This window comes from Zeugodacus cucurbitae, chromosome 4 (assembly GCF_028554725.1).
Source record: "Zeugodacus cucurbitae isolate PBARC_wt_2022May chromosome 4, idZeuCucr1.2, whole genome shotgun sequence".
In the NCBI taxonomy this organism is placed as follows: Eukaryota; Metazoa; Arthropoda; class Insecta; order Diptera; family Tephritidae; genus Zeugodacus; species Zeugodacus cucurbitae.
The window spans coordinates 46,264,282-46,336,370 of record NC_071669.1 but is presented as its reverse complement, the minus strand read 5'-3'; the positions used below and the strand labels follow the sequence as shown (position 1 = coordinate 46,336,370).

Below are 72,089 nucleotides of genomic sequence, written 5' to 3'. Positions count from 1 at the left end.
TCTATTTCTCTCCAGCAGCATTCTATTGAGGTCTGAGTTTAGGAAAAGGGTGTTAGATCCAGATAGATTTGAAGACCAATTGATTTGTGATACAGTACATATGCTTTACGAAACAGTCCTCCATTTTTTCGAATGTGTTTCTCTTATCAACATTTTCGATGACAGTTATTATTAATTGATTCAAATATATAGACGATACAACTTTGCTGGCAGTTAGATCATCGTATGTAGTAGAATTGGATGGCTGATGATTGGTTATGTTTCATTTATCGCGACATATCAACGAAAGAGTTCTTATTTTAGAAGACCACGAACTTTGAAGGATAGACCTTAGTAAAAAACATATGAATTAAATCATTCTATCTAACATATCAGAATATTTAGCGAAATTTGAGATGTTTTATTAGGTAAGAAGTTTTAGCTAAGAATTACTTCCCGATATGACAACTATGGTGGAAAACCGAATATTTATAAAGACTTCAACGATAAGACCAAGAATAAAATTTGGGACCATTGGGATCTCAGAGCCAATTAAACAAAACATGTAACACCATGTTCCGAACGACACTAAATCTCGACATATAGGGGGTTGAGTAGTTTAATAGAATTTAGCAAGATTTCGCCATATATTAGGTCGTCAAATATCTCACTTCCGCTTTTTTGCTCTTTATTCAATGGTTTATAAAAAGTGTTACAGTGATCGAATTTAGTTCGAATATGCGCCGTTTCGTTAGGTAATTTGTTTCCATCTAGACGGCAACTTCATAATACCCCCTCTTAGAAGACTCCCTTCTTATTTGCGAAGAACTCGGACAGCCACTTTTCACAAGCCTCTTTTGAGTTCAACTTTACACCACCAAGGGCGTTCGTCATGGAAAGGAACAGGTGGTAATCACTTGGCGCTATGTCCGGGCTATATGGTGGTTGCGATAAAACCTTCCATCCGAGCTCCAGTTGCTTCTAACGAGTCATCAACGTAGTGTGTGGTCTGGCGTTGTCCTGGTGGAACACTACACCCTTCCTGTTGGTCAATTCTGGTCGCTTCTGGTCGATCGCCTACGTCAAGCGGTCCAGTTGTCCGCGGTAGATGGTAGAATTAAGCGTCTGGCCATATGGGAACAGCTCATAGTGGATGATCCCCTTCCAATCCCACCAAACATACAGCAAAATCTTCCTGGCCGTCGATCCCGGCTTGAGACGATTCACCGGCCTTGACAAAAATAATTTCCTTGCCTGATGCGAGCTCTGTAGCACTTTATACATAGCCGCGAAATTCAAAAGACAAAAAGGCGGAAGATATTCTCCAACCCAATATTAACTGGATCTTTCTAAAACCAAATATTAATTGGTTGTCAGTTCTATCTGAATTTTATCCAATCTACGGGAAATCATGATATTCAAATATGCTGATAGTATCGGCTTTTATGAAAGCGTCATTTTTATAAGGTTGGACCATTTATATGTCATACCAATGAACTTAGTCTGAACTCGGTGAGATTCTTTACTAAAAAATTTTATTGACATTTTGTATTTCTTCAATTAGTTATGGGTATGGGTATGGATTGTTACAATAATATATAATACTATCTAAAATATATAGAGAAACGCCAGTCACAATTCGTTCATTATTATGAGTTCCAATCAGATAGTGAACTTTTTTACGGTTATATTTTTCGGCTTAACTAACTTTTTTTATCGGGAAGTGATTTCATAATTTATACAAGAGGCTTGTGGAGCTTATTAAGTTATTTATCCTAACCACTTCCGCCAATACCATCTTCATATGACTAGAAGTGTAGACTTTGCGATTGCTTTTGAAATGATGACACGCGTTGCTATTTGCAAATGCAATTATAATCCCAAATATTTTTATATCGTAAACATTTAGTCCTCAGCCACATGGTAGACATATTTGAAAGGATATAAATTATTGAGACCATAAATTATTTACGACTTTGTTGGTTACCAAACAAAAATTATATTGGCCATCATAGGCCGACCAATTTAATTATGCAGAGCAGAGTGAAAGGAGGAAGCAGGCGGCTAATTTTACGATCTGCGGCATTTGTTTACGAGCAAGTACTCGACACTCGTAAAAACCGGATGCGAATTGCAGTGTGTGTGAGCGACTGACCACTTACATACGGTATGACCGTTGAAGGGACGCTTTAGTGCGCGTGGGCGCCAATGAATTGCTGGTTGGGGAATTAATAAGATTTTATTTGGATTTAACAAACAAACACTTATGACATAAAAGTTATTTAAACACATAAAAACGGAAATAACCTTTGCTTAAATATGATTATAATGTAGACGGTTTATTCAGTTGTAAAAATTAATTTGTGTAATTAAAGATAATGCATTGAAGCGGGGGAAAAGTTATCATTATAGTTGGTTTAATAAAAATATAAAAAATAATAAAAATATTGTATTTAATTAAATAATAATAACAATTAAAATAATAATAATTTAAATGTTTGATTTAAATAATATATATATTTTCCACTATTTTTCATATATTTTTTAATATATATTCATTGATTAATAACTACAATCCAAAAACGTGGCATTAACTCATCCATTCAATAATTAATTCATCAACCCACTATGCATTTGGCCTCAAACACATACAACACTTGTTGGCTTTGTGTGTTTGTTGCTCGCATTTTTATTACAAACTCATAATTCGTAAACTTCATCGCCTCGTTAAAGTGTCGACATTTTTATTATGTTTGTCTTTGAGATTGAAATACGCGCGCCACGTTGCAAAGTGGTGCATGAGTAAGTTTACGTGTTTTACTCATATTTGGCTAGAAGGTGTGTAGCACTAGGTTGATCGGGACAGTATTTAGAATCCGGATATTGTCATCGTAACAATTGTTTTTTTATATTCGAAGCAATTTTGAAATATCTATTGATTAAAAATTATTCTCTGATTCGATTGAGATAATTCTTGGTAGAAACCCCTACCTTTCTTAAAAACTTTATATTTGATATCAAAATCTGTCCGTTTTGTGTTGGCAACGCTTCTACAAAAAATATTCGACATAAATCATTCTTAAATCTAATTGAAATACAATATTGCCGTATTTCATTCTGTTCCATATTTTTAAATAAATAATAATTTAAGATAGTTGACACCACTTCTCATAGACTTTTCTATTACAAGTCATTTGGACTTTTAACAGCATATCGTATTAAAGTCATTTGTTTAATTAACTTTTCCGACTAAATAATTTAAAGAGATGGCAACCCAGTTAAAAAATATCTCCATCAGATATAACAATCAGGCGGATGAAGCCGACACCATGACAACAAATACCGATCAAATCATGCGAAACATCGAGTTAGACCGGCATGTGGCATCTCGTGACATCGCTCAAGAGATGGGAGTTAGTCACCAAACCATTTGAAACCATCTGCAGAAGGCTGGATGCCACAAAAGGTTGATGTTTCGGTGCCTCATGATTTGACGCCTTCTGGACCGAATCAACGCCTGCGTTTACCTGCTAAAACAGAACGAACTCGACCTATTTTTGACTGTCGACGAAAAATGGATCACATACGGCAATAATAAGCGAAAATGATCGTGTTCGAAGGCCGGTGAATCCTCAAAACAGTGGCCAAGCCGGGATTGACGGCCAGGAAGGTTTTGCTGTGTGTTTGGTGGGATTAGAAGGGAATCATCCACTATGAGCTGCTTCCATATGGCCAGACGCTTAATTCTACCATCTACTGCGAACAACTGGACAGCTTGAGGCAGGCGATCGACCAGAAGCGTCCAGAATTTTCCAACAGGAAGGGTGTAATGTTCCACCAGGACAACGCCAGACCACACACTTCGTTGATGACTCGTCAGAAGCAGATATTTTTACGAATTTTAGTTTAACTTACCGGCCCTGTTTTTGCTTCTTGGATGCCTATCTCCTATACTTACTGATTCAGCTCAGACCAGTTCAACGGGGTTGTTAGATTTCATTTCAAAATGATCTTGCTTATTGTCTGCCACCACTAGGACTATACTATCAGCAATGTCTACGATAGTCTCCTTATCTATTTTATATTCCATGTATGCTAGAGTTTGTGCGTCTACTATTATGGCTTATTTCATTGAACTTTCTCTGTGGCTCTGATCTAGTAAACACATTTCTTAAGGGGTTACATGGGTTTCGCGGATTCAAAAAATCGATTTTTTGTTTTTTTGGCTTATTAATGTCTACAACATCTCAAGAATATTGTTCTAAATTTTCAAGTCGATCCGAATAATAGTTTCGGAGATTTTATTTTTTTTCAATTACAACTATTTAAAAAAAAAAAAAACAAAATGTCAAGCAAATTTGACCGAAATCTTTATTTTTTTGGAAAAATGTCTGCCAAAATTCCAATTTTCACTTTTTTTTGTCTTTACTTCGTTCAAGAACGAAATTATGGTCTTACCTAAAACACTTATTTTTGGTTTTTCATTTTGGATGATCCGGTCAGGAGTTATGTTGACAACGCGGAAGCACCTTTCTCCGAGCGGTCACCGGAAATGACGTAGCAATGGAAGAGTTTTACTTTTTTTTTGAAAATTTCAGAAATTATTCTTTAAACACATATGTATCTATTAGACAGAAAAAAGTATGAATTAAACAAATAATAATATACACAAAACAAAATATTGAAAATTGGGCATTTTTTACGCGACAAAACCCATGTAACCCCTTAAGGGACTGCACACTTCTTTTAACGTCGGTTGAAATATTATAACTCAAGCTAATACTCACCAGTTTTTTAAATTAATTTTTAATTTGTTGTTAATAATAACTTTATTTTTTTTTCAATTTCTCAGTTTCCAACAATCTCGCTTAAGATCCCCTGCAATTGTCGCCTACCCTAGTAATCACATAGTACATCATTGACTTGTTCATGCTTATGTTCATAACTGTGACTGTACTCCAGTAGGCAGAGAAGTAATATTTTTGTGTCTTTAAATAGACAAGTGCTTAGGCATTCATGTTTACTGTTGCTGTGCAACAAGTTTATTAGCAACACTAAGCAGCATTGCTACTGCCACCACAACAACAACAACTACGACTCCCACACACAAGTGCAATGTACAAGTGGTTAATGCAAGCATTCACAAAAATGCTGTTAAAAATTAACTGCCATTTTACACTAGGCCATGTTATGAGCGATGTCTTTATTAAATCACTGACTTCATAATTTTCTTAATGATCACAACGAGCGCCAGCTAGCGATTAAATGGATAAAGCGGACAGATCCATGAAAGGAGATTTATGTTGTTGGAAGCTAAGCATTGCTAATAAACAAGAAAACAATTGCGTGTATGAATGTTGGAGTGAAAGTTATGACCATAGGAATGTGGTTATCTGGTATAATCAAATAGAGATACAAAGTCAGTGAATTCACCACTATAATGATGTAGCAACAAACTTTCGTCTAATGAAATCAAATTGATAACTTCAAATTGATACATTCTTATCAAGAAAGCCAAGCTCATGGTTATATGAGCACTTAGGATAATGAACGCAATTCTAAACTAAAAGTTGCTGCAGAAGTTAATCAAGATAGCAGGTGTTCTAAAGTTATCCAAGAAACCATTTTGGCTACCACGTTTGGTTGTGTGAAGGGCTTAGGTTAAGCCGCCAAAACAATAAAAGACCGATAAATAGGAATTAATCCCGAATCTCTGGGTCTAGGCGTAAGTTCCTGTTCTCAGACATCAATGTCCTGTGCTTTAGTGACTATAGGGGATATAGACGCTACGATTACCGACTGTATGTACATAGCAAAATAAGGGTGCTGCGTCTTTATAACTTAGTTGTTTAGTTTTGAACAACTTTTGATAACACCGTAGGATCTTGAATAGGAAATTATATTAAACACTCATGGCGATCTTCTTGTTTATATTTTTATTGTGTTTCATTGTGTTAAGTTATACATAAGATCTCCACCATTAATATAGGTAAATGACAATCAACACTTTTCCCATTTCTTCGCAAGAGAACGCAATAGATCTATTTATATATTTAGAAGTCGAACTTAGTTTATTCAATAACACCAAGGGATGTTGTAATCGTTTAAAATCACAACGAGACTAATTCAGTTGCTTTCATACATTTTATTCTGACCTAACCAACCGAACCTGATCGAACTTTACCACTTGAACCAGTATGATGTCTAGCGTTTCAGCCGACGAACACAAACGATTTTATCTCGGCAACAAACAGGATGATATCCCACCGCGCAGGCATTCGAGTTAACAAGCGAAGATATGTCGACGAAATCAGAGCAACAATCTTCGAAAAGCCAATCCAAAAAGGTGGCAAAAAATGTTGCTGAGCACAACTAGTACGTGTACAACACGAAGAAACCGCATTTCGGGAACAGATGCTGCAGCGCAGATTGAGGATAAACCCCACTCGGCTGCTACAGTCTAACACCATGCCGATGCCATTCTGCGAAGATGCAAATTTGGCTGAAGATATTAGAGCAACTTGCAACTTGCAGTGCTAAGCACAGTTGGATATCGACGGTATGAAGTCGACAACTTAACGCGAACATTTGCAATCTTTTGTTTTATCACAAATAATATGGAGGAAAAGAAATAACAAAAACTAACAACAAATACAAATATAAGTAATGCCACAATAAATCGTTGCAAATAAAGGCCGAACTAACAACCCCAAATGTCGTTGTGTTAAAAATGTTGCTGCGATACTAGCAACAGCAACGATATGTTTAACAACATTGTATTTGTTGCGGATGAAAATGTAGCTGCTGCCTTGATAACGCTAAGCGACGAATGCGCACAGCTTGCCCACTTACTTACTTACTAACTTATTCATGCCACTTTTTGTGGCATTGCTAAACAGCTCCATGTTTTATCGATTGGCAGAGAGAGCTGAGAATAAAAACGCTTCACATAAAAGTCAAAGACCAAGTTGAAGTGGCCGAAAAATAGTTGAGGTACGTTACAAGTGAGGAAATTTGGAAAATTTGCAACCAAGTACCGTTGTAAGGTTATGCTGAGACAAACTGTCCAACTGTGGCAAAGAAATCAGTGTCTAAATTAGCAGCTGCCGGTCAATGCCAACTATTCTGGTGTGCACATTAAAAATTTATCTTCTAGTGGGTAGAAAGAAGTAATGAAGGATAAAAATAGTAGACATTTTCGTTATTAAGAAAATCTTCCAGATAGTGCTTCTTAATATAGTTTCGGTTATACTTGGCCAACTGTAAATTATTAATGTCATGACAAAAGTGACAATCTTAATTTTGTTATTGCAATTGTTGTTGTGGTGAAATACACACGTCACTTGACGGAAACTTGTGTGACAGTTTGTTTCTTTTAAAGCTCAGCAATTAAACTTAGCCTCCTGTATTGCTGCCAAGTACTTAATTTGGTTTTAGTGAGCCTGGGAGGATAACTTGGAGTACAGAAGGATTGCCGTATGAAGTCTTTAAGACCACATTAAGTTCCTGAAAAACTACACCCATAAGTCTGATAACTGACGTTTAGAGTATACTTAATTTATGGGTCCTATCCAACCAGTATGATGAAGATTACAATGAAACGTTTATAGAAAAGATGTACCCGGATTCTCAATTGGATTTGGGTAGCACTTTACCGAGGAAAGGACAACAAAACTTTAGATGTCGACGGATTAAGGGTTAAGTTATTCATTCCTGGTTACGACTTGATATGACGTTTATAATTTAAGCATAATCTGTCCAACCCTCAAAAAGACTCAACCCAAATAACAGTCGTACTATCTACTACGTGTATTATAGTTAAATCACAAGAAATAATTAGTGGAGATCTTGGATGTTCATTATTTTGCGGATACTAGAAATCGCTGGAATATTGAACGATAAATAAATGGCTTGTCTCTATAAGACAACTCATTCCCGAAATATTTTGGAACTATGGAGAATTGAATACAATGATCCTAAGTTTCTATTTCTATAACCTCGAAGTCGTATACAGTTTCTATTATCATGGAACCATCATAAATAAAGAGAAAATGGTAATATTGAAATATTGCAGAACCTCACATTCTTGTAGACTGCTAATGTGAAATTTTCAGCAGATTTTAGAAAATTTTTAGAAAAAAGAGCAATTTCAGTTGGTGAATCCATTATTGTTTTGTCAAAAGTTGCGATTTTGGCTTGGCAGTGAAAGTCCGGGATAACTGAGCAGGGGTGGGTGATATATTAAGTACTAATCGAATAGTCTTCGTAAAGTCCTCCGTCAATGAACAAAATCAATTCCTTTATATAGGAAACAAGTCGATAATTGTTTGGACTGAATACTAACGTTTATACCATTGTACACTGCGGCACTTTACTAGGTGGAACTTTGAATCACAAAGAAAAGTATACCGTCGTCGAGAACTTAACAAACCGAGCTTAGGAGCGCAGTAGTGCTATTTAAACAAAACTATACTTCAACTCGAACTATATCTATCCTTCCTTAGTATTTTTTGCCAGTTGAATAACCAACTAACTTAGAAAACAGAAACTAAAATCTATTCTTAAAATTTCACTCCCAAAAATAAAATATTTTAAAATTATCCTATCAATTTATATGATTCTATTTAGCATTATTATTCACACTCCCCAATTATAAGTCATTCACTTTGGAAAAGTTGCTGTGGAATTTAATTATCTACCTCCTCTTACTTTCGCACTTTTTCGTTATGTTGTTGTAAATCGCCCTCTTTGCGCTATTTATGAAACTGTTTATCAAATTAAACCCAATTTCAACCCTCAACGCGTTGCAGCCTGCAAATGTGCCCTCTCACAGTAATACAATAACCTCTAGATATCACACCGAAATTGTGTTGATAATGATGATGGTAATTTTGTTGGTGGCAGTAATTGCATTGGCAATGGTGTTGTTATTGGTGTCGCTTGTTTATTTCAATTTTCCACTTCGTTATCTTATCTAATGCATCATTATAATGAGAATGATGAGAGAAGGACTGCTGTGAGAACGCACCCGAGTTCTATGTGGCTGGGATGCGTTCGATGGATTTGTGGCAGCATGGCATTGCTATCACTTGGTGAGTAGGTGGGAACAGATTTTGTTTCGGTGGTTGAGTTCCACCCTTAAAAAGAGCAGTTTAATTTTGTAAATTATATTTGAATAAAGTCATAAAGAATTAATTTTTACTTTTATGTGTTGAAGGGTGTTTGTTTTTTATTTGTTGGCTCGTACTTCGCGCGAATATTGATGACAGATTTGGTTAAATTGAACGCTAAAAGGTGTGGAAGAATATACATATATGAGTACGAAAATAAAATTGATAACTCTGCCGTGTCGAATCAAGAGTCCTGAACGGTCGAATCGAAGGTCTTAACGGATTTCTGAGAATTGGAAAATGAGAAATCACTGATCTGCATACACCTCCCTTAAACAAGGCAAAACGGTAACAGGGTCGACGAAGAATAAAGTATTATTCAAATGTGAATGCACCGACTAACGTCGTTAATACCAACCTGGTCCAACAAATTGACGAATTGCTGACCCATCCAACATATTCTCCAGATTTGGTCCCATGCAACTTCATTTGCTTTCCAAACTCGGAAAAATAAACAACTCGCCGAGCGGAATTCTGAATCGAATGAGTAGAAAAAAAGCTGTCATGGACCCATCGTTTTAGAATAATCTTACCTTGGCATCATCTCAACTGAACTTCCTGATAAAACCTCTTAAGAAGTAAGTTTCATTTCCGCCTGCTATAAATAAAATTAGGAACAGAAAATTCGCATTTCTTAGCCATATATTAGAGCAGATGTTCACATCTTCGCTTCTTCCACTTTTAACATGGGCAACGCCAAACTGAAAACCCCAACTTCACAAATCATCAACGCGCAGTCGCTGAAAATCAATTCCAGTTAAACCGAACTGCGGGGGCCGAATTTCGCACGCATTACCCAGATTTGTGTGTATGTAAATGCGTCGTGCAACAGCCGAAAGTGCAGAGCCATCATGCGCGGCACACACTTGCCCCACGGCGGGTGCTCTGTGCCACATATCATTATCGGAGCATACAATCAGTGTTTGCAATTGTAGACTACAACTGTTGCAACAACAAAAGCAACAGCTAGCGACAAAACAAAAGGAGCCACAGCGCAAGGAGCCGCAGACAGCTGTACGGCATACGTACATGTAGATTGGGAGAAAAATATGATTCATGTAAACATATATGATAATTTCTGTGATATTCAAAATTCGCAGAATGTGTTGCAACAACAACACGAAGCGACGCAACCAGCCGTTCGCATCGAAGTTGCGTCAAATATTTGTGGCGCATGGCCAAAGGCGAGTGGAAGTGCCACAAAGTTTATGCCTTGCTCGCTGGGTAGTTGCAACAAATATTGTTGTTGCCGGTTTGTTATTGTTAAATTTGTGTCTGAGCAGCAGAAACAAACAAAACAACATGCGCAACAACAACTGCAACAATCGATAAGAGTGCAAATATGCCGCCAACAGTTGCTCTGTGTACGATATTCGAAGTACCCGCATGTTGTCGACAATATTCGGCAACAAAACTAAATGCAACAAACAACAGTATCAACAACTGCCAGCGATCATCAATGCAAGTAATCGACCACCTTTCGGTCAGCATCGGTGGAGCAGTGGTGACTTGTGGCGGTGGGTTGAGTCAAAGCTTTTGGCGGTGCCATCAGCGTCAGCAGCATCCTCTTCAAGTCGCCTAAGGCAGTCAGCCTAGCGAGACCCCCCGTGGTTGGTTGTTGTTACATAAAGCTCTTTGTTTTGACTTTTGCAACCAAATAAGTATTTGGGCGAAATTCACAAATGATACAAACATAAAAATGCATGTTTGTACAACGAACTGTTGCAACAGCGGCGAGAAAAGTGAGAAAATAAACTGAAATAAATAAGTAAGCCTGAAAGAATGAGGATTGTAGGAGTCGTAAGTTGCGGTATTTTAGTTTCTCAAAAGTCGGCCTGCAATAGTCGTCTTAGCACATATTAATTCCATATTTCTTCCTATAGAAAAAGCGATTATCAACAAAGCTTTTCTAGGAAAGTTAAATATATTATCAAAGAAGCCATCGAACGGTGGTTCCGACAAACGAGCCATTTCGAAGTTATCGGACCATAGGCAAAGGAGAGTAGAATACAGAGAACATGTCAAGAGGTCGATCTTTGTTGGATATAACAGGGTCTATTCTGAATAGATAGTAGTTTATTTAACTTTCTACTTATCTCGAATATTATAATGCAAGGTCTACTATAATAATAGGCCCTTTAGAATACATCAAAAGGCATCCAATAATGATCCGGATTGTGATATTTGGACGAGTTTGGATCCTGCTAGACTCAGGGATGATATTAGAACACATACTTTAAAAAATCGATCGGAGAATACCATATTATTATATTTAGACTAAGTCGAGGTATTGTAGGTATTTGCCTTTATTCGAATATACAAACTAACATTCACTTTTTCCAGAAATAAATGTGTGATATTGATAAAAACAACCGTCTAATTAAAATTTTTTTACCGTTAAAAAAAATCTCTCAATATTTGCCCAAAGACATAGCAACCGAATGTAGGGCATACACTTCAACTATTTTTTTCTCATCCGGCAACCCTGTGCGATCGCATTACGAGTTTACTCGAGTACATATTGAACGCCTTCTCGCTTAACTCGCATATGAATGAGGAATTTAAAAGAGTACTTCGTTTTGTTGGAGTTAAAAACTAATTTTTTTGCATATTGTCGGTTCAACTCCTCTACACCCGCAGCACACCAAAGAGCCGAACTTTGAATCGAACTGATACAGTTCGAACTTTCCTCGCAGTCTGCGTACCATCTGTGTATTCGTCTGCAAGGTTTGTCGTGTTGTTTAGTTGTCATTGCATGTTGCAACAACTGTCGCCCTGCATACATTTGTTATACACGCCCTCCGTCACACTCCACCTGGCCAAGTCACCGCGATCGCCTCATGATCGTACGCGATCGTCGTTCGTATAAATAAATATGTACAAGTTCCACGTTAATATTTCGCTAATATCTCTCAGGCTTTTGTTGTCGGCCACTTTGTCATAATTTTATCGGTCGTTTATGCTCTGGACGATGTCTTTTTCGATGCGCTGCGGATGACATTATTTACCGGCATAAATTTTAATTCGAACAAATAAAAGAGCGCTTACAGAACTATGAAAAATGCCATGCAGTCGGCAATGGGTCAGTGAGTGCGCTGCGGCATAAGTTTGGAGCCATGGTTTGAAGAGTGCACCGTTGTATCGAAGTAAAATCAGTTGGTCGGCACTCGTGCGCCAGAAATTACTTTCAGCAACGAAAAGGAAAAAAACTGTTTTTACATACATACATTACAGACTGTGCTGTACTGTGTGGGGGCCAGCCAGGTTTTGGCGCAGTTGTTTGTTCATATTTGATAATCGCCGTTGTATGCATTTATCGTTTGTCGCCAGCGTTGACAACTGTAGATCTTGGTAAAGTGAGCATTTGCTGGTAATGCCCATCAAATGACAATAAAGGGTGATTACATTAAAGCTTGTAGCAGTTAACGTGGTCGTGAAATTGGTTTAGGAGAAATTATTAAGCTTTATTCGGCTGAAATGTGGGTCTTCTTTGATTTGATTTCCTAACTTTTCTGGTACCCACAATTCCATACATACCCTTTCCATTGTAAAGCCTCATTGGACGATTGAATTCATTCTGATTCTGCATCATCAACAATTCTTGAAAGCATAGGAACTTCCACATTTTCGTATTTCGCCGGAAAGCAATCTCTGCTCTCGTCTCTCTCTGCTACTCCGAATCGCATTGGCTTAATTGAAAACTAGTTCCTTCATATTTAGACCCTTCTATATAGATTTGAACATATTTTATATGACATGGCTCCTTACGTTCTTTCACTAAAGTTTTGGAGGAGTACTCAGCGTGCTTTCGAGGTACTTAGTTCATATCTTTGACAACCAACCTACATATTAATCCTTTTGTTTATTAAATCACGAGAGACAACCCTTTCTAGTTTACACCGTATTTTTCATATTCAATAACATAATTAGCACAAAAACTTCCCGCGTTACCGCAAGAGTAACCCTTTCACTGAAACTAAGCCCTGTCATCCTCAACAATTTCGGTGGTACTACAGTCCTTTGTCATTTTCTTTCGTTTGTATTGTTATTCTTTTGGCGCAGTTGTTATTTGTAGTTGTTGTTGTCACGAATTTATGCATTTTAATATGAGTTTTTGAGTTATTAGCATCGGCATCACATCATGATCTGAGAGACCATGTTCGCCAGTCATGTTCGCTTGTCTGGCGATCAAAAATCGCTGAGAAATATTTAATATCGAAGAGTAATCTGAAAAAGAATGAAAAAAAAAATAAATGTGATCATTCGTTTTATATGATTTATTATGTTGGCGAAATGCATTTGAATTGAATGGCTTAGGAATACATTTCTATGTTTGTCCGTAAGTATGCATGCGCCAATCGTAAATGTATGTGTTGTGTGTGATTTGTGCGCAAAGTTAGAATTGGCGTTCCCTTGGCTTCGCTAAAAAAGGGACATTGATGCATACATGTGCGCCACACAACAGAAATCAATTCACATACGAAACGCATTTGTATAAATTTGTACACATATTTTGGTTTTTATATGCTGTATGCATGCCCTGTTGGAAAATAATTACAAAATAGGTTTCGAGGGATTTTGAGGGCATTTAATTTAAATTCTCCTAATTTTATAATACTTAAAAATCAATATAAAAACATGTAAGGACGGGATAAGTTCGGTTGTGACCGAACGTGTTATACTCTCGCAATTTATTGATATCGTTTAATTAAGATAAAACATAAATGTACTCATAAATTCGGCATAAAGTTTAATAGAATAACGAAAATCGTCATATATAGTATATGAGGGCTGAACCGATTTCACTTAATTTTGCTAAGATGTCTTACATATTAACCGATATATGCAGAATAAAGCCCACCGTACTTTTGAATAACGTATAATTAGGTATATGGGAGCTAGGAAATGTTATGACCCGATTTTATTAATTTTTGGAACAGAGACACACAATTAGAAGAAACAAATTTCCTCTGAATTACAATAAATTATCTGAGAGATTTACCCCTATTTTCGGTTAAAATTTACTCTTAGGTGCTGAATTCATCATGCCATATCTGGGGCCTTGAAAAGTTATAGTTCGATTTCGACATTTTTTTCACAAGTGAAGCCATAGATGATATGCACTATTTGTGTTAAGTTTTCTCCCGCTGTCGTCATTGATTCCTTATGCATACTTATATTATAAAGTGAAGGAATGAGATGGAATTCAAAATTGAGTTACAGTGGAACTTCTCTAACTCAAATCATCATAATCCTTCGAGAGTTAGAGAGACTTCGAGTTATAGAATTTTCATTAAAACATAAAATTTTTCAAAAAGCTGTAAACTATAGATTTATACCCAGTTTTATTTATTTACTTCGCATAAAGTTTTATGTACATATGGTAAAACATATATTCTGTAATTTTGTTTGTTGAAGTTTGCTATTTATTTGGCTCTTGACGTCTGTATCCCATGCCTTTATTACATGATTTATGCAATCCATAGGTGTAATATCATATTTTTTGTTCTCCTCCATACGATATAGGGACTATTTTAAAATTCTGTCTCGATAGCAAAATCTTAAATTTTATATTATGTCCTGGTCGAAAACTTCGATTTACGGAAGGAAATTTGTATGAAAGCTGATTTCTAAACGCTATTGCCAATTAATGAGTTCAAGTTATGGAGAACTTCAAGTTATAGAAGCTCAAGTTATGGAAGAAAATTTGTATGTAATTTGATTTCTAAACGCTATTGCGCACTTTGTGTGTTCGATGTCTTTCATTAGTGAGTTAATGCACTTTTAGTAATTTTCAGCCTAACCTTTGTATGGGAGCTGGGCATGGTTTTTATCCGATTTCTTTCATTTTTAGACTGTATAAGAAAATGCTAAAAGAAACGACTGCAGAACGTTTGGTTTATATAGCTTTATTGGTTTGCGAGGTATATACAAATAACCGATTTGGGTGCGGGGTCACGCCCACTTCCCCAAAAATCCGAACCTTTACGCCAGATTTTACTTTTATAACTTTATTTATAGCTTAGTTATGGCACTTTATGTGTTTTCGGTTTTCGCAATTTAATGGGCGTGACAGTGGTCCGATTTTGCCCATCTTCGAAAGCAACCTTCCTATGGTGCCAAGAAACAAGTGTGCCAAGTGTCATCAAGGTATCTTAATTTTTATTCAAGTTACTGCTTGCACAGACGGACGGACGGACTGACGGATTTGAACTCCACTCTTCTCCCTGATCACTTTGGTATATATAACCCTATATCTAACTCGTTTAGTTTTGGGTGTTACATACAACCGTTATGTGAACAAAACTACAATAATCTCTTAGCAACTTTATTGCGAGAGTATATAAGAGAAAATGTTCAATACAAGTGAAAAGTGAATCGATAGGGTCCCCCCTTCCTCTTCTGTGCTTTCAATTGAAAATATGAGTATTTCGGAAATTTATTGCAGAAATTAGTAGTATGTTTTACACTTTTGTTATAATGTTTAAGCTCTTCTATAATAACTTTTGAAGATAATGTGGCGTTATGGAAACAACCGACACTCTCCCATCTTTCGGGTAAATTTTTGAGATACGCCTTTTTTAGCTACTTTGAAGGGCAGCAATAGTCTCAGTGTAATACAGCAAAACATACTTCAAAATAATGGTAAAACTCAGGCCCTTCAGGAGACTTTATAGGGTTCTGGTTTTGGATACGTCCCAAGTCGTCAGGCTTCTTACAACACCAGAATATGCCGTTTTAGACGGACAAAAAAATATTCACAACTTTTTCATACGGTTTTAAAATTTTTAGTATTTAAATATGTCACAAAGAATTTAAAATTTATTATTAAATATAAACAAAATAAATAGAATTAAGAAATAGAGGTGGGGTTGCCATCTGATTGTTTTTTTTTCTTTAATTGAATAAATAAAATATTTTTCGGATTACAGGACTAATCCTAATATTGATCTATATTTCACTATATAAAAAATTGTATTGCAAAATTCCCTTTAACGTAGATTCTCCCTACTGGGCATATACTCATACCTCCACATATGGCGTGTGTTTTCCACTCTCAATCCTTTGTTCGCATTCAATTCCCACGAGTTCATAGAGGATATGCATTGTAAGAATTTCCCCAAATCGTACGAACCCAAGCACATAAAACAGAACGAATGAACCCAACAACAATCGACCACCAGAGTTGTTAGAGAAAATATTTTTATTTAATTACCACAAGAATTATTGCAAACTCACTGGACGCGCGCATATCAACAAATAACAACAACAGAAACACTACGAAAACAAGCAATAAATGTTGTGATTTTTTGCCATACAATAGAACAAAAACAACACCATATGCAATGCATGCATAGTGAATGAAAACAGGAAAAGTAGAATCATTTCTATTTTAATTTCTTGCTTGTTAAGTCCCTGGTGAGAACACTTGAAATGTTTGTGTAGGCGATGTCCTTTCACTTTGTGTAAACAAGCAACAATAATGGCACAAGAACAATATGATACTGCACTCACGAGCATACTTTGGAAATCAATGAAAGGTCCTTTGAAGGCAATAGATAGGAGAATGTATGTGTGTGCGTGTGTGTGTGTGGCAAATAAACAGGCATCAAATAACTCTCAGTTAAAGACACTTTACTTTCACCAAAAGTCACAATATACAACACATTTGTGTGATAGCAGTAACAACAACAACGTAAGTGTTGGCAGGCCTGGCTTATCAGTCTGTAGAGGTTTCTCTACTAAATACTTGTGTTTGTAGTCAAGTGTGAGCAAATTTCGACTTTCTTGGTATCAAATAACAGAGCAAATGTGACCAAAAGCAACGGATGCGTGCGCCAAACAAAAGTGACGAAACAATAAGTACAATAAAAAGTGATTTCTTAAAGAGTGTATGCAAACGTACGTACATACATACATACAAATAATCAAAAATTGTTTCCAAAAAAATATCAATAGAAATGTCCACCGAAAAAAAAACGTAAAAAAAAATTCTAAAGACTCTCCTTCTCTTGTTCGAAAATCTCTTCGTCAAGCCTGACTTTTTATGTCATTGTAATATCGACTGCTTGTTGCTTGTTGTTTACATGTTGCTTTAGGGACCCACAAACACATTGACTTTCTTATGAACTTGCTGTTCTCACTGCATTTTTTGTGTCGAAGAAAGTGCACAATGCTTTCCTCCACGCTCTTTAGGCTTGCCACGCACTTATGTTGCACGTGTATTGTTTGCTACAGTTACAATTAAATCCATTCATTTTCGTAAATTATTATTTTTTTCCTGTCTCTTGATTAGTGTTTTGACTTCTACTTTTTTATTTATTAAATAATTTTTATGTTGTCATTGCATTCTTCTATACCCTTGGGGTGCATCTCACGGTGACACCTTGCCCATTGGCAGTTGGTGGTCCTACTGTTTGTGTTGGACTCTTTGGTCTTTGACTAATGAATGGCAAGTGATTTGAGAAATATTTTTGTTCATTATGTTGCTCGCTATGAGTTCCAGAGGTGTAGGCTATTTGCGCTTTTGTTTGCTCACAGTGTTAACATTCTTGTAATTATCGGTGGTAATAATTGAATGGAAATGGAAAAATTCTAGTAGTAGCTTATATGTACCATCAGATACAACAATATACGATGTATACGTCTATGATTTATGGTGTCGAGTGGGAATTTTGTTAAACAGAACTGTCAAAAATCTAAAGTATTTACTTTTGTGATGTTTTAGTATTAATTTATAAAATTAAATGTCATTATTTACTTATTTATTTGCGTAGTAGCATAAAATCATAATTTTGGACAGTACTACATTTATTAAAATCACCGAAAAACGAAAAGGGAATCAATACGGGATTTAAGATTTTTTTAGGTACCTATAACAGGGGTTTACATTATTCCAAAAATTAATTTTTACACAATGATTTTTCTATCCTGCGGAAGTTTTATTAGAAAATCACTATCATATTTACATACATATATTCGCAGAAAGAATTTAATGGATTTACGTGCCTAAGACCAAACTTAGAAAATATTGCAGACTTATCAAAAAATTAATGGAGTTTGTTCTAAATAATAATTTAATCTGCTAAGAAAATTATTTGTTCAGCGCATTATCCCCTCGGTGGCAATATTATCCGAATCATTAGAGTTAATCATGATATCCGCGCTAGATGGTGTACTAGAAATGTCATCTGGATATCGATAAATATTGCAAAAGAAACAAGATACATTTTTATGAAGATGATAGACATGCATTTTTTCCTCAGGCTTAAGGAGTTAGTTACAAAATGTTTTCCAATGATCCGATCGAATCATATTATTCGACCTGATGATACCGAAATAGCTTTTTCTTTTGACGAAAACAACGCTTATCAGGAAGGGGAATGGGTAACTTGTTGAAACCAAATCTCTCCGAGGTCACAAGATTCAATTTCAGGCATCAAATAGTCGGTAATCATGGCGCGATAGCGGTCGTCTATCTGGGAACCAGCATCAATAACTTGCCAACAGGTGCTACTTTGGACTGAGTAGGCAATTGAAAAGTAAAGTCCTCTCTCGACGAACCAAAATCAAACTCTACAAGTCGCTCATTATTCCCGTCCTGTATGACGTTGAAATGTTGGCGATGACAACATCCGATGAGACGACTCTTGAGGTTTTCGAGAGAAAGGTTTTGCGCAAGATTTACGGTCCTCAGAACATTGGCAACGGCGAATACCGCAGACGATGGAACGAGGAGCTCTACGATGACATAGACATAGTTTAGCGAATAAAAAGAAAGCGGCTACGTTGGCTAGAATGGACGAAAACATTCCAGCTCTGAAAGTGTTCGATGCAGTATCCGCCGTAGGATGCCAAGGAAGAAGGGGAAGGCCTTCACTCCGTTGGAGGGACCAGGTAGAGAGCTACAGGGTTACCCTTGGGATCTTTAACTGGCGCCGAACTGCGAAGGAAAGAGAAAAGTGGCGCGCTATCATCGATTCGACTATAACCGGCTAAACGGTTGCAACGCCAATCACATACATACATACATACATAAAGGGTAACACAACCCTCCGTTTTCTAAAAAAAAATTGTGTTATTCTTCTCAAAATTTATTTTATTTGTTTATACTTAGACACATCTCGAATATCATCATATAAGTACAAGCAAACAGAAATTTGTATTTCTGTAATACGATAACCACCAAATAACATTTAGCAGCGTTTTCAGTAAAAGGATTATAAAAACAGTCACTTACAGAGATTTCGCATCTTATCTTACAAAAATTTTGTTAAAACCACAATCAACATGCTTACTTACCATACATTACCGAGCCATTTTACAACAAGCAACAAATAATGTAATGAGCAGCGTTTACTTAATCCGCTGGAATTTCCAGCAAACCTGTCTGTACTTTCACTAGTGTGCCGTCATTTAATCTTGGCGCATCTTCGGAATCGCATCAATTACATTTCTTAATGCACATTTCAGCTGATGGCGATCTTAAGTATGTGCGTGTGTTTGTCGCCCACCGATCAAATCGAGACCATGAACGTCGGTGCGCCGAGCTCTTACAGCTTCAAACGTGAGTCATTTTTCTTGGCAATATTATGGTCAGGAACATGGTAAGTCCATTAACTACGAATGCGGCGACACTGGACCCAAGCCATTGGTAATAACAACAACTATTAACAATAAAAATCGGTAAAAAAATGAGATGAAAACAACAACGACAAAGATCACGCTTATCGCATTGCAGTCAATTCGATCTAGCGGCACAAACACCTGTACATACACAAATACGACTGAATGACTGAGTGCCGGCAGGCAAGGAGCTGCCGAAATGCCTGAAATGGCTGCGACGCATTCAATTTAAAACACATTAGCGACAAATGTCTGACGAGGATCATCGCACCGCACCGCACCGCACCAAATCACTCCACCAGCAACGCCTAATCCCGCGCCCGCCGATCACAGTCGAAGATCAAGATAAACGCGATCAATGATCAAAAGTGTCTCCAAATTTGCGCCGCGTCGTCCACCTTTCCGTTCATCACTTATCTTCCCTCCGCTTCGTCCGCTGCATAATTACCGTCGCTCTCGGCTTCGGTACGCCACAAATTAGGTAAAGCGTAAATTGCTGTGAGCCGAAGGCGAGGCTGTGGCGTAGACTTCGGAAAGCGAAGGTGTTTTACATCGGCTACCTGTATTTCTCACCGCTCCGATTGGATTAGAATCCATTACGTTCGCTGTCAAGTGTGTATTGGCCTTATTTTGGGTCGGTCGGCGTGTGTGTGTGTGGCTGTGTGCGTGAAAAATGGGCAGACAGCACTCAGCCTCCATACGGCCGGGATCATTTACAATTATCAACTTTGCTACTGTTTTTTCTCTGTTCCTCCCATACTATATACAATTCGCCTCCAATGGACACTTGCGCTTAGTGTCTTTCTGTCCGTCCGTCTGTCCATCTGTCGGCTGCTGCGAAACAGCGGTCGTGTGCGTGTTCAAGTCTGTGCTGAGTTTATTAGATATTTCTCTTTAGATGCTTATCGCGAATTGAATTTCCTTTCTTTCATTACACTTTGACTCCTCGGGTCTCTTGTTTCTGCTGGCACTGCACCGAGTTCAGTTTCATTTATTGTTCTATTTTTTTGTTCCAACAACATTTACTTGACAGAGTTTTATTAGTTTTCTGCTACACTTTCCATTGTTCCAGAGTGTGTCTATTGCCGGTTGTTGTTGGTGACAATGAAGATTTGTTTGCCTGTTGGCTCAGAGATTAGCAGGGTCAGTGCGTATGCCCGTGTTTGTGTGTGTGGGTGTGCTAAGCTATCGAACTGTGATTGCTAAGCTGCTGGAGAAGCCAGCGAAACAAAAGCGTTTGTGAGATTGCCTTTTTTTGTTGTCTTGAGTGTTCGTAAAAAGGTTGTTAGCTCACTTTTATTAATATGGCTTTATCTCGTTTCGTACCAAATTGATTTTCTTCAATTTTCTTGATGCTCATCTCGGGTTCGTTTTGTTGCGTTCAATATGTTTTTCTTTGTTTATTACGCGCTTGAGCTGACAAATATCTAAAGCTTACAATTTGGGTTGGTGTGGGAATTTCGAAGGTAAATATATGTTTTATACGGCAAAGTTACGGAAAAGTAGAAATAAGGAGCAATTTGATAAATATTTCTTATTTATAACATCTCTCAAACCTACGAATACAATAATGAAGCTCGTAAATTGCTCATCAATTTAACTCCATGACAATAATTTTCTTTCCTACATTTTGTCAAATTTTTTTGAGAATTTCTAAATTCCTATAGTTGCGGTCGATCTCGATATACTTTTTATACCTATATTCTTAACTCTCGTTACCATTATTCTTCGAATTCGAACTAAGTCCCACTCTATGCATCCTCGGATAATTTCTTTCCGGTGAATAGTCTCTTTAGGTCTTAGGACAGCAATCAATCGCTGGAACCCAGATTCGGATATTGTGGTGGAAGCATATGCAATCTGAAACCAATGCAATGCAAATGCAATTTTGTCATCGTTTCCGTCTTGATGAAACCACACACTCTTCTTTACCAAAATATACTGTTCTTCGCTATGACTGTTTATTTAAATTAATAACTGACTGACTATCGAGTATTTCCACGCCTTTTACTCGGTTAACTTTTTCAATTCCACTCGGATGACTATTAAATGCTCTCCCTTGGATCAGGGGGACCTTTGTTGTTATTGGTTGTTTTACCTAAATATTCATGAATGGCGTCCACCACGTTCTAAGAATATGATTAAATGATATGAATGGAACAAATTATGTACATAGTCAACTCGAAATTAAGGAGATAATCATAGGACTATCCTATATCGTTGATATCTCTGTACTTGTCTATAAAATAATAAGTTTAGGTTAGGTTAAATGGTGCATACAGAGGAACAGCTTTGAACGCTGATTTATTGTTATGTCAAAAACAGACCTACCGGAAAGGCCTCCACGATTCGACAAAGCGATTGAAAATGGATGTAAGGTGGGTCGTTTCCTCGCAGTACATCCGGGGTAACGCTAAATAACCTGCAACCTTCTCGAACTTGTCCGTGAGGATTCTTGACTCTATGAAACAGAACTTGGTCCGATGATCATTAAAAACCTACCTCTTTACGAATTTTGGGCTTATAGATTGAGACTAAACGAGTTTATTTAGAACTCTCGGTATCGAAACACTCAGCATAATGTAGATCAGATAGATAAAAATCTAGAACCTTGGGGGTCTTAAAAATACGGCGATGGAGCTGCAAAACTAAGACAAAAAAATTCCAATTTTTACTTCTCAAATTGAAATTACTTCCAAAATATATTTAATTATTTATAATAAAGCTATGAACTGAATTTAAATTTGAAAATACTTAAAACATCTAAAGCCAAAGTTCAAGCAACTCTAAGGATATTAAGCTCCCATCTGGTCCACATCTTTCACACATACTTAGGAAAAAGTGAAATATTCCGTTATAATAGATTTTTATTACACCCACTGTCAGTCTAATTGGCAAAGCCCATTAACAACACCACGAATACAATGGACCTAATAGTATGCTGTTGGAGGACAAGTAGTTAGACAAACTTTTAAACAACCCCAAAAAAGAAAGTTTTCACTAGCACTCGGACTTGTAAGCCTTACTTATGTGCGTGTGTATATCTACGAGTATGTGTAACACACTTAGTGTGAACACTATTAAAATCTTGTAATATTACACCACCAACTACAGCACAATGGCTAATACTTATGTATAAGTGCTCAGCGAGTAGTTAGATATAACAATTTGATGGACCCATACTTATGTATGTATGTATTGGCGTCGAATGAGGACAAGTGTTTGAGGCGCCGGAATGCCCTTTTTAGCTTTAGTCTCACCAACTACACCACCACGAATATACAATAAAATTTTATGCTTCTTATCCAGACGAGAGCAGCTACCATACTATATAATGGAAAACAGAAAACAACAACAACACACCATTAAATTGAGCGAATTGTTGCGGCGAGCATGTGAGGGTGTACGCAACAGCAACAACTATAACGGTACAATGTCGAACATACGCATAAATAATGGAAAATGTAATGAGCCGGCGACCGAATGCAGCAGCAAATGAAATTCAAAATTCTCTAAAATCCCAACTAAGCTCTGAATGACAAATGAAATTGTAACACCAATACATACATACTGACATACATACAAGCATCTATTGCTCATCTGTTAGCAAAACATGTCTCATGAATGGTGTGTTGCCAGCTGCCACTTCCTTTCGCAATCGAAATGTATTCTGTGACTCTACACTACGTTCTATCAGCAGCAAGTGCTACTTCGACCTACTCCCAAGCGTCGTCTAATCCTTACAAAGTAACTAAAAAGCAACAGAATCCTTCGAGTGATTGGATTGCAATGCAACGCCCACTTTACGCAGTCGACACACATACTCTTCAGCTACAGTGTCGTTCACTCAGCCTCAGCCCGCTCGTAAAGCATTCTTTATTCCTTATGGTAGCTCGTAGCTTGGTGGTCGCACATTTATGTGGCACAATGAACAACAGTTGTTAAAGTCATTGTTGCTTAAACACGTACAATGCACTCTGCGTATGTATGTATGTATGAATGTCTCCGAAGTATGTACGTTGAAGTATTCCATTTACATATAGTAGTTGTAGTAGTAGTAGTAGTAGTGGGTGTTGTTGTTAGTGTTGTGAGATCATAAACAGTGCTAAATGGAGATCCAATTACTTAAAATGTTGTCCCATTGTTGAGTAAACATTAATTTGCATATCTCTAACACTCACTCACCAAACACAGCAACACCAACACCATGAAATTGACTTTGTCACTTGCCGCCTCTTAAGCCCGCGCTGGCTTGTACGCTATGCAAATGTGCCGCTGTGTGTATGTGTGTACGCACAAGTAGGCACACGTATACTTATGCTTATCCTTTCTTGTAGTTATATGTGTCCTTCATTGTGGTTTGAGCGGCGCTATGCTTAGCATACCACTGACTAATTGTGCCTGTGTGTTGCAACAAAGCAAAGTTACTACTTTTATGGGCTATTTTTGGTATTGTGACGACATGTTTTCGGCGAGAATTTGATATTTGATTTTACGAAACGTCCTCTACTCAAATGTGGGCGCAGCCCCACTAAAGTCGTGATAAAGTTTAGAAAATGTATATTTATTGTGTAGAAAAGAGCTTATAGCAAGTTACTTCTCGTTTAAGCACGAAGTTTAGGTGTATCGTGGTCCCAATAAATCACAAATAAGTGGAGGTTCATTTCTAACCCCGAAATACATAAAATAAAGTTTAAAGACGCAAGCAACGCTGTCTTTTAGTTAAGTTACGAACCGATAACCTACATCTCTCCAGCAAAACTAGAACGTAAATTTCGACATTGAAAACAGGACTGACGTGAGATACATAGGTGATGGAGGTACGTTAGTTCCCTGCAACATGAGAAAACCAAATTTTAAATTATGTTTTATTGTCACAATGAAGATATAATTTTTCTCTCCATAATAAAAATAATAAAAAAGTTAAGGAAATCAACACGTACAGTCTAAAAAGATTGACAACATACTGATGAATAGCATAACGAATTACCTTCAATTGGTTATAAATTTAGTGAAATCGGGGTGGCTAAAGGTTCTGCAAGTAAATTTGGCTATCAGGATTAGGCGAAAGACGTAAACCTCAGGAATATCATGGAATGAGAGTTAAAATTCTTGCATAAACAACGTAACAGCTCTTTGAAATAAAATTGTGTATTTTTTCAAGCTTTTAAGACTAAAGATGAGTAGTATAATGAAGAGTGTTATACTGAGAATATATAGGGCTCATTATATTATATTGAGAATATATGGGGTACGTATACATATACATATATTGTGTTTAAAATGCAATGGACAGTTCCTCGAAAGAAGCACATTACTTTTCCTTATTATGATTCAAGGACTTTGTTTCAAAGACCTTGCTGTTCGTATACTAGATATATACTATAGTTTCCTAAAAGTTAGAAAAGAACCAGGCCAGGTGGCCGAAGTAGCCTCTTCTTGATGCACTCCAGATGAAGTAATAACTTTTGAAAATTGTTGCAAAGAGAGAAAGTACCAAGAAGAGAATGCCCTTTCGACATCAAATGCTTAGCCAGATTCAATGAAGTAAAAAAGTTATCACAGTCTTTGCACGACATTCCAAACAATACGCCTTCTATTTGCTCATCGGATCGAATATCGTCTTCTTCAAGTATCATTTCGTTTGCGGCATCTGATTCTTCGGGATTTATACCAGGTGTTACGTAATCATCAGCATAATCATCAAAATCTAGGCCCTCTTCTGCTTCTTCATCAACCTCACTCAATATATTCTCAATATGGTTTTGAAGCTCTTCGTACCCTAGCCTGTGTTTACAATTTTCTTTTATATTATCCATATCATGGAAAAAGATACACTTACCGTTTAACGACTCGTTTCGGACGCTTTGAGGCATAGACATAGTATTTATTGTTGTTATGCACCAAGAAATGCTTGAGAAGCAATGCAAAACTGATCACCACAATATGAATATTGAATATAAATCACTGCAAAAACAATTATTGCTATTGCGAAATACGCTGAAAAGTCAGTGACGCAAGCACAGCCTACTTATTCAAAAATCGCATTCAAAAAATTAGAGTTGAGTGAAAGAGTGATGTGAATTTTCATACATTTTATATGTTGTCTACATTTGTAGACTAACCGCCAGGAGATGGTCATTTTGAAAAGTAGGGTCGGGGGGTTCTGTAAACTATTTTTTTTACGTGTTAGTGGCCAAAACTGCTTAGACTTGATTTTTAGGAAGCTACTGAAAATTTCGGACCATGTTGTTATGAAAAAAAAAAATTTATTTAACTTTTTCTGCAAAAATGCTACAAATGTAGACTACCGAGCACATAAAGGTTAATAGTTTCTCAGAGACGTATCTAAAATTTCATCAAAATCGATTGAGTAGTTTTCGAGACATTTTGACAACTGACTTTGAAAACATTTTGAGAAATCGTGTTTAAATTATTGAGTGGCATTAAAGCCACCCTGAAGCGCTTTACTTCTTCAGACTATACATCTAAAACTATTACCGGGATCGCCTTTTCGAAATTTAGGACAATGTTGTTAAATGAAAACAAGTAAGGAAGGGCTAAGTTCGGGTGTAACCGAACATTTTATACTCTCGCAATTTATTTATTTAACTTTATTTATATTATATAATACACAATTTGACCCACATATTCGTCATATATATTGTATAAAGACCATTGAAAGTTGGAAACCATAATATTAGGTTAGAAGCACCGAGGTCTTCGTTCTCGATATATGGGGCCTTAAAAATCTATGGTCCAATTTCGTAGATTTTTAGAATGGGGCTGCTACACTATTAACATAGTATTTGTGCAAAGTTCTGCACCGATATCTTCACTAGTGATACTCTATATATTGTAAAGTAAACGATTCAGATTGTCTTCAAAGTTCTGGTATATAGGAAGTAGGCGTGGTTGTGAAGCGATTTGGCCTATTTTCACAACATATAATTGGGATGTAAGGAAACTATTACAAACCAAGTTTCATTGAAATCGGTCGAGTAGTTCCTGAGATATGGTTTTTGACCCATAAGTGGGCGACGCCACGCCCATTTTCCATTTTGTAAAAAAATCTGAGTGCAGCTTCCATCTGCCAATTCTTATGTGAAATTTAGTGTTTCTGACGTTATTCGTTGGTGAGTTAACCCACTTTTAGTAGTTCTTTCATTTTTGGACTGTATTAGGAAATGGCTAAAAAGCTCTATTGGTTTGCGAGATATGTACAAAAAACTTAGTAGGGGGCGGGGCCACGCCCACTTCCCCAAAAAAATTACATCCAAATATGCCCCTTCATAGTACGATCCTTCATACCAAATTTTATTTCCATAGCTTTATTTATAGCTTAGTTATGGCACTTTATGTATTTTTGGTTTTCGCCATTTTGTGGGGGTGGCAGTGGTCCGATTTTGCTCATTTTCGAAAGCAACCTTCCTATGGTGCCAACAAATAAGTGTGCCGAGTTTAATCAAGATATCTTAATTTTTACTCAAGTTACAGATTGCACAGACGGACGGACAGACAGACATTCGGATTTGAACTCCACTCTTCACCCTGATCACTTTGGTATATATAACCCTATATCTAAGTCGTTTAGTTTTGGGTGTTACAAACAACCGTTATGTGAACAAAACTATAATACTCTCTATAGCAACATTTGTTGCGAGAGTATAAAAAATATTCGGTGAAACCTCTTAACTCCTCAAGACGTTACTCATATGCATTTATATACTAACTCAGAGTAGATGCATCTTATTGTTGCACCATGAGGCAATTTTTTTATTAAGCCATTTTTTTTTGGGAAAGATAATAATTCAATTGTGAAAATAGCATATATTATAATGAGCGGTCAAACGGATTATTCACGGAGAGATAATGCTATAATTAGGTATCATGAACCGATTAAGGTTTGGATATAAACATTATAATCATTAGCATTCTTCTATTCAGATAATTATTATATTCGTAGTTGATATACATATATAGGTATGCTTTCAAAACCACAATAATACCATCATACATAGGGATGCAAACATCGTGAAATGAAACATCGATGGTTCGATGTATCGATGTTTCTTCAAAACCCATCGAAATCAAAAACAACGGCTATTAAAACATCGATACATCGTAACATCGATGTATTTTTGAACTTTTTTAACTTATTTTAAATTTAGTGTGAAAAGCTAAGCTAAGCTAAGCTACGCTAATACATAAGCAGAAGCATAAATAAATGAAATGTAGTACGTCTTAAGTTGATACATTTTATTTCACTTAGCATTATACGTATGTCTGTTAAAGTTTTTTCTCAGTAAATAACAGAATTTCAAAAGAACGACATGGAAAGTGTTTTCACTGTCATTTTCTTTTCGATTATACTTCTGCGTGAAAGTTGCCCTGGGTTTAGAAAACGGTAATTTACTCGGCACTGATGTGGCCACAATGTGTAAATATTATTTAATAAGCCTATTTACACAACTCCGGAAACACAGTATTCATGTCAACCCAAACTCGATTGGCTTCTGATTGGTAGCGGTAACAGCTCAGATACACTTTCTCTTCATCCTTCCGTCCCGTTAAATGTAGATAAATTTAACAGCTTACATTTCACCTTTTGGCGGACCAAATGTTTATTCTTGTTCCAACTATCAAACGAGTATTCTGTTTCACACTCATCCGAAGATTCCGTTGTATCAGCGCGATTTTTTGAATTGTTTATGAAACAAAAAAAAACATTTATTTTAGCCATAGCATCTTTAAAATGCAGTAATTTGAAGCTCTGATCTAACGCAGTAACCTACGTCAGAATTAAATTGTATAAATAAATCATAAAAGTAACCGCAGTATTGTCCATGCGCACATTCCTTTAACGAATTTTCCGTATTTAAAAAAAAATCGAATTCCAATGTAATAAAGCGTATCCAAATAGAGGGTTTCGAGTTAATACCCGAAAAGGTGCGAAGGTGTGAAGTCAATTTTTTATATATAACATCGACATAAAACATCGTTGAAAGTGACATCGATGCATCGATGTTTTTAGATTTGAGACATCGATGGCTAACATCGATGCTTTTTGACGAAAACATCGATGTTTCAAAAACATCGATACATCGTTTGCATCCCTAATCATACATCAATTATTACTTTTTTAAAGATATTAGAAAATAACTTTACACGAGGATGCAACTACAAAAATTTAATACTTTTACTGTTATTTGTATTTCCAACAAAAACATTTTTGACTATGACCCACATTTTTTTGTTCTCCATAAATAATTCCCAAAACCAACAAATATGAATCTAAAATAAGACTACAAGTAGAACTCCTTCCATGAATCAAAAATTTCGAAAATTTACATAACTTCATTTCTACATTGTTGCATTTGCCGATTGAAATTGTAAAGAACAAATACGAGATCGGCAACAGAAAATAAAAAGTACAGAAGTTGGAAAAATTTGCAACAACAAAAGACCGCATGTTATGCCAGAGGGGGAACACCGAACTGACTTGCTTAAAAGAATCAACCAGCAGCACACCAATCAACAAACAAATGCAACATAACAAAGTACAAGCAACAACAATGCGGAGTTGTGCAACATAAGTACAATTGCAACAACAAATGAACTAACTAACCAGCAACATAACCGAAATTGCACAAATGTAATGCAAATAAAATGAACACTCACTAAACTTTCGGCCGCAACAACTAAGAAAAGTACAACAAGAGCAAACAAACAGAAGAGCTTCACATAACATACAACCTTGTTGGTGGTGGCAACAACATTAATGTCGGCTTTGTTGCCGTTGGCAACTTGCAGTTACAAGCCGCATTTAAGGCCTACACCCACTACTACACGCAGGCCTGTAGACCCACGCGCAGTCAGAGAGAGGCATGTTGGCTGGAGGTGCAACTGTCTGATGTGGTTGATGTTGAGCGCTTCAATGGTTACAACAACACACATACAACATGGGGCAACGGCAAAGGCTACTAAATGCAAAAGAGCGCAAGTATAAACAAATTTCATTCAGAAATGTAAACATTTAACATTCAGTGAACCATGTTGCAAACATATTAAACATAACCTCAAATTTAAACAAGTAAGGAAAGGCTAAGTTCGGGTGCAACTGAATATTTTATACTCTCGCAAATTATTGCTATATTCTTATTAAGATAACACACAATTTAACCCATATTTTCGGCATGAAGTCCAATAGAAAAATGAAATTCATCATATATAGTACATATATAGGCTGAGGTAATTCCTGAACCGATTTCACTCATTTTCATCAACCATCGTATTTTTGAAAACGCTATAATTAGGTATATGAGAGCTAGCGGAAGTAATGACCCGATTTTAACCATTTCTGATACAGAGACACAATATTAGAAGAAAAAGATTTTTTCTGAATTAAATTGAGATATCTGAGAGATTTGCCGAAAAAAATGAGCGCAGCTTCCTTTTGCTATTTCTTCTGTAAAATTTAGTGTTTGTGATGTTTTTCGTTAGAGAGCTAACGCACTTTTTGTAATTTTCAACCTAACCTTTGTATGGGAGGTGGACGTGGTTTTTATCCTATTTCAACTATTTTCATGGTGTGTGGTGGGGTACGAAAGGGAACCGACTGCAGAAAGTTTGGTTTTTATAGCGTTATTGGTTTGGGAGATATATACAAGAAAACATATTTGGGGGCAGGGCTACGCCCACTTCCACAAAAAAAATTCATCCAAATATGCCCAAATGTTACTTTTATAATCTTATTTATAGCTTTATGTGTTTTCGGTTTTCGCCATTTTGTGGGCGTGGCAATGGTCCAATTTTACCCATCTACACGGTCCCAAGGAAAATGTGTACCAAGTTTCGTCAAGAAATCTCAATTTTTACACAAGTTATCCGTTGCACGGACGGACGAACAGACAGATAGGATTTTGACTCGTCTCGTCACTCTGATTATTTTGATATATATAACCCTATATCTAACTCTTTTATTTCTGGGTGATACAAACAACCGTTATGTGAACAAAATTATAATACTCTCTTAGCAACTTTTGTTGCGATAGTATAAAAAGTGGTATCGCAGGTATGTGGTGGCACCGAATTTGATTTTGTTTTTGTTGAAGGGGATGGGTTTTGAAGTGATTGTCGATACATTTCTACTCAAACAAAAACTTTTTTAGCTTTTGGTGTATCCGTAGACATTTTTGTAGGGTTTGGTGAAGCATTCTCAGTGGCATCAGGTTTATTCAGTTACCTAGTATATATAGAATATCAAAAAAAATATATATATTATTAATTCTAAATTATGATATTATTTTATATCTGCTGATAAAAAAATTGTTATTCAAAACCAATAAGCGCGCCATCTGTTGATTGTTGTAAATTTTGATTGATTCAACGCCTCCAAAATCTATTTATTTTCTTAGCACAGTTTTTGTTTTATGGCTTAACGAACTTCGAATAATTTTCTCTAGTTGTTGTAAAAATATATTTACATACACTTGCTAATACTTTCAAGAGAAGTCAGAAATCTTACTAAAAATTTTATACCAAAATATTATTACTTACCCGTAAAAAACGCAAGAAAGAACAAAGTGATATTTAAAATAATCTTTTAATAAAAAATATTTTTAAAAACACGTATTTGTATAATATATTATAAAAAAATAAATGATTTTGTTATAATAAATGTATATATATGTATATGTATATGAATATATGTGATAATGCTGATAATTATTATAAAATTGTACTCTCTCTCTTTCGCTCTGTCACTCTGCTGACGCATCAACAAATTATCAAGAAACAGCGGCCTTCTTTCGTACAAACAAAAGAACTACGTGTGGTTGTTTACATATAGTACTTCATATGAATGATTGAGTACTATGCGTTCCATCTAAGTATATTCAAAAATTTTAAAGTATTGGAAATAAAGTCAACAAATTTAATTTTTACCGATTCTTTAGCAAATTTAGCACCCTCCGCTTCAGCACAAGCACGACAAATATTATTATGCCTTGCGATGAGTTCAGTATATTGAAGATTTTGAAGACCATGGAATTACTTGTCTGTATGAAATACGGTAGCACTTCCATAATCCATGATATACCCATTATGAGGAATAAACGCAAAAATTTGGCGAATCTGATGATGAAAATATAAATGCAGTTAAAACGGAAGAAATTGAATAATTTTTTTTAATTTTAAGGTACTTGGGGTTGAATGAACGTTTCTAAGCTTTTGGGAAAATAATATTCATACATATGTATGTAAATACTCATAAACAATACAAAACTGTAATGTCGAGCTTTAAGTGTTATTGACATTGTCAGCTGTTGACTGACATCATAAAAGTATTTTTTGTGTAGTTCATACGGGTCTTTTATTTTAGAGACAGAGCGACTTTGGAACGAGCTCTTGTGAAAAACTATAACACTTAACCTTGAATTTTCATCCGATTACTAGAGGGTAATAACAACTGATAATACCGTTTCGACGTTTATAAAGCAAAACTGATTAACTTACTTGAATTGCTGGCTGTTATCACATTTGATTTTGTAGTTGGCCTCTTTGATTTGATAAATATCGTAAGCGCTCATGATGAAAAAGAAAATATTGAATAATATTAACAACCCGCTGGGTCCATGAAAATACAGCATTGCCGACCATTCCCACGCTAAAAAATATATAAAAAATACTTTTTCTTATAAAAAATCCTTCCTCCATAAACATGTACACACATTTTATGAAACATTGCCCCAAACCTATACCGGGCTTCCAAGACTCATCAACATTCGTATGCTCAATTGTTACAGCGATAACGGTAAACATTACCGCTGCTGTCCACACATAAATCGAATAATAAACGAAACGCAACCGCGGACTGCTCGGTTGGAGCTCATATCGGATGCTACGTATACTTAACCACAAATCGAAACAAGTAATATTTAACCAGAAGAAAGCAGATATCATGAAGAAATAACAAATGGAACCTGCAAGAAAATATAATAAATATATTATATTATATGAAATAAAATAAAATAAAATATTTTGAGAGCTTTTGAACCCACCGATTACACGACAGGCCAACAAACCGTAAGTGAACCATGCTGTTGACGTTAGTAGCGAAGTGCCGATAGCGAAGGTACCCAGAAAACAGACCAGGCAGCTGTTGTGAAGGCAGCGTAGCTGCGGAACATACAAATATACCCAGATTGTCGCCAATAGAAATGGCACTGATATTGCAAGGACTGAAAAAATGGGAAACATGTTTTACCAAACGTAATTCCTACTAATATTCATATTCGAGTTTAATAAATTCTCTCGAACAGTCTCTAATATAAACTAGTCTTTTTGGGCCAAGCGGTTAAAGTTTTTCATTATACTCGAACATTTCGGATAAAAAATATCAATTGATGCTGAATCTTTAAAGTACTCTTTCTTTCAGCATATTAACGTCTTCAGTCACTTTAAAGTAGTCTATTAGTACATTTGATGTATACCAATTGTGTCTTCAATTAACTTCAAAGAATATTTTATATACTCACATGACATATTGACGTAAGTTGTGACAGCCATTTTCGCATAACAAATAATGGGGTTTAAACTCAAAGAGTTGTTGTACCAGTAGGGTGTTAGACAATACTCACGATATGGCAGAAGCTGCTCATTAACCGCATGTAATATAGAAGCATTCTGTAAATCACCAATTGGTTTTGTTAAAATTGAGTTTCGCAAGCATCACAAAAGCAATACCTCAAACAAAATGTAGGCGTCGTCATCATATTCGAAAGGACTTAGTATAGCAAAGTTATCACAGGGTAAACGGTGTTGTGGAACAAAACCTTTATGTACATCGATTAAAGTCCAATCCAGATCTTCCGTAAATATTTCCAGTTCCGGTAAATATTCGAAGCTGAGATCGTTGGGAGTGACACACTTCATAGTGGTCCTATCCAAAAGTTGAGTTGGCGGGCAACAAAATTGTATGCACTGCTTTAGTTTGCACGCACAGCCCCTAATGTGGGGTGTCGCAGAAACACGCAAGCCATTGGCGAGTTCTTCATAGTCATAGATGGCAGTTAAATTTTTGTGAATTTGTATGCCAGCAAAATCATACGAGCCATCCTTATTCGGTCGAATGTTTACGAGACTAACGGTGTCTTTGAATTCACAATTCGGTATGTTGGCAAACGTAATTGGTACGTGGTAAAGCAAGCACACTGCGATGAGGAAAATTTGACGTTTTTCGTACAATTTTGGCATATTTGTATTACTTTATTAACAAATGTTTGTGTGTGTGTGTAACTAATGAGTGTATAGTGTAAATTCCTGTAAATACATTATCACCACAACGGCGTACATTCCAGTAAAGCACGCGCGATAATTTAAATGCAACGCTTTATGCTTTGATTGAACATGCACATATAATATTTTTCCGTTGAATTGCCGAGTTTTAAGATATGGTGTCGCTTTGAAGGTTTGTTTGGAACTGAGCATATAAGTTCACACAAATTACGCTTATCGCTTACGCTTGGAATTGTAATAAAAAATAATTATAATAATAAACAAAGTTTGCAATATGGGTACAACTAACAGGGGCAATCCCGTGTTTACGGTAACGAATTCATTACTGACATTTCAGAAAACGCCATATGAACTCATGCGACAGCTGTAGTCAGATTTTTGTCTTTTCATTTAAACTCTCACGCAGTTCCGAAATTACTATGTGCCAATCTCGTGATTTCAGATGCATAACGGCTCACATATTTCGGTACTCTATGCTTACGGGATTGACAAATCTAGTGGTCTAGAGTTAGATATTAGATTTTATCTAAATTATGAATTTCAAAAAGATTATGTACAAAATTATTTGTGGCAAGCGGATTTGCGTAAAAAGTCATAACAGTGACTGATTTTACAGATTAGACATTATACTACGCAAGACGTTAACCAGGTATTTAATAAAAAATATGGCCCACAATTTTCCCAATTTTCTCACACTTCAACATATGTATGTATATAACCCTTAAAATATCTAAGAGATTTGCCGATATTTTCGGTAAAACAATACCCTTAGGCACTTGGTTAAATTACCCTTAGGCACTGAGTTCTTCATATTCGATATCCGGGGTCCGGGGGGTTAGTTCCTGATGTATACGTTATAAAGTGCCAACCTCCTCAGGGTGCCAAGGAATATGTGTGCCAAATTTCATTAAGATATCTCAATTCTTACTCAGACAGACGGATGAACGGACAGACATCCGGTTTTCGAATCCACTAGTCATCCTGATCAATTATGTATATAAGTATGTATGTATCACCCCACATCTAACTGATTTATTTGGGTGGTACAAACAACCGTTATGTGAACAAAACAATAATACTCTCTTAGCAACATGTTGTGAGAGTATAACAAAACGGTAACTTCAGCAACAGAACAAAGCCGAACAAAATTTTTTACTGAGTCCGATGATTGTTGGCCTTTCGTGCAAATAATGAAAGATTCTCATACAAGTGCTCCAAAATAAACTTCCATAGCGCAGCAGTATTTGTATAGAAATCGGATTCAGAAACTGTGCGGAATGCTCTGCAGAAACACAATTATAATGGAAGAGGAAATCTTTTGTAAGCAAGATCAACAGGCAGAAAAGGATTAACTTTGCCAAAAATTATACCATTCTTTAATGGAAAAATGTTTTATAGTTATAAATGATGTTATAGAGATGGCGAAAGCCTAACACAGAGCTTAAACAAATTAACCTGCGGCCAACTGTGACGCATGACATGAGTTCGGGACTGGAAAGCTGACTCTGTACATTCGTCCTCACGTGTTGAAACTCCGCCGCAATCCCCCAATTTAAATGTAATCGAGCATGTATGGCATTGCATGGATGACATTGCAATTTATGGCAAACCGCAAAATATTTGCCCACTAAATATTACAAATTAAACACTTAATTTTGAAACTTAATTTATGTGTATATGAGGTCCATTATAACTTTGAGACCGCAATTCTGTGTTTCTGTTCATATATTTTATTTTTCCTGGTCAAGATGAAATATTTTTAAGTTTTTTGGGTTTATAACAAAGAAAATGAAATACAATTTTAAAAAATATATATTTTTGCCAAATTTTGATTAATTTTTTTTTATTTGAGTTCTTAAGTTTAAAAGTTAAAAGTTAATTTTAACTTTGAGTCACTGTAAGAAGTTAGTTGGATTGCTGGATTTCTTTAAACAATTGATGGGATTCAAGCTCAATGATTTTTGTACCAGAAGGGAGTTAGACAAAAATCAAAACAAATCTTCTTTCATCGCATGATATATAGTTCCGTTCTGTTGGAATATTAAAAAAATTAGACAATTTGCTTTTGAGACCTTACACTAATATTACCTCGAATAAAATATTGAAATCACTCTCCAGTTCGGAATTTAGAATTTTAAACTCCTCACAAGGCATACGCTGTTGTGGCAGGAAATCCTGAAACACGTCGATCATGGTATTTTCTGTCAAGTTCTCCGTATAAGTGTTGATGCGTGGGTATATAACGGCATTCATATTAACACACTTTTTTGACGTGCTGTCTAACATCTCGTTGTTTAAACAACAGAGTTGTATGCATTGCTTCAACTTACACGCACAGCCCCTGATATGTGGTGGTGCTGAGACACGCCTGCCATCGGGGAGTTCGTCGTAACGTCTGTCATGTTGTGGGGTATGCATAAACCCTGAAAATTACATGAACCATCTGAAATGTATAAACTAGACTAATGGTGCCTTCGAATGCACAATTCGGTATGTCGGCAGTTACGAAGCCTTGCCTGACCTGGGTCATCTATTAATTGGTTCGCTATTAATTGGTTTGCCAAAGAATTTTACATTTTTTCAATGTTTTGTTATTTTGGAATATAGTATCAAGCTATAAATTAAGTAATTGAACGGATTGCAGAATATATTCACTGTTGTAATATCGCCTTCTTAATACTTTTCAACGCGATTTGGAGTGTGCATTACGCACTGAGTGCTGGCAGCAAACTGTTCGACGGGAATGGTTCAAATTCGTCTGAGATCTTGGCACACTTCTTATCAATGTATTTCACAGAAAATATAATATACATTTTATATCAATGATATGTACATACATACGTATATAAATTCTGCAAAACTCTCATAATCATTTTTGCACAATAAAATAATAAATGAAAAATACGTAAATCATTTTAATTTTTATAACTTAAAGAATTTATTGTAAATTATGCTGTGATGAAATATTATATATCACGACACTGCCAAATTTGTTGTAACGGGTGATTTTTTTGAGGTTAGGATTTTCATGCATTAGTATTTGACAGATCACGTGGGATTTCAGACATGGTGTCAAAGAGAAAGATGCTCAGTATGCTTTGACATTTCATCATGAATAGACTTACTAACGAGCAACGCTTGCAAATCATTGAATTTTATTACCAAAATCAGTGTTCGGTTCGAAATGTGTTTCGCGCTTTACGTCCGATTTATGGTCTACATAATCGACCAAGTGAGCAAACAATTAATGCGATTGTGACCAAGTTTCGCACTCAGTTTACTTTATTGGACATTAAACCAACCACACGAATGCGTACAGTGCGTACAGAAGAGAATATTGCGTCTGTTTCTGAGAGTGTGGCTGAAGACCGTGAAATGTCGATTCGTCGCCGTTCGCAGCAATTGGGTTTGTGTTATTCGACCACATGGAAGATTTTACGCAAAGATCTTGGTGTAAAACCGTATAAAATACAGCTCGTGCAAGAACTGAAGCCGAACGATCTGCCACAACGTCGAATTTTCAGTGAATGGGCCCTAGAAAAGTTGGCAGAAAATCCGCTTTTTTATCGACAAATTTTGTTCAGCGATGAGGCTCATTTCTGGTTGAATGGCTACGTAAATAAGCAAAATTGCCGCATTTGGGGTGAAGAGCAACCAGAAGCCGTTCAAGAACTGCCCATGCATCCCGAAAAATGCACTGTTTGGTGTGGTTTGTACGCTGGTGGAATCATTGGACCGTATTTTTTCAAAGATGCTGTTGGACGCAACGTTACGGTGAATGGCGATCGCTATCGTTCGATGCTAACAAACTTTTTGTTGCCAAAAATGGAAGAACTGAACTTGGTTGACATGTGGTTTCAACAAGATGGCGCTACATGCCACACAGCTCGCGATTCTATGGCCATTTTGAGGGAAAACTTCGGAGAACAATTCATCTCAAGAAATGGACCCGTAAGTTGGCCACCAAGATCATGCGATTTAACGCCTTTAGACTATTTTTTGTGGGGCTACGTCAAGTCTAAAGTCTACAGAAATAAGCCAGCAACTATTCCAGCTTTGGAAGACAACATTTCCGAAGAAATTCGGGCTATTCCGGCCGAAATGCTCGAAAAAGTTGCCCAAAATTGGACTTTCCGAATGGACCACCTAAGACGCAGCCGCGGTCAACATTTAAATGAAATTATCTTCAAAAAGTAAATGTCATGAACCAATCTAACGTTTCAAATAAAGAACCGATGAGATTTTGCAAATTTTATGCGTTTAAGTTATCAAGCTCTTAAAAAATCACCCTTTATCTATGTATCCACTTTAACGGTGGGGACTGCACTTTTCCCTTTCAAATTTTCAACCTTTGAACAATGTAAAGCTAACACCTTTTAGTATGATTTTCGACAACGCAAACACTTGCCAAAAACAATATACTAACTTTAATGTAATAGTTCTTGTGGTGTTTGCAACTAAAACTTTGTACTTGTAGCTTTTGTCAGGCAACATCAGATAACAGCCGAGTGCATCAAAAGAGGCATTTGTAGAACGAGTGGGTTAACACAACAAAGTGATATGACCTTATAACCATCGCCTATTTAGATGACTATACAAAAGTGTTAAATTAAAAGCTTTACAGTTTGGATGAGTAGCGCCAGGAACTTGCTAAATAAAGGCCCAGTTAAGTGAAACTTTATATTTTTTGTTAGTTCGGTGCTGCACTCGTGTTCACGCAGCTTCAATTAGAGAGCTTGTATTCAGTGTTTGTCTAAATTTGGCGATCTCTTTGTGTATGTAAAGTGATTTGTCAGCTTACGGTAGTGGCAGATAGTGTAAATTAGGTTAGGTTAGGCTGTGAGTAGTCCAAAACCGCCTTGGACACATAACACATAGCACATGCGTATCTTGTACAAGGTAACTGGAAATTTTATACTAAAATCAAGTACTGTATCATAAACATGTAAGGAAGGGCTAAGTTTGAGTGTAACAGAATATTTTATACTCTCGCAATTTATTTATGCAATTTTATTATTATAATACAGTTTGACCCATATATTCGGCATAACGTCTACTAGAATAACGAAAATCTTCATATATAGTACTCATTTTCACCAAGATACATTTTATCCAAGACTATACGCTCATTTAATTTGGTTAAGATATTTCACATATTAACCGATTTATAGGGTACCGTATTTTTGAAAAACCTTTAATTAGGTATATGGGAGCCATGCGATGTTATGACCCTGTTATAACCATTTTACGGTGTAGAGACACATTAAAATATTTGAGAGATTTACAGACATTTTCGGTGAAAAATTACGCTTAGTCACTGAGTTCTTCATTATGGCAGCTTTACTTTGCCATTTCTTTTCTTTTTTTTACGTTTTTTTAGTTAAAGGTACCAGCTAAATGAGCTCCTTCGGTATTTGAAAATCTGTTTTTTGAGGAGAAAGGAAAATCTGTATAGTAGAAGTAAACATTGTGACAATTTGGTATTGGGTATCTTTGACATGCAGGAATGCAAGATCATTTACAAGTACTGTTAAATTTTAAAAGGTTAATGGACAAACCGATCAATAACCATCTGAGATATATTGAATATGCCATGAAGGGTAGCAAATCAAGCAGTCTTCACTTAGTGCTTTTCGTTGAAAAATTTGACAGTTCTCAAATGCTATGTATTGGTGTTAACCATTTCCCAAGCTTGATTGAATAAACGGCACTTTCATGGAACCCTTATAAACAACTTAAATATATACAAAATTCACTAAACTTTTAATGTGTATCGGATAGTGTTAAAACACGGTAAATCTAAATAGTAGGAAAAGTGTTAGCATCAAGTGTATAAGTGTGTGTTAATATTGCCAGAAAGTGTCTTCTTCGTTTCACCTTAATGTAAATTAGGAAACAATTTTTGGGAGATTGGAATTTCTTCTCCACCGACGTTTTATAAGTCTTGATAAGGATATATTTACACCTTGCCAAGTTTGCCAAATCACTTAACGCACATAACGATATTGAAATTCTTGTTGAAAATAACCTTACCGTCAACTATGAATTTAGAGACCGGACATTTAGGAGAAGTGCGCGGCATCCACTGAGCTTTATATTGGTTCTGTAGACTCATGCGAAGAATGGTGATTCAGAATCTTTAGAGAATATCATTATTTATTTTATTTTACCACAAAAATCTCTTTATATGTATATATTTTTAAACATATATTATAATAATGCTTACATCACGCATTTTTTATGTAGGCGGCCACATAACCACTTGGCTATACTGTTAAACCGCAAACTCCCACACAGTTCGAAACATGTAGTGTTGATGAAAAAAATTGGTGTTGGTGGACTAGTATTGTGATAGAGAATACTGAGTAAGAACATATATGTACATATTAAAATTAAAACTAAAATTTTTCTGAAACCCAGCAACAATAAGCAAATAATAAAATATAATTTATTTTTTTATTGGACAGTCTCTATATACAAAGTGACGTCATATTTATGTAATCGTCTTTTGTGAACAACACATATCTCTTTTACCGCATATACGTATAATAACTGATATTTACAAAGAATTTATTTACATATATTATACATATACATAAGTACATATGTGCAATTTATCAGTTTAATATATATTTTCTGCATAATCGAAAATTTTCTTTGGGGATTTAGTAATAATTCAAATCCGTATTATTTACAATAAATAGTAAAATACTTAGCAGCAATTCGACACCTAATCGATGTCGAAAATGTTATGTCTATAATTTGTTTTAAAAACCAGTACAAAAACTTTTGCTCTATATAGTAAGGTTTTGCGTGCTATGAATCTCCTCAAGTGCTTTTGGTCCACCTAAAAATATTAATTATATAATTATTAGTTGATAATTTCATAGTCATATTTTCACTCACTGCTTCTTCAGCAAAGTCAATACCCTCCTCTTCAGCACAAGAACAATAAACAATATTATGCCTTGTGAGGCATTCATCATATTGAATATTACGATGATAAATGATTTATTTTGTGCGAATAAGTATGTAAAAACTTCCAGAATCCATGAAACACCCATTACCAAGAACAAACGCAAAAATGTTGAAACCCTATAGATGACGAAATAAGTATATGTTTAGTAAAACTGGTTGAAAACACCATTATATTTCCATAATAATACTTGGATTGATTTTAATTTTATTACTATCAATAAGAAGATAGAGAAGATTTAAAAAATTGAAATCACAGATTATTAAAATATTCAACAAAATTACTATGAAAGAAATATGTACTAATAGTCTAAATATAATAAATTACAAACTCGATAACATAACTATTCAATAATCTACATAGAATTTCTTGAAATTATTCGATAGACTATTATGCTTTCTTAATTATAAAAAAAAACTTTCTCAAAGAAATTCTATATTTTCAATTTGATTTGAAATGGTTTATTATTCTGCAAAACTACTGGGAAATCGAAAATAACAACTTACTTGTACTGCTGACTTGTTTCTTTCTTGAGTTCATATGAGTCTTCCTGGATTTGATACAAATGTATGACACTCATTGTGAAGAAGAATACATTGAATAAGTTTAGCAAACCGCTTGGACCTTGGAAATAAAGCATTGCTGACCAGTCTCTCGCTGGAAAATGTAAAAAAGAAAAACTCGTCATTTCATTAAAAATACTATATATACTTGTCATACAAAACCGCTTACATTTTATAAAACATTGACCATTGCCAAACCCTGGTTTCCACGCATCGCTAATGTTCGTATGCTCAATAGTAATAGCGGTAACGGTAAAAATCGTTGCTGCTGACCACACATAAATCGAATAATAAACGAAACGCAAACGTGGACTGCTCGTTCGGAGCTCATATCGGATGCCACGTATACTCATCCACAAATCGAAACAAGTTACATTCAACCAGAAGAAAGCGGATATCATGAAGAAATAACACAAGATACCTAAATGAGAAGCATTTTAATAGATATAGAAAATAATTACAATAATGATTTGGGTATTTCGTACACACCCATAGTTTGACAAGCCCCCCAACTGTAATTGACCCATAGTACCGACGACAGTATTAAACTGCCGAGCGCGAAAGTGCCCAGGAAGCAGACGAGACAGCTATTATGGAGACAGCGTAGTTGTGGCACATATAAATACACCCAAATTGTGGCCAATAGGAATGGAACCGATGCGGTAAAAACTAAAAATCGGAGAAACAGAAAATAAATCGAATTTTCAAAAGTAGTTTTGCAGTTATTTACGCACGTGCCATATTCATATAAGTCGTCGGTTGGATTTTCTGAAAACATTCGATGGGATTCAAGCTCAATGAATTGTTGTACCAGAAGGGCGTTAGACAAAAATCACGGTGTGGTATATATTCTTCTTTCATAGCATGATATATAGTTCCGTTCTGTTAGAATATTGTAAAAAATATACACATTTTCATTTTCGACTTTACACCAACATTACCTCGAATAGAATATTGAAATCACTATCCAGTTCGGAATTTAAAATTTTGAATTCCTCACAAGGCATACGCTGTTGCGGCACGAAATCCTGAAACACGTCGATCATGCCATTTTCTGTGAAATTATCCATATAAGTGGTGATTCGAGGGTATACAACGGCATTCATTTTGACACACTTTTTTGACGTGCTGTCCAGCATCTCATTGTTTAAGCAACAGAGTTGTATGCATTGTTTCAGCTTACACGCACAGCCCCTGATATGTGGTGGAGCAGAGACACGCGTGCCATCGGAGAGTTCCTCATAACGGTACACGGCTGTCAAATTGTGGGGTATGCGTAAACCCTGATAATTATATGAACCATATGAATCCGGACGTATATTAACTAGACTAACGGTGTCTCGGAATGCACAATTCGGTATGTCGGCAGTTACAAAGCCTTGCCTGATTTGAGTCACCAAAGCGATCACTATTAAGTGGTTTGCCAAAGAATTCGACATTTTTCAATGTTTTGTTAGTTTTGGAATATAATATCAGGCTATAAATTAAGTAATTGAAGGGATTGCAAAATATATTCACTGTTGTAATATCGACTTCTTAATACTTTTCAACGCGATTTAGAGTGTACATTACGCACTGAGAGTTGGAAACAAACTGTTCGAGTGAAATGGATCAAATGCAGATGAGTTCTTGGCACACTGCTTATCAATAAATTACGCAGAAAACCCCATATCATATTTCATATGTACATACATACGTACAAAATATGCAAAATACTTATCAGAATGTTTATACACAATAATAAAATAATAAATGAGAAATAAATCATATGTATTTCATTTTGCCAGCTTTAAAAATATATTGTAAATTGTGCAGTTTTCTTATTAAATTACATACATAGGTACAATGAAATTACGAAGGGGTACTGGAGCACTAGTCGCCCCTTATCTCTATCTACAAAATTTATTCCAAAAAATATGAGTGTCGAACAAGTGTTAATTGAATTCTTAATTGAACCTACCAAAAAAAATCCGTTATTAGGATAACAGATTTGTTCCCTCCGAGGTTAATTTTTCCTTTCTAGTAAGTTGACCTCTGGACATAGTATTTGCCAACAGAAAAGCGCGATAATCTGTGGTTAATAGCTATTTTCAGAAGCTTGAGGCTTTCTGTATAAATAATGTAAAATTAAATCGTGTTGGAAACAAAAATCTATACAGATTTTTCAAAATAATCGTCGATGAAATTTAGCATCGCTAAAATATCTTGTCGGATACCACTCCTTAGAACTTGGGTCAAATAAGAGCAATGTTAAAAAAAATGTATTAAACGTTCAGAGCCGATTTTATGTAGTTTGAATTATATTCTCGCAATTTGATTGACGTACCATTAGCAGTTTACGAGAGTAGTGCTGTTTTTTTACAACAGCTCAAATATTGTAAAATTTCAGGATAAGTTTATTAGTTATTGAATAATAAAATGATAATCAAAAATCGAATTCATTACCTAACACAGAAGTGAACTACAACAGAAATTAAAACAAACTCATTCAGTACAGTTTTGCTCGTAAAAAGCAAATGGCTTCAAATTAATTTTTTTAATATTTGGTCTAAAGGTATTTGATTTTAAATAAATTTTCTAGACGTCTAGACATATTTTCAACTAAATTTTCTAATATTTCTTTCGGTATGCTTCATATTGCTTTACAATAGTACACAAATTCTCAGTCGGATTAAGGTCAGGACTTTATGTTGAACATTGGATGAGTTGAAATCATTGATATTGGAATCAGCAAGTACTAATTCTGGCAGTGTCCTTCGAATCGGAATCATTTTGGAAAATGATCTTTTCCTTTGAATCAGATAAATTTGACAGTAAAATAGCCAAGTAGTTTTCTTTTTTCATAATTGCAGAGATTTTGACTAGCGGAGTAACACTCCATCAAGTGAAACACCCCCATACCATGATATTGCCTTCATCAAGTTATGCAGTCTATCGCACATGATGTCGTTGAAAGACAACGTCAGTAGTATGGTTTACCATCCGAGTGGAATAATTTTTGATTTCTTATTTATTTCATCCGAACATATAACTTGTTTCCAGTCTTCCCCGAACCTATTTTTATGTTTCTAAATAAACTTTAGTCGCGCCTGAATATTTTGGTTAGATAGAGAAATTTTCTTCTGTTTAACGGCGGCCCCAAAGCCTATTTTTTTTTGAAGAATACTCAGAGCGGTCCATTCGTTGGCATGTTTTTTTATGGCGTTTGAAACATCCTTCGATGTTTTATTATCCGATTTAGTCTTCTCACTATTTGCCTAGCATCAATGCTTGTTATCAGTCTTGGGCATCCTCCCACTTTCGGGAAAAGAACTCCAATGCATCGTTTTCTTACAGTCACAACAAATTTGAAAGCTAATTTTAACTAACTAACAATTTTAGTGGTCGAAAACAAATTTTTTGCCCCATAGAAACAACATTTGGTCCAACTTCCAAAATTACAGCTAACCCACGGTAATTTGTTATAGTTTTATAATATTAAATCGTCAAAAGTATCTGATCATTTTTTTCTAGGTTTTACGACATCAAATCAAATAAAAATCCTTCTTATTTCATATATAGTGCAACGAGAAAAAAAAGATGTACCCGCACAATTTGACAATCGCTCAACAAAAGGCTCAAAAAAAGTGATTCGAAAATTGGTTTGAGCGCATGCAAAAGTGTATAAATCTTGATGGAGAATATTTTGAAAAACAATAAAACCATTTTCGTTGATAAATATTCCTATTTTCATTATTAGGCCAGAAATATATATAGCAGCCCTCGTATACATATATAATTATAACGCTATATAAACAAAACTATTATATTCTTTGTACCATGATCTTTATTTAATATGAAAGTACATATAATATACTTACATATTAAAAAACACAATGAAATCAGGAACCCAGCTTTAGAACTCCTTTACGAAAGAACAGTGGTACATCAGTGTTGTTACGAACATCATCGATGATCGCTTGAGAGAACGCTACCAAAATCTTAACAAACTTGTATTGGGTTTACCTCCTTATATTTTCAAAAGAAAATGCCAATTTACTTAACCCAACATAAATATCTCTCTTAAATGGTCGGGATTAAAATTTTCCCTTTCAGATTTTTAACCTTAGAACAATGCAAGGTTAACATGTTTTAAATTGATTTTCGACACGCAAACACTTGCCAAAAACAACATACTAATTTTATTGCCACAAAGGATATTATTTTTACATATATGAAAAGGGCGAATTGGCAGACAACGCCTTTACAAAGGACCTGGGTGCATTTGCTTGCAATGTCTACTATGTTTAGCCTCTAATGCAGACGGTTACATAAACACCAGTATGTTGCTTGTGGTGTTTGCAACTAAAACTTTGTGCTTGTAGTTATTGTTAGGCAACATCAGATAGCAGCCCTGAGCATCAAAGGAGCCAACTGTGGCACGAGTAAGTTAACACATCAAAGTGTTCTGACTTTATAACCGTCAGCTCTTTAGATAAATGTACAAAAGTGTTAAATTTTAAGCGTGTTAAGTTAACAAAAGCTTTACATGTAGGACGTGGAGCGCTAGGAACTATCAAAGTAAAGGCACAGTTAAGTGAAATATTATATATTTTTTGTTTAGTTCAGTGGTGCACTCGGGTTCATGCAGCTACAATTAGAGAGCTTGTATTCAGTGTTTGTCTAAATTTGGCGATCTCATTGTGCACACAAAGTAATTTGTCAGCTTACGGTAAACAGTGGCAGATAGTGTAAGCCTAATTGCTGTGAGTAGTCCAAAACCGCCTTGGACACATAACACATAGCACATGCGTATCTTGTACAAGGTAACTGGAAATTTTATACTAAAATCAAGTACTGTATCATAAAAGAAAGATATTGTAAACATGTAAGGAAGGGCTAAGTTCGGGTGTAACCGAACATTTTATATGCTCACTTAATTTGGTTAAGTTATTTCTCATATTAACCGATTTAAAGGGTATGAAGCTAACCGTATTTTTGAAAAACCTTTAATTAGGTATATGGGAGCTAGGGGAAGTTACTTCCCCATTTTAGGTGCATATTTGAGAGACTTACGGTCATATTTGATTAAAAATTACAGTTAGACACTGAGTTCTTCATGTTCGCCTAAGGGACCATGTAAAGTTATGTCCGATTTTGATAACTTTGTAAAGTTTTATTCCGCTATCCTCATTGTTTCCTGATGTATATATTAAAAAGTGAATGAATCAGATGGAATTCAAAACTGTTTGATATGGGAAATAGGATCAGGATACCAAAAAAATATTACGCACTTAATTTCATTGAAATCGATCAATCCCAGGAGACGCCACGCCCATGTGTGATGGGGTACTAAAAGGAACTGTGATTAGTTTGGTTCAAATAGCTTAAGTAGTTTGCGAGTTTAGAACTTACAACCAACCGTTATGTTACCGTTAACAAAACTATTATACAATCCCTTTCGTATAAATATATTTGATGTTCGGTTACTTGAGGCGAAGAGTTCTAACAAAGGACATTTTATTCATTCGCCTAAATTAATGTTGTCGCGTTCAAAATAGTCTCTATTCGATATGCACTTATACCAGCGCTTCTTTGTCGAAACACACTAAACTTTTGGGATAGCGTTTGGCTCTTTCAGCGATGTGCTCGTGTGCTGTAGCCTTAGTTGTTTTCCAGACATGTACAAAAATTACAATATCACCCTTTTTATGGTACCAAGGAACACGTGTACCAAGTTCCATCAAAATATCTCAACTTTTACTCAAGTTATCGCTTGCACGACGAACGGATAGACGGGCATCCGGATTTTAACTCTAGTCGACACCGTGATCAGTTCGGTATATATGTATAAACCCATATATACTTCGGTTAGTTAAATGACTTCGAAACTGTTAGAGCAGAAAAATATTATACTCTGTGCAACATGTTGTTTAGATATATTTCCGTCTATATATATATGTATATTTTTTTTAGCATGTAAATCTATACTAATAGTTATTATAAAGCTGAAGAGTTTGTTTGTTTGTATGTTTGAACGCGCCAATCTCCGAAACTACTGGTACGAATTTAATCATTCTTTTTGTATAGGATAGTCCATTTACCGAGGAAGGCTATAGGCTATATAGCATCACGCTGCTACCAATATGAAACAGTGGTAAATGTGTAAATAACGGGGAAAATTATTTATCTTTGAGGGTTTCCGTTCCTTGCGCTGCGAAAGCGGTTCAAGATACACAAAAGTTATGTATACAATGATGGACTAATCACAATAGATGATAAAATTCATGAGATTTGCGACAAATCCCTAACTGATTTTGGGCTTCCTGCATCAAAAAGAAATTATTCGCTTTTGGACCCGTTAGAAGTAGCATTGCGAAAACCATATGATATAAATGAATTAAATGAGTATATTATTCAAAATGAACCAAGATTAGGTAATGACCAGGTAACAGCGTATAATGGTGTTTTGCAAAGTGTTCTTTTCAATGAAGGAAGATTTTTTTTGACGCTCCCGGTGGGACCGGCAAGACATTCATTACTATCTTATATTAGCAAAAGTAAGGTCTCAGGGACAGCAGTAGCGTTGAAGCTCTAGACAGAACTCTTAGAGATCTTAGAAGCTGTCATAAAATCATTGATGGGTTTACTGTTATGTTTGCTGGGGACTTTCGACAAACTTTACCCATAATAGTAAGGGGAACTAGAGCAGACATTGTAAAGTCTTACCTTAAAAGTTCTCCATTATGGAAGTTTGTAAATATTTTAAAATTATCGACAAATATGAGAGCCCATTTGGGGGGAGGTAGTATAACTTTCCCTTCAAAATTACTTTTAGTAGACGGGAAAATACCTCATTTTCAAAATAAAATTGGAATTGACCTCGATTTAGGAGTAAGAGTAGGTAATATTGAGGATTTAATATTAAAAGTTTACCCTGACATAGCGAAATAGAAAATAAAGATCACCAATGGATGTGTCAAAGGGCAATATTGGCGGCGAGAAACAGTAGCGTGAACGAAATGAATGACATAATTTTAAATAAACTTGAAGGAGATATAGTCAGATACACATCTATTGATAATGTAATGGATCAAGAAGATGTGGTCCATCACCCACAGGAGTTTCTAAATTCTTTGAAACCAAGTGGCCTTCCTCCTCATTCCCTTAAGCTAAAAATAGGCGCCCCAATAATTTAACTTAGAAATCTGAAACCACCTAATTTATGCAACTGGACCCGACTTCAAGTCAATATGTTCTTCTGCTACCAGAAAATAAAACAAAAAATATAATTTACGCAGAAGTTCTTTGATAACAGAAATTTACGCGGACGAAGATAAAAACGAAGCCCAAAATCACTATTCCACGAGGACGAAATCGCGGCCACAGCTAGTTTCTTTATATTTACACAAATTACAAACATATATGCATGTATTTAAGTAAATCTCAAAAAAAAAATATGTAGGCGGCCACATAACAAATTCAGTAAACCGCAAACTGGAAGAAAATAATGCATGTTTGTGAACTTACATTGTGATAAGAAATTATTTGGTACTGAGTAAGAACATATATGTTTGTACATATTAAAATTAATATTTATTTTAATTCTAGGAAACCCCACATATTGTTACCATTATCAGTTTTGTAGGGAGAGTCGTGTTTTCATTCGACATTCGAACAAACATTTTTCGGAATTCTAAGAATAATAATCAAATTAATGAAAATAATAAAATTGAATTGTTTAATTAAAAAGTCAAAGGCCTCGCTATAAGTAATTTAATTTTTACTTTTTTCGCACACATTTGTATTTTTTGAACATCAGTTTATCAGCTTGTACCGCTTATACATACGTAGAGTAAATGTAATATTTAATATATATTTCCTATATAGTCGAAAATATTAGTTTTATGAGTTTAATAATGATCCATCGGAAGTTATATATTATTTTCGTTTTTTTATTTGCTAAACTTAGCCACATTTCGTCACTGAATTGATGTATTCTTAATCAATATGAACTTGAGTAGTAATCAACCGACGAAAAGATGCCGTTATGTTTATATTTCGTTTTAGAAATCAGTAAAAAAGCAGCAGTAATGTTTTGCGTCCTATGAATCTCCTCAAGTGCTTTTGGTCCACCTAAAGATATTAATTATATAATTATTAACTGATAATTTCATTGCCATGTTTTCATTCACCGATTCTTCAGCAAAATCAGTACCCTCCTCTTCAGCACAAGAACAATAAACAATATTATGCCTTGTGAGGCATTCATCATATTGAATATTACGATGATAAATGAATTATTTTTTGCGAACAGGTATGTAAAAATTTCCAAAATCCATGAAACGCCCATTACCAAGAACAAACGCAAAAATGTTGAAACCCTATAGATGACGAAATAAGTATATGTTTAGTAAAACTGGTTGAAAAGCTTATTAGGAAACATGTTCTATATGCAAATTAAATATTTTGATAATAATACTTTGATAAATTTGGAATAATTACATTGGAAACATTATGTAAAAATCGAGAAACAATTAACAATTTATCGAAAAACTAAGGTGAAAAATTACAGAAAATTCTTATTCAAATTATTAAACATCTCCAATAAAAAATAAACGTTCAAATAACACGAAAATATTCAACAAAATTTGAATAAAAGAAAACTTTACTAATAAGTCGAAAAATAATCGTATTGATAACTATGATATATAACTTTAGAAAATTAAAAAAATTTTATATATTTCAAATTTGAATTGTAATGGTTAATTGTTCTGTAAAACTATATACTGGGAAACCGATAACAACTTACTTGTACTGGTGACTGGCTTCTTTCTTGAGTTCATATGAGTCTTCCTGGATTTGATACACATTTATGACACTCATGATGAAAAAGAATACATTGAATAAGTTTAGCAAACCGCTTGGACCTTGGAAATAAAGCAATGCTGACCAGTCTCTCGCTGGAAAATATAAAAAATAAAAGCTGGTCATTACATTAAAAATACTATACTTCTCATTAAAATGACCTACACTTTATAAAGCATTGGCCATTGCCAAATCCTGGTTTCCACGCATCGCTAATGTTCGTATGCTCAATAGTAATAGCGATAACGGTAAAAATCGTTGCTGCTGACCACACATAAATCGAATAATAAACGAAACGCAAACGTGGACTGCTCGGTTGGAGCTCATATCGGATGCCACGTATACTCATCCACAAATCGAAACAAGTTACATTCAACCAGAAGAAAGCGGATATCATGAAGAAATAACACAAGATACCTAATTGAGAAGAAATTTAATAGATATAGAAAATAATTACAATAATGCTTTGGGTATTTCGTACATACCCATAGTTTGACAAGCCCCCCAACTGTAATTGACCCATAGTACCGACGACAATATTAAACTGCCGAGCGCGAAAGTGCCCAGGAAGCAGACGAGACAGCTATTATGGAGACAGCGTAGTTGTGGCACATATAAATACACCCAAATTGTGGCCAATAGGAATGGAACCGATGCGGTAAAAACTAAAAATCGGAGAAACAGAAAATAAATCGATTTTTCAGAAGTAGTTTTGCAGTTATTTACGCACGTGCCATATTCATATAAGTCGTCGGTTGGATTTTCTGAAAACATTCGATGGGATTCAAGCTCAATGAATTGTTGTACCAGAAGGGCGTTAGACAAAAATCACGGTGTGGTATATATTCTTCTTTCATAGCATGATATATAGTTCCGTTCTGTTAGAATATCGTAAAAAATATAGACATTTTCATGTTCGACCTTACACCAACATTACCTCGAATAGAATATTGAAATCACTATCCAGTTCGGAATTTAGAATTTTGAATTCCTCACAAGGCATACGCTGTTGCGGCACGAAATCCTGAAACACGTCGATCATACTATTTTCTGTGAAATTATCCATATAAGTGTTGATTCGGGGGTATGCAGCGGCATTCATATTGACACACTTTTTTGACGTGCTGTCCAGCATCTCATTGTTTAAGCAACAGAGTTGTATGCACTGTTTCAACTTACACGCACAGCCCCTGATATGTGGTGGAGCAGAGACACGCGTGCCATCGGAGAGCTCTTCGTAACGGTACACGGCAGTCAAGTTGTGGGGTATGCGTAAACTCTGAAAATTATATGAACCATCTGAATCCGGACGTATATTAACTAGACTAACGGTGTCTTGGAATGCACAATTCGGTATGTCGGCAGTTACAAAGTCTTTCCTGATTTGAGTCACCAAAGCGATCACTATTAATTGATTTGCCAACGAATTTGACATTTTTTCAATGTTATGTTAGATTTGGAGAATAGTATCAAGCTACTAAATGTCTAAGTGAACGGGTTGCTGAATATATTCACTTTTATAATATCACCTTCTTAATATTTTTCAACGCGATTTAGAGTGTACATTACACACTGAGTGCTGCCAACAAACTGTTCGTTTGGATTTTTTCAAATTCATATGAGTTTTTGGCACATTTCTTATCAGTATATTTCGCAGAAACCCGCGTGCTACTATATCACTACTCAAATGTGCATACCGCATATGTACTAACACACATACATACAAACGAACAATCGTATATGCAAAAATTATGCAAAATTCTATTAAGAATATGTTTGCAAAATAAAATCATAAATGAGAATTAAATCATATTTCATTTTGAAAGCATAAAAAATATATTGTAAATAATGCATTTTGCTTATTATAATACATAGGTACAATTTCCAATACAATACTCACATTAAAAGTATTTCAAAATTACAAAAATATGAGTGTCGAACTAATGTTACTTGAAATCTTAAAAATTTGAATATACCAAACACATCCGTTATTCTATTCTTTAGATCTTATCCCTTCGACCCTATTCATTTTTCTTATCTCGTAAGTTCATCTCTGGACATAGTATTTGCGAACAAAAAAGCGTGATATATGTAGTTACTAGCTATTTTGAGAAGCTTTAATGATTTTCACTGGCTGAAAGCTCACGCAAGCGTACGATTCATTAAATATAATCGTTTTGAATTAAACAACAAGTAAGGAAGAGCTATGTTCGGGTGTAACCGGATATTCTCAAAAGTGAATAAACATTTTTAGTTATTAGTGAAACTTCATTATAATATGGGTGCGACCCGATTTCGAACAAAAATATTTCTGAACCCTAGCTAATATAATCAAATTAATGAAAATAATAAAATTTATTGTTTTAATTAAAAAGTCAAATGCCTCCCTCTATAAGTGACTGAACATGAAGTCTTTGAACACAAGTTTATCAGGTTGGACCGCTTATACGTAAGGTAAATGTCAGGATGGGGCCATATGTAGAAGTTCACGCAAGTGAGGAAAGTTTCTGATTGCCATTCACTCGGGAGCGGTCAGGAACGATTCTTTTGCATATAACTCAAGCAGCTCAAGACTTTCGGTTTTAGACCAACATACAACCGGTTGAAGGCGAGCTAAAGTGAGAAGGCGAAGCCCAATTCTGCGAATGTGCGTAGGGTTTGGGACCCATTACATAAAAAAAAAACCTTTCCAAATGAAAGACCAATCAGAGCCTCGGAAGAGAAACCAAATTTTTGATGACGACCCCTGCAAACGTTTTAAGGATCACGATTTGAGGGCATGCAGCTGTAATGTCCGGACGCTTAATTGGGTGCCTCTTTCTAGCTGGTTGATGTCCTCATACAACTAAAGGCCGACATCACCGCCATCCAAGAAGTGCGATGGACGTGACAAGGACGGAAGAAGGTGGGTCCTTGTGCCATCTACTACAGCGGCCATATAAAGGAGCGCCAAATTTGGGTTGCATTTTTGGTGGGAGAGAGACTACGTCGCCGAGTCCTGGCATTCACCCCGGTGGATGAAAATCTCGCCACAATCCGCATCAAAGCAAAGTTCTTCAACATATCGCTGATCTGTGCCCACGCCCCAACGGAATAGAAGGACGATGTGATCAAAGATGCTTTCTATGAGCGTCTAAAACGCACCTATGAGCGCTGCCCCCGCCACGATGTCAAAATCGTGCTTGGCGATTTTAACGCTATATGGTTGTCTGTAGTACCAGATTCTAGCACAAGAAAATTCATCAAGCTACGTGGCTGTCCCTGATCGAAACACGCGCAATCAAATCGATCACGCTGTGATTGACGGAAGACATGTCTCCATTATTTAGACGTGCGTACACTCCGAGGACAAAACATTGACTCGGACCATTACGTGGTAGCAGCGAAGATGCGCCTCGCCTCTGTGCAGAAAAGAACGCCCGCCAACAAACACAAGGAAGGTTCAACGTCGAAAAGCTGCAATCACAACCGACAGCCGAGCGATTTTCTACTCGACTTGCACTCCTGCTCTCTGAGAGTACTCATCAGTATCTCGATATAGCTCGGGAGCTGTGGAACACCATCTCAAACTCATTACATACCGCTGCAGCCGAAACAATTGGTCTTCGGCAACGCCAAAAAACCAGTTGGTACGATGAGAATTGTCGTTCCGGAGTGGAGAGAAAACAGACTGCCTATCCCGCAAACTTTGCGATCGACCACAACACCTTCGGGGTGGGATAGATATCCAGAACTGAAGAGGGAAGCGAGACGCATTTGCAGATGTAAAAAGAAAGAGGCCGAAATGCGTAAGTATGAAAAGATGAGGCGATTTAAATAATGTTTCAAGGCCGGAGCATTACCATGTAGGGACCGAGGAGGTAATCTGGTAACGGATGTCCAGAGCATACTGGGGTTATGGACGGAACACTTATCCGACCTGCTGAATGGCAATGAAAGTACAACTGAAGGAGATGGCGAACCCAATTACCCAATCGAAGACGATGGAACAGATGTAGTATATGTATGTATGTGATTGGCGTTGCAACCGTTTAGCCGGTTATAGCCGAATCGACGATAGTGCGCCACCTCTCTCTCTCCTTCGCAGTTCGGCGCCAGTTGGAGATCCCAAGTGTAACCAGGTCGCTCTCCACCTGGTCCCTCCAACGGAGTGGAGGCCTTCCCCTTCCTCGGCTTCCTCCGGCGGGTACTGCATCGAACACTTTCAGGGCTGGAAAGTTTTCGTCCATTCGGACAACATGACCTAGCCAGCGTAGCCGCTGTCTTTTTATTCGCTGAACTATGTCAATGTCGTCGTATAACTCGTACAGCTCACCGTTCCATCGTCTGCGGTATTCGCCGTTGCCAATGTTCTGAGGACCATAAATCTTGCGCAAAATTTTCCTCTCGAAAACTCCTAGTGTCGTCTCATCTGATGTTGACATCGTCCAAGCTTCTGCACCGTAAAGCAGGACGGGAATGATAAGCGACTTGTAGAGCTTGATTTTGGTTCGTCGAGAGAGGACTTTACTGTTCAATTGCCTACTCAGTCCAAAGTAGCACCTGTTGGCAAGAGTGATTCTGCGTTGGATTTCCAGGCTGACATTGTTATTGCTGTTAATGCTGGTTCCCAGGTATACGAAATTATCTACGACCTCGAAGTTATGACTGTCAACAGTGACGTGGGAGCCAAGACGCGAATGCGCCGACTGTTTGTTTGATGACAGGAGATATTTCGTCTTGTCCTCATTCACCTCCAGACCCATTCGCTTCGCCTCCTTATCCATGCGGGAAAAAGCAGAACAAACGGCGCGGTTGTTGCTTCCGATGATATCAATATCATCGGCGTACGCCAGGAGCTGTACACTCTTGTAGAAGATTGTACCTTCTCGGTTTAGTTCTGCAGCTCTTATAATTTTCTCCAGCATCAGGTTAAAGAAGTCGCACGATAGTGAGTCACCTTGTCTGAAACCTCGTTTGGTATCGAACGGCTCGGAGAGGTCCTTCCCAATCATGACGGAGCTTTTGATGTTGCTCAACGTCAACTTACACAGCCGTATTAGTTTTGCGGGGATACCAAATTCAGACATCGCGGCATAAAGGCAGCTCCTTTTCGTGCTGTCGAAAGCAGCTTTAAAATCGACAAAAAGGTGGTGTGTGTCGATCCTCTTTTCACGGGTCTTCTCCAAGATTTGGCGCATGGTGAATATCTGGTCAGTTGTCGATTTTCCAGGTCTAAAGCCACACTGATAAGGTCCAATCAGTTTGTTGACGGTGGGCTTTAGTCTTTCACACAGTACGCTCGATAGAACCTTGTAGGCGATATTTAGGAGGCTGATCCCACGGTAATTGGCGCAGATTGTGGGATCTCCCTTTTTATGGATTGGGCAGAGCACACTGAGATTCCAATCGTCAGGCATGCTTTCTTCCGACCATATTCTGCAAAGAAGCTGATGCATGCACCTTATCAGTTCTTCGCCGCCATATTTGAATAGTTCTGCCGGTAATCTATCGGCCCCCGCTGCTTTGTTGTTCTTCAAGCGGGTAATTGCTATTCGAATTTCTTCATGGTCGGGTAATGGAACATCTGTTCCATCGTCATCGATTGGGGGATCGGGTTCGCCATCTCCTGGTGTTGTACTCTCACTGCCATTCAGCAGGTCGGAGAAGTTTCCCCTCCATAATCCCAGTATGCCCTGGACATCGGTTACCAGATTACCACCTTGGTCTCTACATGAGGATACTCCGGTCTTGAGACCTTCGTTAAGTCGCTTCATTTTTTCATAAAATTTTCGAGCATTCCCTCTGTCTGCCAGCTTCTCAAGCTCTTCGTACTCACGCATTTCGGCCTCTTTCTTTTTTTGTCTGCAGATGCGTCTCGCTACCCTCTTCAGCTCTCGGTATCTATCCCATCCCGCACGTGTTGTGGTCGTTTGCAACGTTGCGAGGTAGGCAGTCTGTTTTCTCTCCGCTGCGAGACGGCACTCCTCATCGTACCAGCTTGTTTTTTGTCGTTGCCGAAAACCAATAGGGGGGTGTCTCATCCGAGGCTTTCGTAGATTTTTCATTGGGGGGTGTTTCTATGTGGTGGGTCCCAAACCCTACGCACAACCGCATAAGCGGGCTTCGCCTTCTCACTTTAGCTCGCCTTCAAACGGATGTCTGTTGGCTACCCAGAGGATACTTGGTCTAAAACCGGAAGTCGTGAGCTGTTTGAACCATGTGGAGAAGAATCGTTTCTGGCCACTGCCAAGTGAGTGACAATCAAAAACTTTCCTCACTTGCGTGAACTTCTACACATGATCCTGGTATAAGTCTCGTCAATATCGCATATAAGGTCCTGTCGAGCGTATTGTGTGAAAGATTAAAGCCCACCGTCAACGAACTGATTGGCCCTTATCAGTGTGGCTTTAGACCTGTAAAATCCATTGGTCCAGATATTCACCATGCGCCAAATCTTGGAAAAGACACGAGAGAGAGAAGAATCGACACTCACCACCTTTCCATCATCTTTTAAAGCTGGCTTCGATAGCACGAAAAGGAGCTCCATCTGTGCCGCGATGTCTGAATTTGGTATCCCTATGAAACTAATATGGCTTTGTAAACTGACATTGGGCAGCACCAAAAGCAGACTGGATAAGGAAGCGAAGCGTATGGGTCTGGTGGAGAATGAAGACAAGACAAAATATATCCTGAGATCAAATAAACAGTCAGCGTCTACTTGGGAATCAGCATTAACAACACCAACAATGTCAGCCTCGATATCCAACTTGCCAACAAGTGCTACTTTGGACTGAGTAGGCAATTGAAAAGTAAAGTCCTCTCTCGACGAACCAAAATCAAACTCTACTTGTCGCTTAACATTCCCGCCCTGATGTATGGCGCCGAAGCGTGGACGATGATAACATCCGATGCGGCGACTGCTGGTTTTTTCGAGAGAAAGGTTTTGCGCAAGATTTATGGTCCTCTAAACATTGGCAACGGCGAATACCGCAGACGATGGAACGATGAGCTGTACGATTTATACGACGACATTGACATAGTTCAGCGAATAAAAAGACAGCGGCTACGCTGGCTAGGTCATGTTGTACGGATGGAAGAAAACACTCCAGCTCTGAAAGTGTTCAATGTAGTACCCGGTGAAGGAAGCCGAGGAAGAGGACGACCTCCACTCCGATGGAAAGATTAAGTGGAAAGTGACCTGGTGGTGTTTCCAGTTGTCGCCAAAAAGCAAAAATGAGAAATGAGTAGCGCGCTATGGTGGATTCGGCTATAATCGCTTAAAGCGGTTCATACGCCAAATATGTATATATAAATGTAACTCACAAAACACATACATATATGTTTAATATATATTTTCTATATAATCGAAAATATTATATTTAGGGACTTAATAATTATCCACCGGAAGTAACTTAATATTATCGTTTTTTATTTGCTAAACTTAGCCACATTTCGTCACTGAATTGATGTATTCTTAATCAATATGAACTTGAGTAGTAATCAATCGTCGAAAAGGTACCGTTATGTCTATATCTTGTTTTATAAATCAGTACAAAAGCAGTCTTTGTTCTATATTCTTACAAGACAGTAACGTTTTGCGTCTTATGAATCTCTTCAAGTGTTTTTGGTCCACCTAAAAATAATAATTATATAAGTATTAATTGATAATTTCATAGTAATATTTTCACTCACTGCTTCTTCAGCAACGTCAATACCCTCCTCTTCAGCACAAGAACAATAAACAATATTATGCCTTGCGAGGCATTCATCATATTGAATATTACGATGATAAATGAATTATTTTTTGCGAACAAGTATGTAAAAATTTCCAAAATCCATGAAACGCCCATTACCAAGAACAAACGCAAAAATGTTGAAACCCTATAGATGACGAAATAAGTATATGTTTAGTAAAACTGGTTGAAAAGCTTATTAGGAAACATGTTCTATATGTAAATTAAATATTTTGATAATAATACTTTGATAAATTTGGAATACATTATATTGAAAACATTATGTAAATATCAAGAAATAGTCAACAATTTATCGAAAAACTAAGGTGAAAAATGACAAAAAATTCTTATTAAAATTATTAAACATCTTCAATAAAGAGTAAACGTTCAAATAACACGAAAATATTCAACAAAATTTTAATGAAAGAAAACATTACTAATAAATCGAAAAATAATCGTAATAATAACTTTGATATATAACTTCTTGAACTAACTATATCGATTATAACTATATCGATTATAAAAAAAAGGTTCTAAAAAAATTTATATATTTCAAATTTGAATTGAAATGGTTAATTGTTTTGTAAAACTACTGGGAAATCGATAACAACAACTTACTTGTACTGCTGACTTGCTTCTTTCTTGAGTTCATATGAGTCTTCCTGGATTTGATACACATTTATGACACTCATGATGAAAAAGAATACATTGAATAAGTTTAGCAAACCGCTTGGACCTTGGAAATAAAGCAATGCTGACCAGTCTCTCGCTGGAAAATATAAAAAGAAAAACTTGTCATTACATTAAAAATACTATACTTCTCATAGAAAATTACCTACACTTTATAAAGCATTGGCCATTGCCAAATCCTGGCTTCCACGCATCGTTAATGTTCGTATGTTCAATATATGTAGCGGTAACGGTAAAAATCGTTGCTGCTGACCACACATAAATAGAATAATAAATGAAACGCAAACGGGGACTGCTCGATTGGAGCTCATATCGGATGCCGCGTATACTCATCCACAAATCGAAACAAGTTATATTCAACCAGAAGAAAGCGGATATCATGAAGAAATAACACAAAATACCTGAATGAAAAGCCATTTAATAGATATAGAAAAAAATTATAAAAAAAATTCATGTTCGTACACACCCATTGTTTGACACGCCTTTAAGCTGTACTTGATCCACAGAACCGACGACAATATTAAACTGCCGAGCGCGAAAGTGCCCAGGAAGCAGACGAGACAGCTATTGTGGAGACAGCGTAGTTGTGGCACATATAAATATACCCAAATTGTGGCTAATAGGAATGGAACTGATGCGGTCAAAACTAAAAATCGGAGAATAAAAACAAATCGAATTTTCAAAAGTAGTTTTGTAGTTTATTTACGCACGTGCCATATTCACATAAGTCGTCGGTTGGATTTTCTTAAAACATTTGATGGGATTCAAGCTCAAAGATTTGTTGTACCAGAAAGGAGTTAGACAAAAATCACGATGCCGTATATATTTATCTTCCATCACATGATATACAGTTCCGTTCTGTTGGAATATCGAAAATATATACATATTTTCATTTTCGACCTTACACCAACATTACCTCGAATAAAATATTGAAATCACTGTCCAGTTCGGAATTTAGAATTTTAAACTCCTCACAAGGCATACGCTGTTGCGGCACGAAATCCTGAAACACGTCGATCATACTATTTTCTGTGAAATTATCCATATAAGTGTTGATTCGGGGGTATGCAGCGGCATTCATATTGACACACTTTTTTGACGTGCTGTCCAGCATCTCATTGTTTAAGCAACAGAGTTGTATGCACTGTTTCAACTTACACGCACAGCCCCTGATATGTGGTGGAGCAGAGACACGCGTGCCATCGGAGAGCTCTTCGTAACGGTACACGGCAGTCAAGTTGTGGGGTATGCGTAAACTCTGAAAATTATATGAACCATCTGAATCCGGACGTATATTAACTAGACTAACGGTGTCTTGGAATGCACAATTCGGTATGTCGGCAGTTACAAAGTCTTGCCTGATTTGAGTCATCAAAGCGATCACTATTAATTGGTTTGCCAAAGAATTTGACATTTTTTCAATGTTTTGTTAGTTTTGGAATATAGTATCCGTTGTAATATCGACTTCTTTATATTTTTTTAACGCGAATTGAAGTGTACATTAAGCACTCAGAGTTGGCTTCAAACTGCCCGATTGGAATGGTTCAAATACAGCTGAGTTCTTGGCACACTTCTTATCAATTTATTTCGCGAAAAACCGCATATTATCCGCCGCATATGATCAAAAATTCATACTTCATAATATATATACATTATGCAAAAATTCTTTTCAGAATATGTTTGCAAAATAAAATCATAAATGGGAAATAAATCATATTTCAATTTGACAGCTTAAAAAAAAATATATTGTAAATAATGCAGTTTCCTTATTATATTACAAAAGTAAAATGTAATCACGAAGAGGTGCTCGAGCTCAATATCTGATCTTGAGGCTTGCTGTCATAAATTATGTAAAATGAAACTGTTGAAAATAAATAAAATAAGAAAATTTTATATTGTATTTGTTTATTTGCCATTATTTCCAGCAGCCCCCAGAGCTGCGATTTCCGTGAACAAATAAATAATTTAAATAATTAGTTGTATAGCATTTCCTTAGCTGTATACAAAACCTGGGTTTGGATCATTATTGGACATATTGTTGTAATATTGTTCGATTATCAGCAAAAACCAACTCTTGGAGTTTGTTTCTTTCTTGAAAACTACCTCATAAATAACAAGTAATCAAGCAACTCCTAAATGAATGCATACCGGGTGGATGACAAAATCGTTCGTTGGCATGAAGATACAATGAATTTTGTCGAACGGTACCGCCTAGCTTAGAATTTTATACACTTTTACCGTTCGCTATTTATAAGAATAGATTGTTTCATGACAGAAACGTGTAATTTCTGGGGCTGCTACATTTTCACAATTTCACAAATTTCTCCTAATCTCTCCGCTTGTCCACAATTCATTAATATTTTGTACACATTTCCAATAGCTGTCGACATATGTAATACACATATGCTACTACTTGTATTACATACTCACTTCACACTTGATGCCATAATGCCGGATATACGCACCTTTTCTGATATCTTGACAGGATTTCACGCCTCAAAAGCCATTGTCGACCGAACACAAAACATGAATTTCATCCAATTTCGTTGAAAATTTGCCAACACACAAAGCCCAAGCTAAGTAGCGAACTCCCCTCAAAAGGACATTGCGTTAAAAAAAGTCGCATGGACAAATGTAAAATCATACGCACAAACAAATTCTTGTGACTCTGCGCCAATTGTTGCTGCCAATTGTGTTGGACCGAATACAATAACTACGGAAAAAAGTCAAAATTCTCCACCACTTAATCCAATTTAAGAGGTCGTTCCATACGCTTTGCAGCAAACGCCGCCGCCATTCATGTGCGCCGTTCAATCAGGCGGCCAGTTGAGCCGACGCCGAGCTGAGACGAATATGGCTATGGCTACTGTTTGAGCTCCTGAGCATAACAAGGGACCCTTTCTAATGCTCCATAAAGGTGTGATAGTCCTAAGCTGCTTGCGCATATCACAAAGTCGAGCAACAATGACCGACAAGCGACCGAATAACTGCACTTTTTCTTGCTTTTGCTGTCTTGAACACATTGTATACGTATGCCGTGTCCTGGAGTTCTTGCTCGAAGAATGTTTGCCGACAATAAACTAATAAAAATGTCAAAATGCATCAAAAGTGTGCAAAGATTACGGCTTAAGATTTTTTTTCACTTTCGCAAAAATGCTGTTGTTGTACACTCTAGTTACGGTGAATGTCCTGAAAAAGGATATGCTGTCACACATATACATACTTACTTTCACATATGTATGTATGTGCAATGAGTGAAATAGAAAAGTGACTTGCACAGGATTATGATCCGCAACGGCATGTGTGCGCGCTGTTGTTGTCCTTAAGTGTATGTATGTGTGTGTTTGTTGGTATGTTGGCGTGATTCCTGATCACACACGCACACATGCATTAGCCGAATTACCTGCAGTAATGCGTACTCTATAGCAGGGTTGCCCTCACATGAATACTTATATGACACACTGCACATATATGTATTGTTGTTGTTGCTGCTTTTAGCGCTTGTACGACATGTGCTGTTCGCTTTTTTAAAATATCGAAATCACATCAAAATCGTAACGCTTCACGCTTTTTGCAATTCATTGGCATTAAATTTAACAAAAGTCATATTTTTCGTGCCTCCATCCAAGTGAAATCCTATTAAAAAACATGCGTTGCCATTGCTGCTGCTGCTCTTATTGAAGGCATTAAGGATATACATACATATGCATTTACATATACATACATATGGGGATATGTGAGGTTTCGGTTGAGCGCAGGACATTGTCAATACTTTGTATGAATAGCTGCCGTCAAACATATTTTATCACTTATAAGTTATAGCTGCTATGTGCATGTGTGGCCATAATCTTGTACTACATATACACATGCCATTACATATACGAGCATCGCACACTTAACCCACACACGCCCGCAAATCACGCACGTGTGTTCGATTCATACTCAGTTATTCATTGCGATTGGATCCACATATAAAACATTTTTTTTAAGAACTACATAAATACTAGTACATCGACAATAGATTTCAGCTGCTTTCAGCGAGACAGATGGGGTTAGACCTCCAAATGTATGTAACACGTCGGCTCAGCCTCACTTTTTAAGCGTTGCAACGCGTTGTTTGTCACATACGCACTTGCAGATAAAGAAATTAAAAATTTAATTGTAAACAAAACCGCAAAGCCGTGAGTTTTGATGGAATTATGATTGTAAACAAGTTTTATTGCTTATAAACAAGTAAGAGTGGTTCATGTTTGGGCGTAATGGCACATTAGATACTTTCAGTAATATAAATAATAATAAACAAGTAAGGAGGGACTAAGTTCGGGTGCCACCGAACATTTTATAGTCTCGCAATTTATTTATTTAATTTTATTAATATAACAAACAATTTGACCCACATATTCAGCATATATGTATATGGTATAAAGTCCATTGAAATTTGGAAACCCAGATATTAGGTATATGGGAGCGAGGTGAAGTTATGACCCGATTTCACCCATTTTTGGCAGGGAGACATATTATTAGATGAAAAATATTCCCTCTGAATTTCTTCAAATATCTTCACTAGTGCTTACTTTATATATTGTAAAGTAATCGAATCAGATTGCCTTGATATGTCTGGTATATATGTATGGTTGTGAACCGATTTGCTCTACTTCCACAACATATCATTTGGATTCCAGGAAAATAGTACGAACCGAATTTCATTGAAATAGGTCAAGTAATTTCGGAGATATGGTTTGTGACCCATAAGTGGACGGAGTCACGCCTATTTAAAATTTTGTATACCAATTTGAATTTGTGGGCGTGTCAATTTTCCGATTTCGCCCATTTTCAATACCAACCTCCTCAGGGTGCCAAGAAACACGTGCACCAAGTTTCATTAAGATATCTCAATTTTTACTCAAGTTATCGCTTGCACGGACATACGAACGGACAGACATCTGGATTTTCTCCACTCGTCTTGCTGATCATTTATGTATATATAACCCCATATCTAATGTTTTTAGTTTTAGGCGACACGTTTGTGTTATGTGAACAAAACTATAATACTCTCTTTAGCAACTTTGTTACGAGAGTATAAAAATTATTGAAAATATATTGTTTTTTCCCAAACGAAATCCAGCCCATCTTTGAAGACTTGTTGTATACGTACGATGAACTAATTTTCATTATCTTTAGGGATTTAGCTCAAAAGTGGAGCCCCAGGATCAGATTTAATAAAATCAATTCCAATCTCCCTTGAGCGGTCCAATTTCAACCATAACATTCTCCGTTTCGTCCAGTGAACCACTTAATTTTTTCAGCAATATATTTGTATAAATGTGTATCGTAAATATACAAATTATGAAATCAATGTCTATCTTAACCTATCATCCCGTTACTGTTTTACATTTGCCGAGCTGTATATATGTATTTTTAATGCAAGGTTTTTGCATTGCATTGACATTACAAAATTGTTTCACTCTGACTTGGGTTTTCTTACTTCAATAAATTTAGTATTTGATTATATTATTTCACACAGTTTCGCATTTCATTCTGTTTTATGAGTATATGCAAATGTGTCATTGACATTACGAAATTGCTTTATGCTCCACCAATGTTTACATTTCCAAATGTGAATGGTCGAAGTGATTCGTTGGTTTTATATGCTCTGATAATGATAAGTGTGGTTTAATCACAGTTTTTTTCACAGCACCAATAATATAGAGAGAAAGAGCATCGTAAAGAGAAGTTGAAGGCAAAAAATGGTTTCTTCTTGTAGAATATTATATTTCTCCGACTTTGATAGTGAATTACGTCCCTCAGATTATTTCATTTTTATTTAGCAATACTAGTTTATGTGATTTATAATAGTTGTTTGTTCAATTTGCCACTCTACAAACATTATTAATTTTAAGACAGCTGTCAAGTTGAAGTATATTGAAAATTTGAAATTTTCAGATAAATATCGCAAATATTGTTTAATCTAAATGTATGATTCGAAAATATGAATTTTTCTTCTGAACTGGTTTTTCCGAAGAAATAGATTTTCGCTGCTACATTCGTCAGAGATAAACAAGTAGGTATTTGCCATAACCGGCAAAAACAAAAATTTACCCTGAATATATTAAATTAGGCCTGGTAATATAGCTAGAGTTAATAGAATTATGCTGGAAAGTTTAAGGATTTACCAAGATTATTAATTAGTTCAACGTTTAGTTTGACCTTATTTTAGAACCTAAAAAAAATATTTAATGGCATCTGAGAAGAAAAAATATCATATAACGGTTATATTAGTTGCATTAAATATAAAATTTCATTCCATCTTAAAATTCCACTTAGTTCTAGAAACCAATAATACTTAGCAGCCATGTTCTATTTAAATTACACCATCTACATAAGTAAATAGCGGTAAATGAAATGAAGTGAACGCCTACTTGCGACTCATGATAGCACACGCTGCTAACGATGGTTAAGCAAATGGCAGATGAATTTGTATGAAAATCGCAAAGCACAACAACACACAAACACAATCAGTAGCGGTGGCTTATATATATGCGATTATATAATGAGATATCACTGCGTTGTTACCAGAGGACAATTTACTTCCGTTGCGTTTCCGCGCGCAGCAGCAGCACCAGCGACGGACGCAACAAACATACAAAGGAGGCGCAGAGGTGATATTGAACAGGCGAAGTGGCTACAAAAGAATGCGACTGCTTAAGCAAATCAACCCGCTGAAGTGGATTTAACGAACAAACCGCGGCGCAAGAGCATGTCAGAGTTAAAGGAAACGGGGTGCAATTCCTGCAATATTGCAACACGGACTAACGCCTTGCCACGCTCAACGCGCTGACGCGGTAATGGAGGCCACTTGAAGTTTCCGTTGAAGAAGCGAATGCTCGGCTTCAACTGAGCAGCACTGCTTCTTGGTGTAAATTACAATTTCTTTTGCTTGCTTATTTGCGGACTTAATGCCACCCGCGGTGTAATGCCCACACTGCGCGCAAAACGCACTGCTTTATTATATTATTTTATTTTTTTATATGCGCGCGAGGCGACTGGATTTTAATTTAAGTCGACTTCAATTGTTATTTACATTTTCATTAGCATACACAATAAAAATGTGAATTACGAATGGAGAATGATGGCAAATGCGTGGAGAACGCGCGCGGTGGAAAGGGAGCGCGGTAGCTGGTTGGATGACGAGCGCGCCAGTGAGCCACAAATGAAATTGAAATTACAACAACAACAAAAAATCAAGTTAATATATATGCGAATTTGCCAACGCAGCGCCTCAGTTGCTTGATGATGGCTTGCTTGCAACGGAAACGGATGGCAGTGTAACAAACGGAAGCGGATGGGCGCGCATGGAGGCGCTGCGCTATGTACGCGGGCGCGGTGCTGCTGCGCGCCATTAATGAATATTTCATTTACTTGAAACCGGTGCATACTATATAATGTTGTTGTTGTTGTTGACGTTGCCAAGTGGCTTAGCGCGCGCACATTTCAACAATTTTACTTCGCTTTTCTTTTAAGCTCTCGCGGATCTCGGACAAAGAAGATTATGTGCTGCGCCAATTCACTTGTCGCCGCCACACCGCGCCGTGCCATTTTCGTTATATTCTTCAGCAGAAAACAATGAAACTTTCTTGCATAGCTCCCTTTCTACGTTTCGCTATTCCACTCCTTTCCGTCTCCCGCCTCCTTTATTTTGCGGCAGTCACACTACGGCTTCGTGCTTCATCCGCACAACAACAACAAATGCGAGCGAATTTATTTGATTGCCGTTGGCGGTTAGCAGCGACTTAAAAATGTAAATTATTGTAAATGTGATCCGAATGCACGGTTAGCTTGGCGCTAAAGCGGCGGATTTGCATTAGTCCGAAACGGCAAGCGCGGCGCAGTGGGGAGTTGGCGCGGTTGCACACAAAATGGTACTTATTAAATTAGAAACAAGACGGCACAACAATTCTTCTTTTATAGCTGTGTACTTGCGGATTTTTGGGTTTGTCCATGTGAAACCTGCAAAAATTCAGCGGCACCGTCGGCTGGTTGGATGGTTTGAAAGCGTCAAAGTCTCCAACCAACTAATCGGCCTGGATTTGGTTAAAAATTGCTTTGCATTAATTTTCGCCACGCAGTGAGTGAGTGTAGCACTTTCATGGAGCCGAGCCATCACTCCATTTTTTATTGGCGCTTTTGGTGGTGGTGGTAGTTGCTTTACAGCGGTCGCTGTGGTCACAAAGCTAATGCGATATATTTGCATATTTTGATTGCGTTGTCGCGATTTCGTACAGTTATACACAGACAAACCGACAAACATTCACATATTTCCTCTATTAATGTTGTTGTTGTTGCTTTGGTCATTGGTCGATGAAATGCCATTGGCATAGCTGTCTGGCTCTTGTTAACTGAGTCGCCATTTGTAAATTGAAATAATGTAAATTTACAAGCTTAAAACAAATTCTTCACTCTCCCGCGAAACTTTATAAATTCAATTAAATTACACAGATTGCCGCAGTTCTCATCGCCGCTGTAACAGTTTTGGGGTCTCATACTCCCGTTATTAGTACACAAATATGATAATGGCTTGATGATTTTACGAGGAATGTATTGTTTTAAATTCCTATTTAATATATAGGCAAATAAAAGAATAAGCCTCGATTTAAAATTTGTCCATAAGGTGGGGGCAAACTTGAAGCTGATAATTTTTGAATCATCTTATTAAAAAGAGATTATAGACATTTTTACAGTGATCTATAAAATCCTTCAAGAAAGCCATCTATGTATACCATTATTTCCTGTATGTACCCCACAATTCAGTGAAGACAGTTCCTCCATAAATACTCCATACCCAAAATTTCAAATTCGGAGCTCTTCTCATAACTGCTTGCTATTACACCTAATTTAACGATTTGGATGATTCTCTTTGACAGAGATATATAGGTTGGCAAATATCTCCCATCTGTCTTTTTGTCTTTTTAATTTCGCGGCTATGTATAAAGCGCAACAGAGGTCGTATCTGGCAATACTATTTATCTTTGAAAGGTTTTGACAGAACCTACAAAACGACGCTATACATGATTAGTTTAGATGTTGCGTTTAAAAGTTATAGACGTGTAAACATGGAGTTCACTAACGTCGAAATTCGCGCTCTTTTAAAGTTTTCCTTCGTTAAAGGCAAATCCGCTAGAGAAACGTTCAGTGAGATTAATGGTGTTTTGATGGATGGTACTCTATAACTTCGAACTGCGGAGGAATGGTTTCGACGATTCATAGCGAGTGAAAATGACACCATGGATAACAGCCGGCAGAAGACCTGCGACGACGAATACCGATCAAATCATGAAAAACGTCGAGTTAGACCGGCATGTGGCATTTCGTGACATCGCCCAGGAGATGGGAGTTAGTCACCAAACCATTTTAAACCATCTGCAGAAGGCTGGATTCACAAAAAAGCTTGATGTTTGGGTGCTGTCTGATTTGACGCAAAAAACCTTCTGGACCGAATCAACGCCTGCGATATGCTGCTGAAACGGAACGAACTCGACCCGCGGATGGTGACTGGCGACGAATAATAGATCACATACGACAATATCAAGTGAAAACGGTCGTTGTCGAAGACCGGTGAATCGTCCCAAACAATGACCAAACTGGGATTGACGGCCAGGAAGGTTTTGCTGTGTGTTTGGTGGGATTGAAAGAGAATCATCCACTATAATCAGCTACCATATGGCCAGACTCTTAATTCCACCATCTACTGCGAACAACTGTGGCCAACCACCACCACCAGGATAACGCCAGACCACACACTTCGTTGATGACTCGTCAGAAGTTACGGGAACTCGGATGGGAGGTTTTATCGCATCCATCGACCACGAATTTATTTAAATAATTCCTAATAGTTTGTGTACAATTTTTCGTTCCCGGACAATCGAAGATATAGTTATTGACGGTCTCAACGAATTTAATTATTTGATCAATGTTTACCGGAATTGTTCTACCATAATATGGTGCATCTTTGAATCAAAATTACTGAAACAGAATCTAGGAACCCTTATGAACTTTTTTCGTTTCCGATCGCTAGGACCCATTAAGCACAACCGCTTGAAGATGATATCTGTAACACATATTAGTCAAAAAGTAAAAGATATATTTTTCTCTCAGGAATATATTTTATTACAAGGTTTTTTTCTTGGAGAGACATAATTAATAAAAATGTAAGGGGTACCGAACATATACTGTGTACAATTATTTTTCAGATATCTTGTTTATATTTTAAACACAGTAAAATTTCCTTAACTCGAAAATTTCCTTAACACAAAAAAAAACTGAGTTAGAGATAATTCGAGATATAGAATTTGCATTAAAAATAATCCTTAAGTGTCATATCATACGATATAAGGACTATTTTAAAATTCTGCCTCGGTAGTAATATTTTAAATTTTGTTAGATTTATAGAAGGATTTAGTTCGATTTATAGAAGGAAATTTGTATGGAATTTAACTTCAATTGCCAATTTAAGAATTCGAGTTATGGAGATCTTCGAGTTATAGAAATCGAGTTATGGAAGTTCAAATATATATGTGTAAACTTGCAAAAAGTACAATTTATAAGAGTTAGCGAAGAAAGCATTTTTAGAGACCTAATGACTAAAGACACGGTTACCAATCAAATTTCTTATGTTTTTCACAACCTACACCCTTTTCATCATCTATTGTACATAACTAATAAAAGGTTATCAATGTGGTTCGTGTACGCTTTGAGCATCTATTAATTAAAGCTCGTGACCTGCGGCTGCTGTTCCAATCCGCCATCAAAAACACGCATACAAACGCACGCGCGTCAAGCGAACGCAACATGAACACGCCATAATGCATGTTTACAATAATTTATCCATATCCTTTCAAAAAAGAAAGGCCAACACACACACGCAGCAGCAACATTAACATGAAAAGGATACTTTATACACTCATTTGTCCTTTTGACGTTTGGCTTTGCGCTTTTCATTGAGTAAACGAATTAGTGAGCGTGTGTATGTGAGTGTGTGAGTGAGTGAACGGCTTCACATGCAAATCCTCCTCAAGGTGTATGTTAACATGCCAGACTCCAACATGATTGTGTTGTTATTATGCTATACTAGCTATGCTTGCTTTTGACGCTACTGTTGTAGTTATTGTTGCTGTTGTTATTGCTGATGTTGCTATTGTTATTTTCGCTGCTGTTGTGCTGCCTAAAGGGAAAACAGCGCTGGCTTCATGTACAGTATGTTTGTATGTCTATGTATTTGTTGTTATTTGTTGTCTGAAGGCAACAAATTCACGCTCCCAACTTGTCATGCGTCATATCACAACGACAGCAAGAGCAAAGGCTTTGGCTGGATGCTGATGATGATGGTGATTTTGCTTGTTGTGCGCTGCTAATGCATTTTTAGTGCCCAAAGTTGAACACTTCGTGATGGTTCGACTTCCTGTCGGATAAGCCAAATTTTAATTTGACTGATTACCCAAAGCAAAGGCACACACTCATACAAAAACACACATATAGATACAAAAATATGTGCTCATGCATATGTATTAGTGAAGATATATCCTTTTTTGCAACTGCCACTCTTCTTACCGCTGTTTCCCCATTTGCCCTTTTGTATATCGTGCGTTACCCTTCTTTCTCGCTCACTTTGGCGCACACATCCATCATAAATTCATTATTCGTGTTCACATCGCTCAAAACAGGACGAATTATGCGTATCCATAGTTGCCGGATGATGCTTTTTTTACTTTCCCTACAATTGCTTCTGCGCTATCGATACACACACACATACCAACACATATTAACTTACCGCCGAGGTACATGGAGGGACGTGCGCTTGTCTGACTTGAGGTTTTGCATTGAACATAATTATGATTTCGATTTACATGCACTCGAACGGATGGTGTGAGTGAGGTTATGGGAATGTTTAAATGAAAGAGGATTTCTTATCGGTTCGAAGAAGTATTTTTGGTATTATCATTAAGAGTACATTTATGTGTGGAAACTTAAATTTATAACGAGAATATTTTGATAATTGGGTTTCGGAAGTTGAACACTAACAAGTTCTTAAAATTTCTGAAAAGAATTTTATTAAACACAGTGAAATGTAATCGAAAGAAGCTTAGAAATTATGTAAAGCAAATATTTAATCTATAATCTTACTATTCTTATATTTTTGGGACGAAACAGCACGATAATGCTTTAGTAGATCGCTTACAATAGACCATTCATTACATAAACTAGTCGCATAAGAAATTGATAATGTATTAAAAAAAAAGATTATATAATCTCAGTCAATTTTATAAAATCTATAGTCCAAATGGCGAAAATACCAATATTGTTACAAAATTTGGCGTGGCTCTTCCTCCTACTAAGTTTTTTACTCATATATCGTGAACCAAAAAGCTATATCAACCAAACTCTCCAGGGCCAATTTTTTTTAACCACTTCCTTATACAGTCTAAAAATAGAAAATAGAATTCGGATTATAACCACGTCCGTCTCCCATATAAAGGTTATGTTGAAAACTACTAAAAATGCTTTAATACCAGAAACCTTAAATCACATGGTGTATATTGCACAGAAGGCCTATACTCAAATTTGTATTCAAAATTTACATTGGTATGGCTCCGCCCACTAATGGATTAACAACCATATCTTAGAAACTACTCGACTGATTTCAATGAAATTTGGTTCAAACCTTTTCCTTGGCATCCCAATGCTGTAGTTTGAAATTTGGTTCATACCACGCCTACTTTTCACAACTCATACCACAATTATATAGCCCATCTTATTCGTTCAGTTACAATCAATAAATTAAGCACCAGTGAAATATCGGAGCAAAACTTCATCATCTTAAAATCACCGAAATCGGACTATAACTTTTCAAGGACCCAGATATCGAATATGTAGATCTTGCAATTTGCTGTTAATTTTTTATTGAACATATCGGTAAATTTGTCAGATATTCTAAAGTAATTCAAAGGAGATGTATTTCTTCTAGCAGTCTACGTCTGTGCCAAAAATATTTCCTCGTGCCCCCATATACCTTATGAAGATTTTCAAACTTCCGGTGGACTGTATACTGTTATTAAAATTAAGTAAACGTAAAACCTTGGATATAATATAGATTGGTGCCAAAAATAATTGAAATCGGTTCAGGAAGTACCATACCATATCCATATACAGTCCCCATATACTATAATATATA

At 36.4% G+C, this 72,089-nt stretch overlaps 4 protein-coding genes across 7 annotated transcripts; all 4 read right to left on the bottom strand.

Annotated features, from left to right (window-relative positions):
* Nucleotides 1-31,375: 31,375 nt before the first annotated feature.
* Nucleotides 31,376-43,221, bottom strand: LOC105221035 (G-protein coupled receptor Mth2). The gene is made up of 13 exons (XM_011197679.3): nt 42,554-43,221; nt 42,347-42,494; nt 42,102-42,281; nt 41,782-42,033; nt 41,556-41,706; nt 40,980-41,168; nt 33,522-34,041; nt 33,314-33,461; nt 32,837-33,016; nt 32,507-32,758; nt 32,292-32,442; nt 31,722-31,910; nt 31,376-31,662 (listed from the first exon to the last, which is right to left on the bottom strand). The coding sequence occupies exons 1-13, from the start codon at nt 43,049-43,051 to the stop codon at nt 31,650-31,652; spliced, it is 2,871 nt and encodes a 956-aa protein (XP_011195981.2). The 5' UTR covers nt 43,052-43,221; the 3' UTR covers nt 31,376-31,649.
* On the bottom strand, nt 35,758-36,804 carry LOC128921485 (probable G-protein coupled receptor Mth-like 11). 2 transcript variants are annotated; one of them, XM_054229275.1, is made up of 3 exons: nt 36,729-36,804; nt 36,162-36,496; nt 35,758-36,103 (listed from the first exon to the last, which is right to left on the bottom strand). In XM_054229275.1, the coding sequence occupies exons 2-3, from the start codon at nt 36,489-36,491 to the stop codon at nt 36,062-36,064; spliced, it is 372 nt and encodes a 123-aa protein (XP_054085250.1). In that variant the 5' UTR covers nt 36,492-36,496; nt 36,729-36,804; the 3' UTR covers nt 35,758-36,061. The 2 variants fall into 2 exon arrangements, with proteins under 2 accessions (XP_054085250.1, XP_054085249.1); XM_054229274.1 differs by having other exon boundaries at nt 36,162-36,800.
* Nucleotides 43,222-49,309: 6,088 nt separating the features above from the next.
* LOC128919776 (G-protein coupled receptor Mth2-like) lies at nt 49,310-52,059 on the bottom strand. Of its 2 annotated transcripts, XM_054229683.1 has the most exons (7): nt 51,397-52,059; nt 51,190-51,337; nt 50,945-51,124; nt 50,625-50,876; nt 50,404-50,554; nt 49,787-49,975; nt 49,310-49,727 (listed from the first exon to the last, which is right to left on the bottom strand). In XM_054229683.1, exons 1-7 carry the CDS (start codon nt 51,892-51,894, stop codon nt 49,709-49,711), a joined length of 1,437 nt encoding a protein of 478 aa, XP_054085658.1. In that variant the 5' UTR covers nt 51,895-52,059; the 3' UTR covers nt 49,310-49,708. The 2 variants fall into 2 exon arrangements, with proteins under 2 accessions (XP_054085658.1, XP_054085659.1); XM_054229684.1 differs by lacking the exon at nt 49,310-49,727 and having other exon boundaries at nt 49,834-49,975; nt 50,621-50,876.
* Nucleotides 52,060-57,778: 5,719 nt separating this feature from the next.
* On the bottom strand, nt 57,779-60,378 carry LOC105221032 (G-protein coupled receptor Mth2). 2 transcript variants are annotated; one of them, XM_011197674.3, is made up of 7 exons: nt 59,781-60,378; nt 59,575-59,722; nt 59,331-59,510; nt 59,014-59,265; nt 58,793-58,943; nt 58,134-58,322; nt 57,779-58,074 (listed from the first exon to the last, which is right to left on the bottom strand). In XM_011197674.3, exons 1-7 carry the CDS (start codon nt 60,276-60,278, stop codon nt 58,056-58,058), a joined length of 1,437 nt encoding a protein of 478 aa, XP_011195976.2. In that variant the 5' UTR covers nt 60,279-60,378; the 3' UTR covers nt 57,779-58,055. The 2 variants fall into 2 exon arrangements, with proteins under 2 accessions (XP_011195976.2, XP_011195977.2); XM_011197675.2 differs by lacking the exon at nt 57,779-58,074 and having other exon boundaries at nt 58,181-58,322; nt 59,010-59,265.
* Nucleotides 60,379-72,089: the final 11,711 nt, after the last annotated feature.

What these genes read in the sequence shown, in the direction of transcription:
- LOC128921485 (XM_054229275.1), bottom strand. Translation starts at nt 36,491, where the DNA reads ATGCATACCCCACAACATGACAGACGTTACGACGAACTCCCCGATGGC. An exon ending in ATTTCAATATTTTATTCGAG is followed by an intron (nt 36,104 to 36,161) that starts GTAATATTAGTG and finishes ATATTCCAACAG; the next exon opens with AACGGAACTATATATCATGC.
- LOC105221035 (XM_011197679.3), bottom strand. Translation starts at nt 43,051, where the DNA reads ATGTCGAATTCTTTGGCAAACCACTTAATAGTGATCGCTTTGGTGACT. An exon ending in TGGTCAATGTTTTATAAAAT is followed by an intron (nt 41,707 to 41,781) that starts GTAAGCGGTTTT and finishes TACATTTTCCAG; the next exon opens with CGAGAGACTGGTCAGCAATG. An exon ending in ACGCCTACATTTTGTTTGAG is followed by an intron (nt 33,462 to 33,521) that starts GTATTGCTTTTG and finishes GGTGATTTACAG; the next exon opens with AATGCTTCTATATTACATGC.
- LOC128919776 (XM_054229683.1), bottom strand. Translation starts at nt 51,894, where the DNA reads ATGTCAAATTCGTTGGCAAATCAATTAATAGTGATCGCTTTGGTGACT. An exon ending in ATTTCAATATTCTATTCGAG is followed by an intron (nt 51,338 to 51,396) that starts GTAATGTTGGTG and finishes ATATTCTAACAG; the next exon opens with AACGGAACTATATATCATGC. An exon ending in TGGCCAATGCTTTATAAAGT is followed by an intron (nt 50,555 to 50,624) that starts GTAGGTCATTTT and finishes TATATTTTCCAG; the next exon opens with CGAGAGACTGGTCAGCATTG.
- LOC105221032 (XM_011197674.3), bottom strand. Translation starts at nt 60,278, where the DNA reads ATGTCAAATTCTTTGGCAAACCAATTAATAGTGATCGCTTTGATGACT. An exon ending in GACTTATGTGAATATGGCAC is followed by an intron (nt 59,511 to 59,574) that starts GTGCGTAAATAA and finishes TCCGATTTTTAG; the next exon opens with TTTTGACCGCATCAGTTCCA. An exon ending in AAAGGCGTGTCAAACAATGG is followed by an intron (nt 59,266 to 59,330) that starts GTGTGTACGAAC and finishes CTTTTCATTCAG; the next exon opens with GTATTTTGTGTTATTTCTTC.